At 45.7% G+C, this 63,601-nt stretch overlaps 2 protein-coding genes across 2 annotated transcripts in view; one reads left to right on the plus strand and one right to left on the minus strand.

Annotated features, from left to right (window-relative positions):
• The window catches only part of LAMP5 (lysosomal associated membrane protein family member 5), a 7,759-nt gene extending 6,456 nt beyond the window's left edge, over positions 1–1,303 (plus strand). Inside the window, exon 3 of the mRNA XM_009282560.1 lies at positions 1,125–1,303. Within this exon, the coding sequence (XP_009280835.1) occupies positions 1,125–1,303 (179 nt within the window). The remainder of the gene's footprint in view (positions 1–1,124) is intronic.
• Positions 1,304–10,463: 9,160 nt separating this feature from the next.
• On the minus strand, positions 10,464–54,731 carry PAK5 (p21 (RAC1) activated kinase 5). The gene is made up of 9 exons (XM_009282522.2): positions 54,677–54,731; positions 50,829–51,043; positions 27,239–28,036; positions 20,813–21,304; positions 18,848–18,981; positions 16,596–16,722; positions 13,546–13,671; positions 11,271–11,405; positions 10,464–10,619 (listed from the first exon to the last, which is right to left on the minus strand). The coding sequence occupies exons 2-9, from the start codon at positions 51,030–51,032 to the stop codon at positions 10,464–10,466; spliced, it is 2,172 nt and encodes a 723-aa protein (XP_009280797.1). The 5' UTR covers positions 51,033–51,043; positions 54,677–54,731.
• Positions 54,732–63,601: the final 8,870 nt, after the last annotated feature.

Genomic DNA, 63,601 nt, shown 5'->3' on the forward strand with positions numbered 1-63,601 from the left:
TTGCTGTTTTTGTTTTCAGCACAATTCTAGTACTGTGAAGAAGATGATCCAGGGGCCAGAGCACTGTCCCTCCTGTACCCCATAACTATGGTTTTTGTTGTGGGTTTTCTTTTTTTGCCCCCAGAGTTGGTGTTTTTCTTCTTTTTGGTCTGGCAGCCCCATCCTGGCAACATGAGCTCTGCCTGTCCATCAGCACGGATAAGCAAGAGTCTGGCGGGGGAAAAAAGTAAATCGTGATCCTGTCATTCAGGCCTGCAGTAGACTCTGGAAGTGTAAGGGAGCTGAACCGGGATTACCAGCGTAACGTGTTTCCTAACCTTGGTTGCTGTGCCTTTGCGAGCTAGACAGAAAAGTGTTTTCCCATTGTGTGGTGGTTATTATTTTCTAGTGGTTTATTAGACTATGACGGGGACTCAGGCCAGAGGGAAGAACGCTGGGGAGGCTCGTGTTGCTTCTGCTCATCCTTTGCCATATTTGACAAAAAACGTGGGGTGCCAGGATGCTGTTTGACCACAAACACGCACGTGCTCTGCCAGTGCTGGTGAACTCCCCGTGGGGAGCTCATGGAGAGGGGGGAGAGATGCTGCAAGATCTCTGACTTGCAGATAGAGGGGGGAAAAATCTTTTCAACGTTGAGCAGGGTAAGTCTGATGCAGGATTAAAGACTTACTGATGTTGAGGTCTTGTGTTACAATATTTATAGCCTCTATAACTGAATAAACAAAGCAGATCTTCAGCCACGGTTGGGAAACTTGTACTTTTGCCGTCCCGTTCCCAACGAGGCCATTGCTGTACTGGTGTGGTAGAGGCCTGAAGAGGAGCTTATGGGCATGAAAGTGTTTTTTCCCACCGCGTCGGCTGGTTCGATAGATGTCGCCTCTCCCTCCAAACGCTGCGTTGTGACTGTGATTTCACTTTCCTCCAAAGCAGTTGGTTTTCTTCCTGGGACTCCGATGATGGTTGCTGTCTCTCCTTGCTGCTGCGGCTGTTTTTGCTGCGCAGGGACCCCTGGCGCGGAGCTGTGACTCTGGGGAACTCGGTTCACTACTGCAGCAGGAGATCAGGTTTGCAATGTCTCATTCACTTCTCTGTTTCTCTCTTTCCTTTTCTTCCTTTCCCTGCAGAACACAAGTGCCCGGTGGACCAGAGGGAGCAGTTAGAAGAAACCCTGCCTCTGATTTTGGGCCTGATACTGGGGTTGGTTATCGTGATAACCCTCTGTGTTTACCATATCCACCACAAGCTGACAGCCAACCAAGTGCAAATTCCTCGGGACAGATCTCAGTACAAACACATGGGATAGGGGACAGGATCGAGCAGCCCAAATATTTATCAGGTAGAAAAAGCAAAAGCACTTTTTTCGAAGGGTGAGGAAAGGTTATGGGGGGGCGAGAGACGGTATTCACACCACCTAATGGCGGGTATTTCATGGAGACACACAAATTAAGGTTAGGCTTTAACGTAGTCGGTGCAGAGACATAGCTGTCTCTGTAAGAAGACTCAGAGCATCTGATTTTAGGAGTCTGTCTGTGGCAGTAGGTGATATGAATATTATCTTAAGCAGCTGGGCCGATTGTCTGGAAACAGAAATGCTTCACATGTCAAAGTTTAACACTGGGGGCAAAATTAGCTTTTTTCTTTCTTTTTTTTTTTTCCCCTCCCTTTTTTAAAATTCTTCCTCTTTTTTTCCTCCCCCTAAGGGACTCTTACCTCCCCAGTGCGCTGCGCTTGGCAGCGTTCAGCCCTCTCTGTTCACGTCTGTGCAGGGAGCAGGGCTGGGGGATGGAGCCATCGGACAGACTTCATTAAGGTCCTCTAACGGAGGGACTCAAACCACATGCCTGAAGTTTGCACTCATGTTAAGGAAAGCATGAAGGCAATACAGGTGTGTTTTGAAAAATAATAATAATAATAATAATAAAAAAAAAGGCCAGAACCTCAAGCTGGTATAAACTGCAGTAACTCCAGCGCAGCAGTTTGCAGCCAGCTGAGGAGCTGACCCCACACTTGAGGCTGAGCGAGGAAAGTTTGTTTTTGCTTCTTGAGCCACATCTGAATTAAACTTAAAAATAATAATTAAAAAAAAAGAGTATTGATACGCAAATTATAAAGTGCCATGCTACTGCAAGTCAACTGAGAAATGCTTCTGGCTGGACATCCTGCACGTATTGTGATTGTTGTTGAGATGTTACATTGCTACCTGCAACTGGTATTTTCACAATGAAACAAAAAAAAAGAAAACAGGAATGTTAAAGTTACTATGCAGATTATTCAGGTGTAATCTAATGTAACAGAAAAAACCATAAGGAAACCCTTGAAAATCTCTCCTTAAATGTAGACCATTTTTAAAATTAATTAAAACATGTACATATATAATACATGATTTGCCTTCTTATTTTGAAATGATACAATGCTTTTTACTAACTCCATGGTATCTAATGGAATCGGTGCAAAAATACATAGTCTGGATGGATGTGAAATGTAGGATTTATTCTAGCAATATTTTGGTGCAGATGGTTTGGTGAAGGCATGGTGGTGGCTCAGTATTCTGTGTTTTGTCGGCTATTTCTAATATTCTTCGAATCTCTTGGCTGTTTCTTATGTGTTTTATGGGCAATGGCACGTTTCGCTCTGGTCCCGTCCAGTTCCCACTGAAAGCTTTGACTTCCCTTGGCTCCGGTGTTACCGCAGCAGGAGTTAGTCCAGACCTCGTGTCAGTTTAGGGTATGGAAATTACTTTGAAATGTGATTTGATTTGATTTGATCCAAACAGGGACTCATACAAACTGTCCCCCTTTGGTTTAAAACAGGGTAATAGGCCAAGAAAAATAGTAATTTCAATGCTGAGAAGTGGAAGAGGAGAAACTTAACTGCTTTTAATGCTGCAGCCTCCTCCAAAATTCATGAGGCTTTTTTGTCGAAGGTGAAAAGAAAGGTGGATGCAGCAAGAGCCTTCCTTTAGTCCTGTCTTATTCCTGGTCTCATTTCTATGTTATGCTCGCCTTTTTGTTTTCTTATTTGGATGTAAGAAGCAAAATTATGGCGCTAATGATGCTTGTGGCTTTGCCCTTTTCTTTTAAAACTCCAGTAAAAGTGTCCTGGGCGGGCTTCAGGCTGACCAAGTGCCACTGCCTACAATGAGCTGATTTTTTTTTTTTTTTTTTAAATAATAAAGACGAAAAGGTTCTTTTAGAGACAGCCAGAAAAAGCCATAGGTAGCGGGAGGGTGAATAAAAGGATTAAAGGTTCATCCTTAATAGAGAGGGGCCATGGTTATCAGCTTTGTCCTGCCTCGCTCTTGTCTGCCCTCCAGCCAGAAAGGCTCTCCCAGCCAGCTCCCATCAGCCTGGAGCATCTGCCTCTGTATTTGACATCCCAAAAAATAAAATATAAAATAAAAGGAAGCAAACAGCTGAACTACAGATGCCAAAGGAGCCCCTCCGTTGTCATTTGTCGTCTTCGTAGCATGTTTTGGTGAGGTGGCTGCGGGAATAAGCCGTTGGGATGGTGTGGTTGTGCGGATGAGCAGTGGTGGGGCAGGACACGGTGGCGGGATGGGGATGGAAATTGCACCAAACTGGAGACATCCCGGTCTATAAGAGGCGGGTCCTCACCCGGCCGGTTTCCTCCCAGTGAGCTGCAGGTCTTTGGTGTCAGTAGGTGCAATTTCTGCTGGTTCAGTTGAGTATAATTAGAGGTGTAAAAGAGTTGGGACATTGTCTGTGAAAAAGGGGGGAAGAGAAGGACTTTGTGGCTGGAAACAAGGAAGAGGATCCTGTTTTTCCTTTGTGCCATCTGTTTCTCTAGGAGACCCCATTAGGGCTTTTTTTTTCCTCCCTCTTTTCACATTCATCAGCACCCATCCCTCTTTTTTTGTTTTGTTTTTTTTTCCTTTCTTGCAAAACTTGAATTAGTTGCGTATCTATTTGGATATCAAAATTTTAAATGCGTGACATAAAAAAGAGCTACTTCCCTTCCACTTGCCTTTGCTTTACAGAGATAAGGAAATGCACATCGCAGCATTTTTATGTGTTTTTGGTTTCTGATCCCCCCCAAATTTTTAACCCAATGAAGGGATGACCGTACCAGTAGTGGACTTGCACGTCTCAGCTACTTTCCGTGACCCCTGAGTGCATCCAACCTTGCACTGAGGCCAATGCATAGCTGGTGGCAGAGGCAGGGTAGCTGCAAAGTATTCCAAAAAACGCAACCAAGCAAAGTCTTGATGCTCCTTCCTTTTGGCCTCCTGCTTTTGCTTCGTGCGATGGCTCCTCGCACGAGCCATCGGTGGCAATCCCATTTGCACTATAGTTTCTTACATCCCGCAGAAATCATACTTATTTTGCAGAGCGGGTTTAGAGGCAGGAAGGATCATCCATAGCTGGCGAGGGCTTGACAGATACTTCTGAAAACCAGAGCAGGAGGTGGGAAACCCCCCGCTCTGCACCCCTGGGGCGTTTGACGGGCTACATTTAACCTTTCTTAGCCTCCCTTGAAAGCTACAGCTCAGGGTTTACGTGGAGCTGTTTGAAGGCCACAAAACCCGGGGCTTGGCTTAGCCGCTTTAGCGTCACTCTTTGGAGAGGCGGTGGCTGGTGGATGGAGCTGCTGACTGAACATCCCTCCAGGCTGTTTTTTGGAGCAGCTGGAGTTTGTTGTGTCTTGCTCAAGTAAAGCTGCTGGTGGGTTTTAGCCCCTTGTAGGTTACGTTGTTGCTTCCCCATTTTCAGAAAGCAAGCAAGAACCGCCTGTTGTAACAGAGAGACTCCCTCAAACATCTACATGTATTTGAGATGGGGAAAAAAAAAAAAAAATGCTAATTTATGGTTGACTTTGCAAACCACTTTTAATTCAACCTGCAGTGACCCCGTAAGGGCAGTCGTAGCAGAGCAGCCCAAGGAAAACATTGTCTTCACTGCTCGTAGGAAACTGTCCTTGACTGATCCCACTGCTTGAGCATTGGCCAGTGCATTGAAGTGGTGGCATCGGCCATCTGAGGAGAGGACAACCCCCAAAAGCCGATGCAGCTCTTGCAACCCTCTGCCCATATACCGTACGCCTGCTGCTTTTCATGTGAGATGGTAGAGGTTTCCCTTGGCTAGCACTCGGTGTCACCTTCAGGTTGAAAGTGTCTGTAAGCTATCAGGAACGGTCGCATGAATACAGCAACGAATTTCTTGGTTTTCTGAATGAAGATAGAAAATAATTTCTTGTTGCACTGAAACGGTTTTCCTCTCTTTTTTGGGAAGAAGGGAAATAGAAACAATTTCAGTTCAATGACAGTTTGCGTTGTGTCCCAGACTGATGTATCATGTTTAAAGAAGTTATTTAAGCTGTTGAAAGAAAACCCTTTGAATCTTTTAATTCCTTCCATCCTTTTGATGTATCGTGTTTAAAGAAGTTAAGCTGTTGAAAGAAAACCCTTTGAATCTTTTAATTCCTTCCATCCTTTTGCTAACAATTATTTACTGAATTTGATCTGAATTTTCCATCGATTTAAGCTTTCCAAGCCTATTGTTGAAAAATCATTTATGAGAGAGGTTAAAAAAGCCATCCATCTTCCCTCCTGCCCATCGAACTACAGCAGCATCTTGAGGACGGCAGCACTTTCACTGTGATTTCATTTTATGTTTCGCTTTCGTTCATCGATGGCTTTTCGTGAGCTAGCTGCAAACTTGAACACTTTGCTTTGTAGATGTTTATGAACACGCTAGTAGAAGGTGGATAAATGTAAGAAACTTATCAACCTACTGGGCTCTATAAGGACCTGTCAGAATTGAGCACTTACTAAAGCAGCCGTTAATGACTTACAAACTATTCTGGTTATAAATTATTGATGCATTGCCGAGGAGGGGGAGTTACATGGCCAGTAAATGCCCCGGCCTCTGCTACTAAAATTGTGAGTATGTGTGAATACTTTCAGAACTGGTGCCCTCAGAAAAAGCCATCGTTCCTTAGTGACAGGCGGGAATAAAGGCATTGGAGTAACTGGCCATACGCGGAGCTCAGCCTCAGCCGGTGCAGCAGATGAAGACGTCGTCTGGGTGAATGGACGCTCCCAACATCTGGTATCTAAAAAACTAAAACTAGAGTGTGAGACGCCCACCAAGGGCAAGACTGCGCAGCCCATAAGGTGATAGTGATGGAGGACACGGCCTCTGCTGCGTGGACACCGCAGGGACCGGGATAAGGGCTCGAGGGCCATCGGGTTGCAGGAGACGAGACCTGGGAAGATCTGACAGAGGTTACCCAAGGAACAAATTTGCGGAGAGGGCGATGAACGCGGCTCAGTCAACTGTGTAGCCCAAGGTAACAGGCCATGGTTATTCCCTGCTTTTCTGGCTGGCCCTGGCTTTATTTCAAGTGCTGTGGGTGAAATGGCCGAAGTTGAGCGTTTTTTTGTTTGTTTGTTTTGAGTGGCTAATGCATTTTGAAACATTTACTGATGTCAGCAATGAAAAGTAATGTAGAATCATAGAATCATTGAGGTTGGAAAAGACCTCTAAGATCATCGAGTCCAACCAACCGAGTCCAAGACCAACCAAATCGAGTCCAACCATGTAAAACCTCTTTTATAAGATTTGAAGATGCTTACGGGAGCAAATAATACCGTAGACTCATTAGCTGACTGGTGATGTTGCTGGGGAGCCTGGGAGGAATGTTTTCACTAGGCACGAGAGCTGTGGTTATGAGCCAAAAATTAAGGACAAGTGAGGGGAAAAAGAAAAAAAAAAAGGGATTATGTGGGGGGGCAAGGAAAGGAAGGTGGAAATGTTTCAGCAGGTATGGGCTTTCTGGAGTACTTCATATGCGGAGCTGTATGGGCGTGCTAATCACTTCTCAAAATGTTCTGTGCTGTATGACTGACCGCAGTGGGATGTCTGGGTGTTTCAAGTGCCGGCATTGCCGACTCGTGTCGAGCCATGAAAGTTTTTTCAAGTGCCGGCGTTGCCGACTCGTGTCGAGCCATGAAAGTTTTTTTCCCCTGTGTGTAGAGGAGAAGTTGTGTATTTTTCTAACCTAAGTGTGCGCGTGCGCGCTGGTGTGTGTTTGGGGGGCTCTCGGAACGGCTAAATCACGGTATCTTGGGTTGAAATGGATCTTTCTCTAATATTTCTGTAACTACACCATTCGCTTCAGCCCGACAAACCACACTGCGGGGGGAAGTTTCTTTTTGTGCGGGGAGAAGAGGGGAGGCTGGTGCGTGAAAAATTGGTGCTCTGGGCCTGATCAGGGCTGGCCTCTTCGAGGGTGGGAAGCTCCCAGGGAGGAACAAAGTAAGTCTCCCACGTCAAGGTTTTTGCAAAGGCAAAAGTACGGATACGGATTTGAGTGATTATTTCCCTCCGTGATTTTCCCCCTCCCTTTGGGGTTTCTTTGGTGATGTATTTAGGGTATTTAGCTCATAGGCCGCCTGGTTTTGCCACACCCCATTGCACTGCGAAACCCAAGCCACTGCACTCCCCTCCTTATGGCAAATTAAAGTTTTTTTTTTTAATTTTTTTTTTCCCCGGTTATGTGGGGGCTCTTTTGCCTCTTCCAACCTGCTGGTCCTTGTTTATTAACTCTGATGTGCTTGGGACAACTGTTAAGTCTTTTTTTTTCCCTTAATTTTGGGTGGAGGCACAGTCAGAATCTCAAGCTTCTTATTCTTACTCATGTCCCGTAGTTCATCATAGGTGTTTATGCGGTGATTGTGCCATCAACCAGGAGAAAAATTTATGGGCACCGCGTTGTTCTTTTTTTGGGGTCTTATTTCTACCTTCTTAATTTGGAAAATTATAACTGGACAGCAGCACTTCACTCTTCAAAGATCTTAAACTAATAAATACTATCCAAAAGTACAAACCAACCTATTTTCTCGCGCCTGTACAGCCACGGACTCCTGACTGTCAGCTTCCCCTGGCTGGCGGGTAGGCACAGGTTTTGTTTTGGATCCAGTGGCTTTCCTAACCCCAAGCCCTCGTGGTAGTGGAGCTCAGCCCCTGTGACCTCCATCAGTACAGGCTGGGGGTTCCCAGCAACTCCCCCCCGAGGAGTCAGGACGCGGCTGTGCCGAGCACCAAGGGACCAGGGCTGAGCAGCTGCCTTTCAACGCAGACACGGCCACCGACACTTTAAAATCACTAGGGGCAGCTCTGTAAAGCGCGCGCGCTCTCTCTCTCTCTCTTTCTAGATATGTGTGTGTATATATATATCTCGCACAAGGACCCTCTTTTTTTCTTATTATTTGCTTGGTCCAGTACTGTGTGACCGAGCCAAATTTAGAAAATAGAAACAAGGCATGGGGGGAAAAAAAAAATCACACTGAAAATTAAAGCGTTTATTAATTAATTTATTTAACTTGCATGTGCATTTGTCTCACCAGTAGTCGGTGTTCACAAAAAAACCCTTTGCAATCGACAAAACTCTCAGTAAACTTGATGAATACAGTTTGAAGTATCTAATGATAAGAAAGTTGCAGAAAATTCTTCAGTTGTACAGCCCAAAATGTGCTGAATATTGAAGAACCCCCCCCCACCAACCCCAACCCCTTTTTTTTATTCAAAGATGGTTTAAAAAAAGTTCACTTTTGCGGCTAGTATGACAGTTTCGCCTGTACGTCATTGCCTTTACTGGTGCAGCCTGTTTTCCTGAGTTGTCAAGACTAGAAAATAGAAACACCTTAGAACGCGGTGGGTGCTGCGCGCTCTGCCAGGTTTTCTGCGGGTGGCTACCGGGAGCGTGTTTGCGGCGGGGCGGCGGGAGCCAAACACGTTTTCTTTAGTGGCTTCTTAAAATGTGCAAAGAGGGTTAAGAAGAGAAAGCAGCGGGGAGTAAGACGCACAGATGCAAGAACATTTATTCAATGTTCGAGTTCATATTTATCTCCTCTTTTTCGTTGTTTCTCTCCCTTCAAATATTCGTTAACTTTTTAAGGGCGGTACTAAAGGAGCTTCTTTACTATTGGCAACTTTTTTGTCCCGGAGGAAGATCTTTAAGCGACAGCTCCTGCCAGGTTTAGACGTTTGGTTGTAATTTACTACAATAAATAACAATTAATTTATTCGCTATGAAATTCCATAATAAGAAAGAAACTAACTGTGTTTTCACAAAATTGGCTTTGTGTTTCTTAATGAGATCGTAAAATGAGGTCAGTAAGAAAAAGCAACCCTTGAAAAACATGGCTTTCATATTACACGTAATTAAAAAGAACTAATCATTAATAAATAAAATTCATTTATCATTGAAATAATTATGAAGCACTTCTAAAAATTTTAAAGGCAAATCTATTTAGGCCTACAGTTAACATGCAAAGTCATCCAACAAATAACACAAAATTGTACCGTAGTAGTCAACTGTTGCATCAACATTCAAAAAGGTCTAGACTGCAAAGTCACAACAAATAACACAAAATTGTACCGTAGTAGTCAACTGTTGCATCAACATTCAAAAAGGTGTAGACAGCAGAGCGACTTCTTCTATATGGCAAACATCTCATAACGCATCACAACGGTCTGTTTGAGCTCTGGGGGGAACGGAGCTTTCTGTGGTAACAAAACTGGCCTTGCGGTGGCATAAACGAAGGGACGGCCACGGCGTTAGAAGATGACCCTTGAGCAAAGGTAGGCTGGGTGCGTTAGCTCCCACCCCTGGAGAAAGGGGGAGGGAGACCCTGACGCCCGCTAACATTCGGCAGCAGCTCTCGTTGCCGCTGCGCCACCCGTAGCGCTGAGGGCGAGCGCCCAAAGCCAGACTGCCAGCGCTCCCACAAGCATCAGTTATCTTTGATCTCTTCAGGCTGCCGTGACAGCGGGACGAGCGCTCTCCTTGCCCTCATGGAAAATTGCAAAACCTTCTAACTTCCTAAAGGTGTTTTGTTTTGTTTTTTTTCCTGTTTTCAAATGGGTTAAAAAAGTAGGAAACTTTATCTTCTCAAATTCTTGCTAAGTTACACTTATTACTTCAACTAACACAACAGTTACATGACAAAGTACTGCAAATTATCAAAACGTACTGTACAGAAAATTACAAATTCGTTGCAAAATACATTGCGCCGCTATGACCGAGATAAAAAGTGCTTTTTTTTTGTCAGAAAAGTGTTCTTCTGAAATAGAAGTGCCGTAGCCTGCAATAAAATTCTGGTGTTTCACTCTGGTTGTGCTATCCTCTACTAACTATCTTTCCAACCTTGTTTGCATTTGGCGCCTTCTGCCTGGGTGGCCGAGACGGTGACAGTGCTGGGGAGCGATGGTCCACGGCGGAGCGCGGCCACCCAGCTAGTGGCCAGGGTCGCTCCCCGGTCCCTCGCAGCCCCAGAGAGCGCCTCCTTGGGTTTTTATACACCGCGTTATTTCCGCGGGGCTGGTTTTCCTCTGCAAGGTTTTGCTCGTCCCTGCCCGCGGTTCCCACACACCCGCCGGGGTTCCTGCGCGGCCGTTATCCAGACTCTGCACCGATCTCCTCCCAAAAAGTCGCCGGCTTCAGCGATGCCTGTGCTGCCTCATGAGGGGCACGATGCAAGACGGGGGCCCAGCCAGTTTGAGAAACGGGTGTCTCAACAGTTCCTGTGCCGTGGCTCTCTGTGAGGGCTCCCGCACCAGCATTGAGTCCAAGAAGCCCCGGAGGACCGAGGAGACCTGCAACATCGCAGTGGCGTTAGGGGCGGACAAAGACACCCGTTCCCAGCCTACGCTGGGTCTGTGCACGCTGCTTTTCTTGGGCAGACAAGGGACGCACTGAGCTTTCCTATGGCAACGGATCTGCTGAGCTGAAGGGCCGTGCGGCTTCTGTGTGCCATTAATGTTGAAAGTGTTTGGATAGCAGCGGGGTGCAGAACAGCACGCACCGCAGAGCTTTGCGTGCGGTGGGTGAGAAAAGCATTAACATACGCTGAGGGCTTGGGCCTGACTTCTAGAAGCACACCCGAAATGGGAGGTACCCAGAGGCTTTGGCACCGGGCATGGATGTACCAACCCCTCTGCAGCAGGGCTGAGGTGCCGACTTGCTCTGGTCCTCGGGCAGGGTGGGAAGCGCAGGGAGCACGAGGCTCTGCCCAGCTCCCTTCGCCATCACTCACTGCAAAACCAGAGCCAGGGCCGGGCACAAAAAGGCTACGGTGTGCTGATGGCTTTGGCCTCGCGTTCTCCCCACGCGAGTCCTGTGCGGGACCCGCTGCTCAAGGCGGTACCTTAAAGATGCAATTTATCCTTTGGGCATGGAAGTGTGTGGCTGTGGTTTTATTAAATGTTTGTACGTGCAAGACCCTCATCACCTATGGAAAGTCTGACCTTGTGCACGTCCTTCACCCGGGGCGGTAAGTTATCCCGGATTCGGCGCATGGCCTGCAGCGGCGGCTCGTTGAAGTAGGGAGGTTCGCCGTCTATCATCTCTATCACCATGATGCCCAGGGACCAGATATCCACCTGTAACACACAGTCCGTTTGTAAACACCGCCGGTAGCGCGGAGAGGGGGCTAACATGCTCAACGCTATATCCACCTGTAACACACAGTCCGTCCACCCCCCCCGCCGGTAGCGCGGACAGGGGGCTAACAGGCTCAACGCTTGGGTTCGTGCAAACCTCTGAGCTGGCTCACGCTGTTGTACCTGCTGTCTGCGTCCAGTCTAAGCCAACAGTCCGGTGAGCCATCACCATAAATCTTTCTTTTTTAACCTGCCGACGACAATGTTTTCTTCTGAGCAGTAAGTGCATTGAAGAAATAAATTAGAAACAACTTACAAACCCGGGTCTGCAGCCGGTTTAGGTGACGTCCACTGGAAGCACCGCTACGGCACGCTCGTTTGAGAGGCTGGCTGCACCCCGCTGTGCTGCATTTCAGCTGCACTGATTTGCACCCACTGAGTATTTACCCCAGGTTGGCTCAGCGATGCTGCAGAAAGGCGCAGCGAGTGGGAGAGCAGAGGACAATTCAGTTGCTGTGAAATCAGTTACGCTATTTCCCCTGAATCTTAAAGACTACAGGAACTCCATTTGAGACCCCAAGGCAAACGCAAGCACTTACTACACCCGGGCCCGTTCCCAGCGAGCACAGGTGACACGTTATATAATCCCTTCGGAAAGTGATTCAGCTCCAGCTTCAAAAAAAACCCCTACACCTTTTTGGTTTTTTTTGGTCCTGGCCTGCTGCAGAGCTCCTCCAGAATCCCAATCCTCTGACGACTGTAATTCCTGTCGTTTGCCAGCCGAAATACAGCCAAGGCCCGTTCACACTGCTTGTGCTTTTGCCAGCACTATCCTTCAGCTTAAATCCTCTTTTTTTTTTTTTCTTTCCCTTCTGGTGGGGAAACCTAATGTAGCCCTAAGTTCAGCCACTTTATAATCCTTTCGGTGTTATTACTGGGCTAATAATAGCTGATGTTATTATCCCTGAAATGTCTTCTGCAATGCCACACGTCCTGGGTGAACGTCGGTGCCTGCAGGGTGCTCTCGCTCTCAGGCGGGCGCTCGCCCTGCCTGCGCCAGATCGGTCCCTGCTGCGCGATGTGAAGATGCAGCGCCTCCCGTCTCACGCCTCGGCTCACTTCCCCCTCTCTCTGTCTATATATATATATATCTATGTATATATATGTGTATCTGTGTGTAAATATATCTATATCTATTTATATTTGTCTTGCAGGTTTGCTCTCTGCAGCTGTTACTATAGGCACTACCAAGCAGAAGATGCCTCCCCTCACCACGCAGAGGAGAAAATGCAGCTGCGTCTCTGGCTGGGGAGGCGTGAGCCACTGTCACGGCTGAGGGCGGGAGAGGGGATTGCTCTTCCCAGGCTGGCAGTGCAGAAGCGCTGTGACTCAGAGCTTCCTAATGGATGGGGTACGGCACTGCAGAGCTGCTGGCTCCCCACCTTTCTGGGCTCATCTGAAGGGCTCCAATAAAAACGTGTGAATTGCCGTTTTCAGACCATTTGGCAGTGCTTAAAATAGTGCCCGAATGAGCCGACCTGGAGGGGAATGCTACAACTGAGGGTGGCAATCCAACCCACCCAGCCAGCTCCTGTGTTTGGGACCCTACAGGACCATGCCTGTGCCTTTGCCGGCACTCCTCCGCCGGAGGGGGATCTCAGGCTTCATCTGCTGGATGAAGCAGAGTGGATCTCTGCCTGCAGGTCTGTGCAAATGCTGACGTGACCTGGCTGTGCGGTACGGGCATGTGATTGGGCTGCTGGTTTGGCGTATGCAGGTGCAGACACCTGTAACTGCAGCTCCAGCTTGCAGGCTTGATATTAAAGATCATCAAAGGGTCTTTCATGAGGTGAAAATGATGCCAGTTTCCTTTAATACAGCACCCTAAGCTAAAATAGGTAAAGGCATTACATTGTTTAATGCGCTAAACGGAGTCGGTATTCAATGACTTTGTCTTGGAGAAACACTTTAAAACAAGGCACGATGTAGCACTCTGGGGCAAACTTAATTGCTGCTATTTAGCGTATCTGCATAAATGCATTTGAACTACACGGGTCTGACAGGGCTCGGTGGGGTCGACCAAGGCACCACGCAGAGGGAAAACAGCCGCTCTGGGTCCGCGGCGCCCCGCCGCACTCACCTCGGTGCCGTAGGGCAGGCGGGATATCACCTCTGGCGCCATCCAATACGGGGTCCCAACTAGCGACTTCCTCCTGGGGACCTCCTTTGACACTTGGGCGCAGAACCCAAAGTCGGACAATTTTATCTGAAGAGTAAAGAAAAAGAAAAAGCCCCTCTTGAATAACAAGGCAAATTCCTCCGAGACACACACACATCTCCAGCCGCAGCCTGGGGGACAGGGACGGAGCTGCAGCGTTTGCCTGGGACAGGACAGCAGCACAGTTTTGGAAGCGTGGCCGGAGACGGCAATACAGCCTGGGGAACGTGCGGCTCATTAAAATGAAGGCGGGGGAAAGAAGTAGGAGAGAGTGGCCGTGGCACTCGTTACTAAGATCGCCTGTCATAGCTCATTGCCTCTCCACCAGCAGAAGATGCGGAGGTGATAAATGGCTTATAATATTTAAAAAATAGAAGGAAAGCAAAAAATTCAGAAGTAACAGTGGTTTATAATGAATCTATTGTTGCGTATCTATATATAAACCCCATGTTTGTAGTCTAGGTACGTATACTGATATTCGATAATATACATATTTCAAGTGATACACACCACAGGTATCTGTGAGTTTGCCGGAAAACAGATGAAACAAGTGGCGTTCACCCCGTTTTCGTTCACCACAGAGAGCATGATCTAACGCTCACAGAAAGCAATACCCCGCCAATGACTTTTCAAGACCAGGACCTCACACTGTGGACTATCACTAAAGAAACCGTCTTCTTTAAGTAGTAGGGGAGCTCATTTGGGGAAGGCAGGGAGGGGTATAAGACTCTTCCAAACTGGTTGTAAGAGATAAGGGGACCTGCTCCCTTCGCTTGGGAATTAAAAGACGGTACTGTCCTTGAGTAGCTGTGGCAGTGACCTGAAATAGAAATAATGGGATACACAAGCACTCCGGAGAGCAGCTCTTGCCGCATCATGTGCCTGCTCATACTTTTATGCCAAGGTTTTTTGGTTTTTTTTTTAACAACAAAAATTATGGAAAATTATCGCCTCCCCCTCCCTGTTGCTGTACAACGCCAAGGTGAAAACTCCTCCAACCCCCAACCAAAAGCAGCTGGTCTGAGTGTCGGGGGCATCACCCCCTTCCAGAAACAGCTTGTTCCTTAAGGCTAAAGTTTTTTGTTTGTTTTTTTTTTTCTCCCCCAAGTATTTATTTGGAGGCCTAGAAGCCATCATAAGGGTTTTGCTGGACATGAGCCTAACGCCCATCACCCCCAGCTGTACACCGCCGAGTGCAACAGTGACCCATGTCCAAGGTCCGTGAGCCGTGTATCCGATCAGGTACTCGGTGCCCGGGGATACGAAGGGAGCCCAAACAGCCCCAGGACAACTGAAGGGGGAAGCTGCATAAATCCCAGCATTGTGTAGACCAGCATTTTATTATCAGCACTGATTTGTTTTCTTTTGGGTTCAGTACAGACATTACTTTTTTTAAGACTAAGGGTATTATTTTTAACAGAATTATGAAATGATTGTTGGTATTTCTAAAACAAAGCCAATAATAGCCAAGTTCTCCGTGCTAAATGTATTTTTCAGTTTGCAGGATGAAGAATGGAAGAAATAATGCTTATTTTGGAAGCAGAGCCCAATCTTCTTTTGTAGGAGCACAAGAGGTTTTGCATATCTATTGCTCATTTGAGTACATAAAAGAAGACGATTTTCTAAAAAAAGATAATTGCACAACACAGCCATGAAGAAAACTGCAATGCAGATAATAAGTACTGGAGTAATGAGTATAATGAGGCACTGTATGCAGATCCCGAGAGCAGATCAGCTGCTATTTCAGCAACATGGATTGAAATCGCAACTGAAAACCTCCTACACACGTGGAATTTTCTTTCCCCGACAGGATTAACAGGAGCAGCCTGTGACCGCTGCAGGAAGAAAATCCCTCTCCCTTGGTGAAGTGGGAATCAAATTATAAAGGCGAGCCTTTGATTAGGGAATCCAAGAGTTTTACCTTCTGAAGAAGATCTAGGTTTGGTTCCAGACTGACAGGGTGCTGTCGGGCTCAGTCCAACCCGCTAAGTCTTGCTTTAGACAGGTGCGGAACGCCAGTGGAGCAACCCTTAAAGCCCTGCTTAGGGGACTCACTGGCCATCAGTGCGTTAGTTTCTGCTCAAATTATCCCAATGGGGCCACAAGATGAGATGCACAGTAGTGCCTAACTCAAGCAGAAATTTAAGAGTGATTTGCCTCCCTCCGCCTAAGCCTTCAGGTGCCCCAAGTTTAGGTGCCTCAAGTTTTACAGCTGCGTATGCCCAGAAATACCACAGAACAAACCCACCTTTCTCCTCGTAAGGGAATAACAACTTCTGCGGGACCAAACGCTGCTGAAGTAATATTTTTTTGCACGCAAACTTTATTTTGCTTATCGCGCAGGTCATGTGCAGCATTTTCTCTCCCTCTCTCCCCGCTCATTAACAACGCAAAGAAAGACCCAATTCACTGACAGCAGCATCCCATCCGTGTAAATGGAAGTGTGGGACAGGTATTATCAAGCATCTTGAAAGTGTACCTATGGTAAAAGCTGCTCTCGCCGTCAGGGGAGCGTTTCAGCAGTAATGCAGAATATTTCCTATTCGTAGAGATTGATGTTACCCTCCTAACTAGCCTGGGAAAACAGAGCAAATGTATGGAAGCTTACTAACTAAAGGATAATGAAATGTAGGAAAAAGAAAATACTGTTGACAGGCATCAGAGTAGGAGCAGTGCGGCGTAAAAGAAGGTCTCCCGTCACCTAACCATCACCCATGTGGCATCGTTTCTTCTACGGCTGCCTTTTGACGGCTCCGCTCCCCCCCCAGGGACGCTGCATGCAGCGCAGATGTCAATCATCGGCCAGGCCAGGCCTGTGTTTTTCTGATTCAGCTCTCTAACAAGTTATTGACAGGACATACCCCTTGGTTTCACACGCCTGGCTTATTTTTTTAAGTTAGTGTCACTTGGAACGTGCACAGCTGTTTTCATGCCAGCCCCAAGAGACGGCAGGAGAAATGTTGGGCGCTCACCCTCCCGTCGCTCGTGAGAAGGATGGAGTCGCTTTTGATGTCGCGGTGGATGACGCCTTGGTTGTGCAGGTAGGACAGGGCTCTCAGGACGGACAGGCAGACGGTCGCTATCTGCTCCTCGTTCATCCTGAAACAGCAAGGTGGAAAAACGAGCTGAGCGTTAGTGAAGACAGCGGGAAAGGGGAGCTGGAGCGAAGAGGCACAAGTGTCCCCCCCCCTTCACGCCAGCACAGGGACAGCCAGGAGATCTTTTAGGCAATGGCTCTGCGGGGTGACTCACTGGTCCTATTTCTGTCGAAAAAGGGGAGATGAGGGGCGAGGAACAGCTCTGCCACGAGGTCTGGGTAAGTCTCCCTGCAGCACTGAAAAAGCAGAGTGTATTATGCGGTGTGGCGTGTTACAGTGAGCCTGTTTCCCTCTGGGAAATAACAGAAATGCCTTATTTACAGCAAACTTACTGCTTGCCAAGGAGGGTAAATCACTACTGGGATGGAAACAGGCATAGAATAAATATGAGAAAAACAACACTCTTAATTGTGCAGACAAAACATCAGGCCCTGGGATGACGGGATGTATATGTATATACATATATACACATATATGCCCTCTCTGAGAGCACTTTGCTTTTACGCCTTCTATAAAAATACTCGGGGTATTTGAGCAGAAAAATAAGCAGCGAGAGTCCTCATTTCTGTGCACGCGTGCAAAACCCCATTCTGGAAGAAGCTGTCCGCCACAGCGCGATGGCGATGGCCGGGATGGGTGGCATACCCCGACCCCGCTGCCCCGTTGCTGGATGACTCCAGCATCCCTATCACGCGGGCAGAAAAGCACCCGTGGAGCTTTCTGCTTTAACTGTGTGCGCCATTTGCAGTATTTCAGCAAAATCTTTGAGGGAAGGTCGTGCAATGTAAAAAAAAAAAAAACCCAGGAGATCAAGGAAAGACTATTTTGAGTAAAAAAACCGGGATGACAACTTGTAAGAAGTGGTGTCCCGGGAACATCTGTTTGCCATTAAACTCCTGTCAGAAATATGTAAGACAGAGCTTTTAATGTTTTGGGGAGCAGTCGTTAACAAACGACTTGCAATATTGTGATTTATTTCAGCACATCAGCTAAGGCAACGCTAAAAAAATAAAAGACCTGCGTTACAGCTCTGCTTTCGGTAGGATCTAAGAGCATCATGAGAGAAGGTAACTTTTCTAATTTACTATTCCTTGCTTTTCTTCTCGCTCACCTAAATACTCCCCCACTGGAATGGTGTGGGATTTTTATTTTTTTTTTTTTAATTCAAGAGGAAGACATTAAATAAAGACTTCTTCTTCCCTATCTCATTTTATCCTGCTTATCAGGAAAAGATGAGTGAAGAGCAGATGTAAAGAGGGCTGTAAAATCTAATGTCCCCACTCAGAAGAGGAAGAGCGGTTCCATACACTACAGCTTTTGTGCTGGAGAACAGCCTTGTTTAAAGGTACGGTAATAACTGAAATATGGAAACAAGCTCTACAATAAGCACAAATATTCTGATATAAAAATACTTTTCCCATTACGTCTTAGGCTCGGTTCGCAGCTAACATTTCTGACGGCGTGGTTACATGGGTTACGAGTACGGAGAGAAATCACCCTTACAACTGACGTAGTTACGACAGCAAAAACCACAATACAGATCACCAAGCAGGGAAAAGAAGTGGGGTGGTTTTTTTTGCCATTTGAGGAACTAATGAATAAAAGTTGTGCTGCTGCTAAATTACCTCCTAAAGCATTAGCAAATCCCCACCTACCGGCAAGCCCTTTCGGGTATTTCTTTCCCTTCTATTTAAAAAATGCTGGTACTGACAGGAATTCACCTGCAGTGGCTTATTTATGCTGGTAAAGTGAGCATGCTACAGTATGTGTACAAGTATTTGTCTCTGTGTGTGTGTGTATATATATATAAAAGTATATGTATATACATATATACACACATACATACAGAGCTATACACATACATATGTGTATATGTATTTTCCATGTATGTATTTTTATGTTTGTATATATGTATTTTGTATGTAAATACAAATATACAGCAATAAATATAAATATAAAAATACATATCTAGAGCCAGGAGGTACCCAGCTTCCCGCAGCAGGAGGTGAGGTCCGGAGGGCACGGTCCGGAGGCATCCGCAAAGGAAAGCCGCGGCATCTCCCTCCTGCCTGGCTTACACCGCAGGATTTACGCTGCTGGTCCCCGGCGCGGCACACCCAACCCACCTCGTGTGAGTCACTATATCTGTCAAAGCGCCGCCCTCCAGAAACTCCATCACGACCCACAGCTCATCGCCAACAAGGTAACTGTTGTACATGTCAACCACGTTTTCATGATGGTAATCTCTCATGATCACAACCTGTGAGGAATGAAAAGGTGATACGTGAATTGCTACAAGCATTATCTGACACTTGTTTTGACCTTCTTTTTCACTGTACTTTTCTCTTTGTGCTTAGTAAAGGTTCTGCTAGGAATCACATCCTCCCTAACGCTTATGCCAACGCGTAAACAAAATCAATATATTTACATAAAAATAACAGTCATCGTAAATGCATTAGGAAGAAGGAAGAATCTTTAGTTGCTAAATTGTAAGTGGTAGATAATTGTTTTTTTTTCAGACTGCAGGAACAGAACTGTTTGTTTATTTGATTGCTTTTTTATTGCCAGTTGCTTTCAGTACAACAGAGTTGGTTTTTTTTTTTACGTGATCAATCGCTCAACCCGAACAACAGAGTTGGTTGGTTTTTTTTACGTGATCAATCGCTCAACCCGTCAAAGTTTTCTTCATCGTGTATCAAACAGTACTTTGCACAGAATTTTAACAGAATGCTGGTAATATAGGGGACATTCCTAAGACGACTGAAATCCCGCATCTAAAAGGGACTGTACAGAATCGGGACCACAGTAACGGCAGCCCAGCCGCGGCGGTGACCATGACCACACGGTACTGAGGGATGTCAGAAAGGCCATCGGGAGAGGAAACAACAGCCAGGGAAGGCTTCGTTATAGACGGAGGAATTTCAGCACCGCTGAAAAGAAATTTGCAGATGACACGAGTGACTGGAGCGTGTCAGGGAAGCAGCTTGGTCCTGCACAGCATGTAGGACCTGCTTCAAGATGTTACCGTTCAAGAGATGCTCGGTTAGAGCTACTACAACGCAATTCGGTGCAGTCTTCCAGCAGAGGCAAAACAAAGCCAAAATACCCAGTACAGTCATGGACTGTGCAAAGGAGAACTGTGTGGAGTTTGTTAAAAACTAGCATTTTAATTAAAAAAATGTTAAGTTTTTAAAGGTTTTAAAGACACCAGTCTGTTATGTGCTGAGGGAAGATGCTCTTATAGTTAAAATACAGGAAACAAATGATAGAATCAGAAGGTTAGTTCTCCCGAGAGGTTTCCCTGGGGACCTGCAGTGTTTTTGGCGTTAATCAGCATATTCACAAGTGATCTCGAAAAGGGAGCGGAGAACACGGACCACTAGCTTCTTTAAGGGAGTAAGAATTAAAATTAAGGAGAAACTCCTTGAGTTGCAGAAGGAACTCTCAGCACCAAACAACTGGGTGACAAAATGGCAAATGAAAACCAGTGTTCTTAAATTTAAAATAATGTACATGGGGAAAACAATCTTCCATAAGCAGTTGTGGGCTCTGAACTGGCTGCAGCCACTCAGGAAAGGAGATGTGGGAATTAGCACAGATGGTTCCATGAAAAAGGGACTGTCAGCTCTTTGCTCAGTAACCATCAGGAAAGCAAAGGGACTGCTAATGGTCAGGAGAGGAAGGAGGGAGGAAACAAAAAGCATGTATACGCCAGAATACGGCGCATGCGCTTCTTGAATAGTCTGGTTAGTTCGGATCCTCCATCTCGGAAGAATAAACTATACCAGCAAACGGTCAGAAAAAGGCAGCCGGGCTATGTCTGTGCACCTGACATGCTGCATGGACCAGCTGATAGATTTCTTACCTGTTTACTGCGACTTCCCACCGCATTATAGGTTTAAAGCCAGGAGGAGATGTAGCTCCTTTGAAACTGGTCTGGTTATACAACTGTTTATACAGCATAGATGCGCATGGGACTCACCACCTCTTTTAGAAAGATATTAATTTGGCTCTCGAGGTTGCCATTTGGCCCACGTCTCCTGTTGAACCTACCGCCTGCCAAACCCGTCGCACCACCCAAAACAACGTACCTCATTAAAGAGCAGCTCCCTTCTCTGCTGTTTCCTGAGATCCATCTTCTTCACGGCGACTTGCTTTCCGGTGTGCTTCTCGGTGGCGATGCAGACAATCCCCGTGGAGCCCTCCCCGATCTTGATGAAGTTGTCCAAGTACTCCCGGGGGTCACCAGGGCTGACCACAAGCTGCAGGGCAGCTCTGAACTGTTCGTGGGACACCCTGGAGGGCTGCTGGTCGGAGGAGGATCCCCAGCTGGGTGGTGGATAAGCACTTGACGTGATACTTGGGGAGCTGGGGTAGGAGGCGGTGGAAATATAGGGAGAGCTGGGCTGGAGAGATGGCTGGTGATAGTGGGACGCTTTGTGGTAGACCAGAGGGTACTGGTAGCTGCTGCTTGAATAGCTGACTTTGCTCTGACTTTGAGGTAGCTTTACCGGGCCCCTGGGGTAGGTGTCCGATCCAGAGAGCGGTGGGCTAACGACGAGCTGCGCTCGATCATAATCCACCTGCAATGCAAAAGCAGATGAGTGACCGCGGATGAACAGACAGCTTTCTTGCTCTTCATCCACTCAGTTTCTTTTTGGCACCCCCGGAGGTCCTCAGTGGGTGCCGGCACAACCTGCTCCCGCGTGTACCCGTTCTTCTCAACATGACACTGCTGCCCTGTATCTGAAAAGAGATTTTTAGACCATCGGGCTGCTGTGCTCTCAGCAGCACTAAAATGAGACCAGGGAAGACCACGAGATCTTTTGTGCATCTCAGGTCCATTTTTCTGTCCAGGTACCTGTTTGTAGATACAATGATCTTTGCTTAATTAAAGCATATGCTCCAAAAAGTGTATTTGCTCTGTATTTGCAGTGCCCCGCAGGCTCTCTGGGCCATTTCCTCCAAGAATTCATCCCTCTCACAACCAGCAGCCCTTTGGCAAATTCCAATTTGTGTCTTTCTTTCCTTTCAAATACCAGTTCCTGGGGTTTGATTCTCAGGCCTTAAATCTTTTCTTATGCTTTTCTCCAGCAATTCAGGGATGACCCAACCTCTTCTTGCGGAGGCGGTGGTACCCTGAAATCTCTGTCATCTCCTGCCTTGCCCCACTACCAGCTGCTGTTTGAGTGACTGCATACATGAGTATGACGAGGAGCCTAATTCAATTTACCATTTCTTAAATCATTTGCCAGAGTGACACACTACTTAACTGCAGTGTCACGAAACTGCTAATTTCATCTGAAATCAGAGACAATCGCAGAGGAAATTATCCCAATGGGCGGCCTTGTTCATTTGCAGGTTCCTTTCTTTCTTTTTATTTGCCAAGCTTTTCTAAGCTTCTTACACTGAAAGCAAATGAATACTTCACTTTTGCAAACATAATAGTTTGCTTCTATCCATGAATACTTCTTTTTCAAACAAAATAGTTGCCTTTTTTCCAAACCAAAAAAAAAAAAAAAGAAAAGATGTGAAAAAACCCCACCCAAACCAAAAATACATTTTCTTCCCCCGGAAAAAAGCAAGCCATGTGAGACAAAAAACCCCACCCAAACCAAAAATATATTTTCTTCCCCCGGAAAAAAGCACCTCCACATTTACGATACAACATACGTGACTCCTGACGACGTACGGAGCAGCTCGGGGCAGGGGGGGTGATTCGACACAGGCTCATGGTGTAGCACAATTACAAATAATTATGGCGATGAGTTCATTTAATCAATCAATTTCGGTGGCGGTGCACAGGGGTGGACAGAGCAGCAAACTCTACACAGCTCACGGTTGCTACTATTACGGCTGGCTGCCGGCCAGGAGTCCCTGATCCATGTTAGTTAAATGCACATTAATCTGAATTTGGCAGTGTAATCAAGGACCCAACTGAACTGTGAAATTGAATTCTGCGGTGGAACATCATTTGACCATTTTATGCTGACTGCAAAAAAAAAAAAAAAAAAAAAAAAAAAAGAAAAAAAAAAAATATCTGCCGCAGCATCAATTTATCACTGTAGGCTGCTGCACAGCGACTAGCTGGAGTCGCCTCAGCGCGGGGAGAAAAGCCTCCGAGTGCAATATCATATCAGCGCTTTCCCAACCTCACGTGTGAGCCGGGCGTGCCCGTCTTTTCATTTCGCGTGAGGTTTAGCAGGGAGGAGGGAATGCCTCTCCAGAGGGGCTGCTCAGAGATTTCCCTTGGAAACGTGAAGCTGGAGTCTGCTTCCGTCCGAGACTCGCACGCTGACAGCTACCAGCCATATGGAGCGTCCAGCGAGCACGTAACGGTGTTGTACAGCCACCTCCTAGGATGCTGGCTTTGTTTAAGCGAAACATCCACATGATTACAGCCATAATTTCACTCACTCCGTCAGGCAGGGGTAGCCATAAAATAGAAGGGGGTCAGAGACACCATGAATTTCGTGAAGGACATTACATCTGCCAAACTAATTACCACGGAAAAGTGCTCAGATGGTTTGGTGGAGGGAGGGGAACTCAATCTAGCCCTGTCCTATATATCTGTGTACGTAGGGACACATAAATTATTGCTTTGGCTGTAAGTACGCCATTTTCTTTTAACTACTGAGATGGGGAAAGCCTTGTCTAGGAATTCAAGCTGGATAAAACCACACTAAGAAATTATTTGAGGCTTCGTCCATGCCTGATATTTCTGAGCATGTCCTAAGCTTAACGCATTGGCAAAAGTAAATTCTGCAGTGAAATTTTAAAATGAAAATTCAGGGGTTTGGTGTGCTTGCTGAGAATTTTTGAAAGCTTTTTGAGGTTAGCATTGCAGTACAATGTAAACGCATTCATGTCCTGAATCCCATGAAATTTTACAAAAAATCAGGAGCTGTAATGAGTAAATCAGCTGAATCTCTCCTCCGAGGCTGTGTCCTGATGCAGTGCTTCACATCACGGCAAAATCGAACACGCTTTATTCCAGTAATAATTCTATTTCTGCTACTGAATGCAGTCACCTACTGAAAGGAAATCCTTTAAATACTACAAAAGAAAGAAGAAACCAGTCCTGCGCTCATTCAAGATCAGGTCAAAGGAGCAGCCGAAGCTCTGACGCGACATCCATCACAGCACCGCGGTGCAAGGCGATACCCTGCTGCTGCTGGCTGGGTCGCTTCACCGGCTCGCAGCATTACCCGCATCCGCCCGCGGCCACGTCGGCAGTCGGGACTTTTCATTGTTAAAAGGTGGACGTAACACCGTGTTTAAACCCATTTCAGTTTCCACTCTGATGACTGCGATGCCCGTTTTGCATCGCATGCGGTGGGAACACCTGCTCGTTCGTAAGGGGCGCGTACCTTCCCTGCAAGGCAGGCTGCTTGGGCAGCCTGTCAGCCAAGCGGGTGTCCCCGTACGCTCTGCGGTCGGACTGCGGCAGAGACGGCAGCCGCAGCCCTGCAGCCGGAGCCCACACCCTCCAAGGGGAGCGGCAAGCCCCTGGCGAGATGGGCTCGCCTTTCAGTAAAGGTAAAACGGATTTCCGTCTGATGAGGTTTCAGTTTGCTGAAGTAAAAGGTGTGGAAGGGATGACTGCAACGGGGATTGCACGGGAAAAGGTTACTCTGGTGCTTTGCTGGTGGAACGCTCCAAGAGACTCTGTGTGGCAGTGACAGGCAGCACTCATGGAAAGCTACCGGCACGTGAATGAGAAAACAGGGGAAAAAGAGGGTTTCTGATAGTAAAGGCTTGGCTCTGCCTTCACCGGGCTGGAAACGTCCTCCTGGCGCAGAGTGCCTGCAAAATGCACAGCAGGAAAACAGTGATGCTGAGCAGCGGCCAGGTTAGACAGAGACCTCTGCTACGTTACAGCGGTACGAGGCGGGGAAGGGAGAGTAGAAATCAGGGCCCCCTTGGAGGAGGGACAGGAGAGGGTCACGGAAAACTGCTACCGAAAAATGACGGGGAAAGGAGCTTTGAAATAATACGATCTGGTGCAAGAAGTTGAGAGGGCTGCCTGTGATGAAAAGGCGGGTAAAAAGAAAACATGCAGTACAGCGTGTTCAAAAATACGCAGACCTAGCGGGACGAGTTTGATACCGTGTGACAATATTGAGGAGACTCCATTGAACAAAGTGGGAGGTAATCTCTGTGTCGTGAGGGTAACACAGCAGATGCTGCGACCCTGCGCAAGTGTTACTGGAGTTAGTCTGCAGGAATAGGAGAGCAGGTGGGTAACAAGGGGGTGGATTGGAGGGAACCAAATCTGAGCCTCCGACTTCCTACACCTCCATGGTGCACGGCGGTGGCCAAGCCCAGCACAGTGGAAGTCTTCTGACGTAATACCTCTGAAATCACTGATGATGAAACAGGGTAGACATTGGATTTATCTGACATCTATCACCCGCAACTAATACTGACGTAAGTCTGCTCTTCACATTTACAAGCCAAAATGAACATCTTTGTTAAACGCATTTTGAAGCCATACATTTGTGCCTGCAGACTTTTTCACTGCTTACTTTTTTTCTCCCTTTTAATTATACTTTAAATCCAATCTCATTTGTAAAATATCTGATTCGAGACCTGATTCCCATTTAGTAAGCCCATTTGATGAACCATTCTCTTACTAATGCCTCCTCGAAAAGAAGACTCTTCAGCAATCATCCGAGACAAGAAACGGCTATTCACTTCCAGGAGCTGTGGACGGGTTTGGGAATTGAAACTGCTGCATTTAACAGTGAATCATCAAGTTTCAATACACCAGGGCTGTAGGAGTGTTTTTGATGCTCTGAGGAGAGGAACAGCTCACAATGAGTCTTGCACAGAGGCATCTTTTTTTTTTAATAAAAGTTTTGCTACTGCATTTTAATGGGATATTTTTCAAAGTGCCTGGAGTTCTTTGAGTCCTGTAAAATACACCTCTGTCTTCTGCCCTATTGAATGCTGTAACACTGGCAGGAGCAGGCACAAGAGACCCTATGAATTACTGGATTCGTCCTTCTCCTTTCTAAACCCTGACAAAATGATTGCTTTAAATGAAGGAAATGGAGATAGCCCATCCCAGGCTTTCCTCAAAACTTCCAGAACCCATATTTAACGCCACACACTTGCACGCAGTTTAACTACCGGCACACATCCCTCCCACCACACCCCGAGCTCAGGAAAGGCATGCAAAGAGACCTGGTAACTTTTCTACTCCCCCACCGTTTATCCTCAACCTCCGAAGCCCAGCTCTGTGCTTTAATGCAATGTGGAATAAAAACGCATCGCTCTCCCTTTACCACGGGGCGCTGGTTGTAACCCTGCACCCCAGGGATCAGCAAAGCAGCCAAAACCTGAGCAAGCAAGACACAGGCACGCCTCCGGCATAGGGCTATCGTGGATTTGCTGAGACCTCGGACTTCTTCTGGGTCTGCAGCTGGACAGGACCACGTTCTCAGTGCACAGAGCCAGTAAGAAAATGCACCGTTCACATCATCATTAAACAGCAGAGTGGATCTCACCACCGGACAAGCTACCTACCTCAGCACATTTGGTAAGTCACGGCAACCCGAGACTGTTTCAGCCCTGGAAAAATGAGCTACCATCTCGGCGCCCATTGCTAGGGGAACTCGGTAACGTTCAATGCAATCTACACTGAAGAAAAACATATCTTGCAGAATATTAGATGTCGAAGCAGGTCATCATCGTAGCTATGTGACTAGACATGTAAGAAAAGCGTTATTCTCCTAACTGAACAAATAGTTACAGCAAACTATTGCAAGTAGGGTAGGACAGCTTGTACGGGTAATATTCCTCACATGACTTAGAAAAGGCAGAGCAGGCCACAAATTTGTGCAGAGGAGCTGCTTGTAGATATCATGGTTGAAATGCTTTTTTGCCCCTTAACCCATTTTTTTTTTTAACTACATCTAAAATGTCTTGGGTGAGATAAGCTGCTTTGATTTAATTTCACTGCTTAAAAACAAAGCAGAGAGGGGTGAACCCCTACTCTCATTAGCGGCAAAGGGTTAATAAACCTTGTAATATAAATATAGCATAAATACAATATAAATATTAAAACACCGAGGTTTCAGCCTTGCACAGTAACAATTCAAATACAAAAGTATCTGATATACAAACCGGACCAGCTTCTCACCCCCGGCCGAGATCTGCACAGGCGTACGAACTCCTAGTGCTACAAAACTGCCAAAGAACTTGGGGTTATTGGGAATCCTAAGTAAAACCCCCGGAAGCTGGGCATCTCCAAACCTGCCTTTGAATAAATATCTTAAACCCACTGGTCCCTGATATCCATTTTCAGATACTCAAGCAAAGCGGGTGGGTTTTCACACCCGCCAAGCGGCAGCCGTGCAGCTCCCGGGGACGTTACCGGCCACGTTCGGCATCGCGTGCCCAAGCATGGCTCCTTGCCCTTAATTTTTTGCACACACTTAATTTTTTGCGCTCCCGTTTTGGAGAGGTTGATCCCTGCCCTCACAGCACTGTCACCTTGGATGTCACGTTACCTTGGGGATGCCTGCTGCGGTTTCGGACAAGCGGGGGTAGGTGTAGGAGCTGTAGGAGTGTCCTTGCTGGTGCGCTTTAAAAGCGCTTGCTCCGTAGGGCATGGCCGGCTCCTGCAGACCGGAGCCTGACCTGGACCTCTGCCTCATCGCTGGCTGAGGGCTCGCTGGGTCCACGTAGGATGACTTCGGCCTTTTGTCATAGTCGTCCTTGCCCAGGCCATGTCCCCAGTCGCTGTCGCTGTACTCCAACCTCTCCTTGGGGCACTCGCTCTGCACTGACGCTCGGGACGAGGCATAAGGAAACGGATCTCGATAGTCCAGGGAGGATCCGCTGGGGATCCGCTGATACTCCAGCTTTAGGCCGCCGTATTCCAGCGGTTTGGGCTTTGTCTCCAGGTGTGCATGGTAATCTGGGAGGAACCTGGAGAGGTCTGACTGCAGGGGCGTCACTTCCGAATAATAGATGTCCTGGGAAGTCACCTTCATCATGTGCCCGTTCTGCTTGGCGGCATAGCTCCCTTTGTAGTACCTGTCTAACTCTTCCCCGTAAAGAGTCTTGTCTCGATATTTTTCCACGACATAGTCTGTTGTAGTGTCTGACTCACTGGAGTACTGGGAATACGTGATATAACCGTTTTCCTCCTGGTGCCTCGGCACATGGTTTGCATTTCCTTGGTGGTGCGTGGGAGGACTTTCCTTCCGCAGGGAATTGGATCGTGTCACCGAGATATTGTCAAACTCTTCCAGCAGGCCGTTGATTGAAGTATCCTTTCGAGGCTTATTTCCTCTAACAATAGTCTGGGAATAAAAAATTGCTTTGATTAAATACTGATTTTCGTTTAATAGCTGACCAAGAAAACCACCGAAAAGAAAAAAAGTCTATGATTCACCCAGAAATACCCGTAGCGATGTATTATGTTCTTCAGTCACATACCTCAGAATAAGCTGTTGCTAGAAAAAAAATTTCTCAATAAATACTTACAATAGGACATGCAGAAATGAATAAACAAAGAGGGGTTAAATTCAGTGTACATCATAAGCTGAGATTTGGCATGCAACCCCAAGACACTCTTAAAAGGCCCAGTTTAAGAGGTGGGTGTTCAGCAGCCAACAGCAACCACGACTTATTTTTTGTTATTATTCAGTTGTCTACATGAAGCCAAACTGGTGGGCTGAATCTGATTTACAGGGTATGGATAAGCTAAATGAAAATCGTTCAGCGGTCACTTCTACATGTTATTTTAACCAACTGTTGGAATGGAAAGTAGTGTACAGTTTAGTAGGCACTGGGTTTGTTTTTTTACAAAACGGTATGTTCCTGGGTAGCAGAATTACCACTGGGGATTGCCTCTTCGTTAACTTAGGATAAGAGACACTTGGGGAAGAGGGGAAAAATACTTAACCACATCTCCTTCTTACAATACACAGCATCCAGCAAGCTGCTGTGTACTCCATGGCTTCAGGACATCCACATCACGGATGCCATGTGGTGGCCCTGTTTATGTCCTAATATTGCAAAGTCCTCTATAGATCCCCCAGCCATGGATGACGAGTGTGTAGGAGCACCGCAGACATGAATTTGCTCCCATTGACTGCCTACAATCCTACTCCTTTCTGCCCAAAACACTGGTGCCCCTGGTAGGATGGGAGGCGAGTAGTGCTTGGTTCAATCCTTCAAGAAAGATTGACTATTTTTAGCTAGTACCATCTGAAGACTGTAACACGTGGTTGCATCCATTTTTCAGCAGTTGACTCCCATTGAGCGCCGCTTCACATTTATGAACACCTCACAAGGATAAGATGTACAGATTAAGGGCCAGGGCCATAAATCAGTGCGGCTCTACTGAAAACACATTTGCTTTGCTGATTCGCTTCGGCTAAATATCTACGGCTGTATCTTATTTAACTTGCCCGGTTTTTAACCAGTCGCTGTGGCCACCCCAAGGAGACGTCTCTCTGTGAGCTGCAGCCTGCCTATGTTGCACGCCGACTGTGGCGTATCAGACACCGACCATGGCGTGTTGGATGCCGACCATGGTGTCCAGCCTGGCAACTGGCCCTACATTCATTGCAACGTTGACAGAGGAGGCTCCGCTCTAGGCACGGTGAGGCTGCTCAACCCCTGCTCAAAAGCACGCAGGGGCTCAAACTTTGTCAAAATATGCATTTCATCACTCATAAAATCACTTTTTCACAAAATGAACAGCAATGTACTTCTCTGTTATTCAGCAAAAGGCAGCTGAGAAAAGCCGGGCTACAAGCAAAGCAGGCCTGACCTCACACTGATCCCTGCTCTGATTTATGTCTGTAATTACTTGCCTAGTTTGCTATTTTGAAGCTAGTGATACCGAAACAATAGGACAGCAAAAATAAGGGACAGCAAATAGATCACTCCTTTCGCCTCCAAAGCCATTCAGCAAGACGAGAGGGATCGGTTTCATTCAGCTACAGCCTCTTTGGCAGGATGACTGCGCGATCATTCATATTTAATTATCACATAATAAACCAGCCACGTTCGACAATGAAACGCTTATAATTGAAAACAAGATTGAAATACCCGACTGCCACCCCGCTTCCCCTGTGCAAATGCATGCCGAGGAGTAAAATGCCAATTTAATACTCTCTGCGGGACTGGCCTTCACAAAGGAGAGGTTTTGTGGAGCAACCTGCGTTGTGCCTGCACAAAAGGACCTCGGAGCCGGAGGGAGCCCCTGGGAGCAGAGCGGCCTCTTCGGTTATCGGAAAGAGGAGTTTTCCCTCTGCTCCTCCAAGCAGATGCTCTCTGGAAGCAGGATTTTTAGATACCTTCAGAAGGAAGATTTAGAAGAATGCGGTTGAGGATTTATGTGTTAGGGAATTCCTTGGTGACAAACCCCTGCAGTTTAGGGATTTTCTGCAGACAGGTGCATGCTTGGGAGCCACCTTTTTGATTATGAGGATTTAAAAAAAGTACCAATAGTAAAATGGTCTTGTAGGAAACTCCGATTTTCCAAAAAAAGCATTTGCCACCGAAGCCCTAGTCTGGTGAAGCAGTCTTGGTTAGCTCTGGGACCTCAGTGCTGTCTCACCCCGACTGATGAAGTTAAGGGGATTAAGAACTAAACCCCTTTTGTTTCCTCCCAGCACTTTGAGGACGATCACTGGCAAACGCTGACTTGCAAGGGTGATGGCTGTAATTCCTATTTGCTTCAGGTTCCTCTCCACGAGTAAATTAAAAGGGCCAGTGCAAAGGGAGGATAAAACTTAACTACCTCAGAGGCACATTTCCTACAGAATAGTCCGTGCTTTATTACTATTAATAGCAATTATTAATATTATCAATTATTATAATTATTTATTATTAATAACAACATCAATATTTCTATTTGCTTTGGCTTGTTTTTAAATTTAGCACTTCCCTTATGTGAAAGGACATACATCTTGGTGAGATGCCCCTCTGGCTAAATCAGGCAGCCTACACCAGCTTGATTTTTTCCAAGGAAACATCTAGTAATTATTTATTATTAATAACAACATCAATATTTCTATTTGCTTTGGCTTGTTTTTAAATTTAGCACTTCCCTTATGTGAAAGGACATACATCTTGGTGAGATGCCCCTCTGGCTAAATCAGGCAGCCTACACCAGCTTGATTTTTTCCAAGGAAACATCTAGCGTACTCCTATCAAAAGAACAGTAGTGTCCATAGAGCAGATAGTTTAGGAAGTGTCTCACTGAGACCCTGTGAAATACGCTATACTGTCAAGTATCTTGCTATCTGAATAGAACTTAAGATGTTTATACACAAATCTGAAATACAATGGGTGCCTCCCTGGTGGGCAGAACAATTTACTAGGCTTAAAAACCAAATTAATACCCCAAAGCAGGTATCATTCTGTAAGAGTAATAAGAACAATTGCTCTGTAAGGATGCCCACAGAGCATCAAAAATTAAAAAATAAAATCAAAGAAGATGTTATAAAGAATGAAGCGTATGTTGTGCCACGTTAACCTGTCCTGAGGTCATTTACTACATAGAAAGCGTGTGCCGGGCGCTCGCCAGCACCCGCAGCTTCCCTGGGAAGCGCAGTATTTGCGGAAAGAAGCCAGAGACTGAGAACTGCCATAACCATGGCCCAAATTCCCAAACCTGAAAGCCTAATGTTAGCACCAGGGCCAGAAGTACCCAGGTCCAAAGGTTATGACTTCAGTGGAAAGACCGAATTGCTGATGTGGGGGGTCTCGGTTTGGAAATGTAGACTCCGGTTACTGCATCACCAGGCTGTGCGCTGCATCGGCGAGCAGAAGGAAAAACCTCCTGGGACTGAAATACAACGGCAGGAATCACAAAAGATGGGAAATTCTAGCTCTAACTTAAAAAGCAAAACAAAAACCTTGAAAGAAAACGTAATAGGAAAAGGCTACTCGAAAGTGATATAAACACAGTTATCCTGGTAATTAGTTTAATAGGAACTAGACTAGTTTTTGCAATTTTAAAGGCTTTATAAACTGAAAAAAACAACTCGTGTTTCCATATAAGGAGGGAATTTTATTTTTATATATATTCAGTATCTAGCTATATAGATTTTTTTCCTTATTTTTTTAACTACTTACTGGTCTCCAAATTTTTTAACTTAAGGGATTTTCAAAGTTGCTGCAGGTGAAGTAGATAGTTAAAAGCAAAGCATTATTCGCGAAGGTTGATGGGCTAAGATTTCTCAGGCCTTTGTTTCTGTCTGCTGAGATCATGTAATGGAAGCCTGTACAACACCCCGGCACGCATGAAAAACAGAGACTGAGCCCTACCGTAGCTGTGGCTTTCACTGGGTTCACCACGGAAAGACGGGATTTGCTATAGTCAATACCCCATGTTTATTAAAGGACGTTTTTCAGCGCATTGTGCAATTTAGGAGGGATCAATGTTACAATAGGTGAAGGAGTGCCGGTGAATTTTATGCTACCGTTACCGTCATACATTAAAATCAATGGGGCGCAATCTCAGTGAATTAAAGCGTGGTACTCTGAAGCTGTAGCTCTCATTTCATTTCCATTGCTTTCTGGACAGGTTTGGCGTTTGCTCTGGAGCCCGGTGACAGTAGACATCCTTCATGGTGTTTCTATAGCGGTCTGTCCTCCGGTGATAAGCTATAATGGATCTGTCTGTAAGAAATGCTGTCTTGCTTTGTTTCCAAAAGGAGATGAAAAACAGCTTCTGTGCTCAAATACTGTATTAACCTTGACAATAATGAAGTGGGTAATTAACTGTTTTGCCCTAATATGACCTTGCGTTTATTGTCTCTAGAACTACTACACTTTACACACTCGTTAAGAATATATCATCCTTTGTCCTCCCAGACCTGTGTTTTCAGAAATCGATGAGGATTTAAAATCTCTCTAATGTGTAGGGTAAAAAACCAAAGGTCTCTTAAGGAAATGTCACCCTTATAAACAGCCAATCTAAACTCTGATTTTGCTTCTAGCTAGCGTATCCCCTCGTTTGCATTATACATAAACTAAAAGCACAGCCTATGCATAATTTAAGAAAAGGTGCATAAAGCACACCTGGTCGAAGTAATCTAAGTGTAAGTGATGGACATGTCGGTAATTTATTTTCTTGTGTTGCAAGGCATTCGAAGTATTTGAAGCTGTGTTCGTGACACCACATCTTACTCCTTGGCACGAGCAAATGTGAACAGCACTACACTGGGGAGAAAAACTGCTCCTTGTCATCACGTCAGAAGGAAAACTCCAGCTTTCCCTGGAAGTAACAGAGTTTTATAGCTGCAGCCAAGGGTGTAAGAGGTGTCAGGGGTCTACAGTTGATCTAGTCTCACCAGGAGAAGAGGCTGTGAGATCTCAGACTAAGCAGAATCCTTAGAGGAGCTCAAAATAGCTGGAGATCCTCAAAACTCCTGGAGACGGCCGCAAACGTGCAGCAAAAACCTGCTTTTTCCAGCAGCCTGGGGCCAACATGAGGTGGGCTCCTTTCCCTTGTGAGGCTAAATTTTAAGTCTGAGCTGCCATCTTGAGACCTGACACAAGGACCAGGTTCAAAGGGAAAGATGGGAGATGAGAGATAAAGACCTGCCCATGGTCTCCAATGGCTGAGTTTATGTGGATGAGTAAATATGCTGCCAGGGAGAAAAATCGATGGCAGCTGAAAGCCTAGCAACTGGGGAGCTCAGCTGGGATCCAGGACAGCTGTTTTCAAGTAGGCCAGCCCACTGTTTCACTTAAGGTTTTTCTCCATTGAATAATCACTTGAGGATGAGTTCTAACCTCTGAGTTGCCTTTCCAAATGACGGTGTTGGAGCTATCCTTGTAATCCTACTGCGCTCCAGTGAATGCTTAATTACACCTGAATGGGGAAGCTTCATGAGAAAGGACCGAAAAACATTTCTGTACCTCCATCCCCTCTTCAACCCCACTTGATGATGGCATCATGGCAGGTTGTGCTTCCCATGCTCACGGCAGAAGTGCCAAACCAATGCTGCATTGCCATCTGCAGGAGACGAACTTGTGCGTCAGCCTTAGACATTAGATAAAAGACCGTGTTTAAAAGAAAGCACCCGAGCCCTGCCTATTTTTTAGACAAAAGGAGTTTGGAGATAGAATTAAGGGTTGGGTCTGTGCTGAAGTCACATCCCTCTCCTCTGCATTTCTTCGCACCTAAGGTAGGTGCAAGTGTCTTGGGGAACTCATTCGTACATTGCGCTTCCCAAAAGTCCCAGGGTTAGGAAGTTGGCGACTTGTCCCCTAGGTCTTGGCGCGGTGGCCTTAGCGTTGGGTGACCTCTCCATGCAGCCGGCAGACCTGCTCCTCACCAGTAGCCACCCCAGGGCCTTCTCCCTTCGGGTGCCATCTGCTCCCACCACCGGTGCAGGGTCCTCTTCATAACCACGTGTATGCTATGTCTGTACGGTTGTACCGCGAGGGAGGTAACTGGATATATTTGCTGCTTTGAACTCCGAGACCCGCATCATGCCAAAACCCAGCTTCCGGCTGTGGGACCACCAAACTTCATCCTGAGACAGAACTGGAGATGATACAAATTGTGCAAGTTAGAAATAAGTGCTGCATTTGGGCAGCTGTCTCCTGACCTCGGCAGGCAATGTGCAGATACAGCCAGACAGACGGATGGGCCGGCACCAGTGCCCCGCACCAACCAAACACCTCATTTCCCCATGGTAATACAAAACGTTAACCTAAGCACGAAATTTAGGGCGCTTGTGCCATACAGCATTACCCTGGAAACATGCCTTTTGCAACAGAAATTCATCAGATACGTGGCGAGAAACAGTGCTGGACGGGAAGAGATGTCGTTTATTACTCTGCGCCCTCCAGTAATGTCCTACGGGATCTGCTCCAGTTTTGATCTACAGCTTGTCTACAAAATGGCTATTACTCAGTTCATCACAAGGAATATACAACAGACAGGACAGTATGTCAGAACATTTCTTCCTGAAGCCTGTCATTTAGAGGTTGGTTTACACCTGGAAGCCTCAGAGTTTATATAATTTCTGTTATTAATTCCTTCCCAATGCTATATATTCTCATTCTCCCCATAAAAATAATAAAAAAAAAAATTAATTGTTTCTGGTATCCCACAGTTCCCTCCTAGGGGAAGGAGTTCTGCAACTTTCACCGGTGTTGGATGCCTCAGCTGGGCGAGGAGGTACAGGTCTCCGCTCCCTGGACCAACAATGCACTTTACACCATAGAGTCACTTGGCAAAACCAGGAGCACGAGACCGTGTCACCTGCCCATGGCCGTGAAGTGTCTAAGCTCGCGAGCCATGATCCTGTCTCATGAATTTCTCTAATCCCTTTCTAGAAGATCCAGAAATTCCTGTTTGGCACAGCTCTTAGACAGGACCTTTCCCAAGCACAGGAGAAAAATAGAAAAGAAAACCCCCAAAGTAAAACTCAGCCAAGTCCACCTCCGTGGTTTTGCTAGCTGGGAGGGCAGAAGCCCCCAGACATGAGCCCAAGGGTGCTGCAGGATGTGCCATGTCTGGGATGTGCTCATCACCAGAGCTGACTCAGCATCACTGAATATGAAAAAGCAGGTTTTATTCTGTCCACCCACTATCATTCAACAAGTTTTTCACCTCCCAGTGGAAGCTAATAGCAGCAGGGCATTCAGTTTCTTTTTTGTGTTACGACAGAAGAGGCAACTGATACCCGTACCGACACCTTGCCGCAGGTAACACTGAGCTTTCCAAGGGGAGAAGGTCAGTGCGGGTAACATCAGTTCAGAAATACCTCCCTCAGAGAGGCTGATCTACCTCTTCCGTATGAAGTCCCCCACCGCCATTTCCTTAATATCGGACTAGAGATGCTGAGCTTGGGGGAGCACAATGCTGGGCTATCCAACGGTTGTGGTACTCCATGACTGTGCCCTTGTTTCTCTACCAAATTCAGTGGAGTAAAAAAATAAATCATTCTCACAATTTCTCCTTTGGAGGAGGGATGGGTCCCAGAGACTCCTTCCCGTGCATCCACCTGTACAAAAATATCTCCCGCTGCTTCTGCAAGTGCTACCTGACAAAACACTGCGGCTGCCCTGGGCTGAGCTCTGCAGCGCGTTTTGGTGGGGCTTGTCCATAGGGGCTGGACTGAACAGGTCAGATGAGCCGTCGTCGTCAGGTTCCTGCTGCTGCAAACCAGCTACGCGGCGACCCCTGAAATACGCCCGTCTACACTGCAGTCACTGCACAGCAGAGAGCTGAGCGTGGTAATACGCAGCCTTCAGGTGCATACGTCCAATACTATCACATCGATTAACCTGATACTGGCAACAGCACAGGATAGGAGAGAAGCTGGGAAGATGTTGGCATGGCCACCTGTTAATTATTGAAAGATGCAGATGATGATGATGATGATGGTGATCTACATAGACGATGTAGAAATGAAATTTACTCAGCCTGAAAAATATATATTACTCAATGAATCGAAATAAAGGTAGAGCTAAAGGTTTGAGAGAAGTGTAATATGCTTAACAACAGCACTACTGCCAGCCGTTTAAAATTCTTCAAAAGTAAAATGATGGAAAACTATAAAAAAAGGCTAACCAAAATGGCACTGTGTAATTTGTCACCCTTCACAGCAGTTTTAAAAGTTAGTTGCCATAACAACAAGAGCAACATTTCATTATAATCACATGCACCGGTAATTCTTTTGACATTTTAAAATATAGTAACTTTAACAAAACATTTAGTTTTAAAATTCCACTGAAATATCTACATTCTAGTAACTTTTCCTTCTTTTAACTACACAAACATGGTTATTATAAGTCATTTGAAATACTGTTACAGAATATTAAATGTCAAAAATAATTATTCTTGGTCTACTTAAAACACATCAGGTACGTGCAATTTTATATGTAATATGTATACACAGAACTCTCAGACACACAACAAATGAGAGTGAAATGTGACTTAAAAGTTTTAGTTTGAGTGAGAAAGTTAGTGTACTTATTACTGATGAGTTATACAAGCACTTCACCGGGAGAGGACTGGAGAAATCTCAAAACCACAGAACTTCTATTTCATAGGACTTAGGACACTTCAAAATTTTCTTTTATCCCAAGAGGGAATGAAAAAGCAAAATGTCCCACAAGATTAAATTCCTCAAAAACATTAACTGCGGGAATTTTAACTGCCCTCTTAAGAGTGCTGCATTTTCCTAAGGCTGATGGCAATCGTTTCAGCACGACAGCGCACAGAGTGGACCTGCTAAGCCAAAAAGCTGTATCAAACCACACCAAAGACTGTAGGTTTTTGGCCACATTTTGTATCAAATCCGTCCATCAATGTCAAACTTTCCTATTTTGCCAAATTAACATCTTCTGGCAGGAAAAGAAAAAGATCGCTGACTCGGAAAGCACGTGGCCAGCCCTGCTGATGAACACCAGCAGGACCAGGTATCTTATTCTCCCCCTTTCAAAGCCGCATCATCTGCCAGTGCCTCTGTGCTAGTGGAATTTTCTTTTTTCCCCCCAAGGAAGCTGTAAAGCAAATTCAGTAAGATTCACTGAGGTACAGCTGTGGTCCAGCGACCGCTGGTGCGGTTTCTGCACCACGCAGCATCCCATGGCAGTTATGGGGGAACCCTGCAGCAGCGGCAACCCAGAGCTTTCCGACTGGGCTGACTTCAGAGGCAGCCAAAAATCACAAAGGAAAGTTGGGGACGTTTGGGCCAGATGACAGAAAGCCTTCCCTCCAAGAAAAACAACTCTGTTTTTTAGTCTTGTAACACCAAGGCAGCAGCAGACTGGAAATTCGTGACATGTCACAGCTCCAGGACCAAAGTTTGCCGCAGGCAGGGTTGTGTGTGACTTGAACAGGTTTACGTCCAAATAAAAATGACAGAATTAAGGGCAGTTAATACAAAGTAATGAAGCTCCAGTGTCTCTAACTGGTACCTCAGAAATCTGGGCTTGGGAACTGGTTTGTGCCTGGATTACTGATGCGCTACGGGAGAGACATGGGAACGACACCTTCTGCACTACAGCTCTTCATCCTCAGCCACGATGCAGGTGCAGGGGACAGGAGATGAAGGAAGGGGTGGTGGCAATCCCGATGCCTCTTTCAGTTCTGGCATCACCACTTTCTAAGCAAAATGCATTGCAAAAATGCATCTCAAACCAGGTGTGAGCTGACTCTGCTGCCCATCGCTTTGAACCTGGTGCAAGCACTCACATCAGCAGAGAAACTGCAAGCAGGTGAGAGAACAAGAGGACCCTGCAGGGGCTTGGGGCTAGCCCAAATGGCTGTAGAGTTTTCTGAAGCCCTCTCTGCAGCCACAAGACAATCATCATCAACCTTAATGTTGTATCAGCCAGTTGTCCTTACATCTAATATTTGCAGCCTAGACTGTTATTTTTCTGGGTTTTTATGTGGGGGAGGTGTGAGGAAAATAAAAACCTACTTTTCTCAACAAAGGCACCAGAAATCGCAAGAATTAACACACGCTCCCCACCACCTCCCCAAATACTTCAGCTTTGATAACCTACCACCACACTTCACAGGAGCCGTGCGTCTCCCACGCGATGCCAATGCCGAGGCACCCACCGACACTGCTTCTATGGTATGGAGTCAGTATTTTACATCTATCCGTGATTAGTGCTGGGAACTGGTGGGGCACAACATCGTGTGAGTCTTCCCAGGGCTGACATGCATTAAAAAACCCCCTCTTTCTACAATGAAGGCGCATGACACCATCGCAGACTTCATTCTAGGGGCCAGAAACGTGTTGGTGTGGGATTTTCATGGGGAGAGGAGACCCGCGGTAGAGTGGGTGGTGTAAAAGACAGTGCCCCATCATTTCAGTCTCGCTCACCACCCCGTATGTTTATTTTAACGACCACCGTGCTACAGGGGTACTGACTGCCGCCACGGAGAATGCAGTTTGCTCTCGACCAACAACGCCAATTAAAAAAGCCTGAAGAGAGGGACAGTCTGAAATTCATGAAGTCGCACCGCAGCATAAACTGTCTCTGTAGCTCAGATGACATTTCCCCAGATGAGGTTCCCCTCGTGCCCTAAAGATGTCCATTAACAAATGCAAGGTTGATGGAGCATTAACCCAATTAATGATCCCGGCACTTTTTTCTCAGTGAAAGATTTCTGGCTGCAGCTTGATTGAACTTTCTGAAATACTTAAGTAAATTCCAGTGTGATAAAATTTTACGCTAGGGAAGTAATTGCCTTCATCTGACAGCTCTGGCAGTGGGGCGCTTGCTTAGGAGAGCAGGGGCTCTTGGGTCACTCCGCTGCGGTCACGGTCCTCTCCCTGCTTTTAATTAAAATGAGGACTTTGACAGTCTGATAATTTAGAAGAAACAATTTAAACTGCATTAATTTCTGCTGTGATTTACCACAGTGAAGGAGGTTTTATATACGGCAGATGCTTGAAGACAAAGTCAACAGTTCTGTTTCAGAGCATATGGAGGCCAGCTCGAGAAGCTCCTTGTGCTCTGCAAGCCACGGTGCAGGGTTGTGTATTACCTTCCCACTTCATAAATCATCAGGCGAAGGCAGCGAGCGGAAGAAGACGCTGATGAGTGCCTCTGTCCCAAGCACCGTGCAGCAGGCGTTTCGCAGATCGATGGGGCTCATCTCCCACGAACCCAGCAAAGTACCGCTCAGGGTCGAGACAGTCACTGCAGTCACAGCCCTGCGTATTTGGGATTAAAACGCCGAGGAAGAGCGGGATGATGTGTGCGGTGCACTGGCCACGCTGGCAGGGAAGGGACCGTCAAGGCACAGCAGGAGAAATTACCCTGCAGCTGGTGCTGTGCCAAAAAATGCCTCAGTCCCATGGCCTTAAAAACAGTGAGAAAGTTTCAAGGTACTTCACTAAAATTGTGCGCTCTTGGCCACACACATGTAAGGTGTGCTTTTTAATCTGACTGATGTCTCTGAGTGTTACGGGCTCCTTCATCTTCTGAAACCTCACTGAGATTTCAGAGTGATTTCAGAGAATTTAGGAATTTGTATTAGCAAAATAAAAATACAAAATAATTTCATATGTATTGTAAACTGCAGTATTCTTTCTTCCAAGGAAGTATATTAGTTTTCCTTTTCAAGGACAGCTATTGAATGGGAAGTGCAGCAATGGCAATGCCCTAAGTAAGTGGTACTAACTTCCTCTGAGTGATTTTCACCTGCAAACGTGGACAGAGAGCAAAGAGTGCCCCTGCGCAGAAATCTAATGGTTAAGGCAAATTTACAAGGCAGGTGAGAGGAAAGACATGAGGAGCTTCCTGAGCTGATGTTTTACCTATTCACTCTTGTAAACGAGAAGTGCAAATCAAACACCTTCTCGACGGGAACAAACCGAGGCAGAAGATTTCAGGGGATGCTCCGCAGCAGGGTAACTTGCAGGGACGATGCCCGGCACAGCACCACAATATCTCATTTACAAGAAACTGCTGAAACATTTCTAGGGTAATCTCGATTTGATTTGATTTGCTGGGCTGCGTCGCCACCAAGTGCACTCTGTCCCCAGTGGCAGATTGGTCCTGACACGCTTAATAAATTAATCTGCCTGACAAAGTGCTGCTCCCTCCCCTTCCTCCAACCCCCCCGGACAGCTCGGAAAGTCGGGAAGAAGGAGAAAGGCTGTGCAGCCGCTGCTGCTAAGAGAGAAATGGGGCTGCTCCACCCGGCCCGGGGTGTGGGGTGGGGGTCAGACCCGATCTCCTGCCCCACAGCATTTTCCCTGGATTGTTCATAAAAGCCGGCGTGTTTAAACCAGTTTTCTATGCCTATATATCCCAAGTCTCCTGGAAAGTGCTACTTCATATGGAAGCGTAAGTCTTAGCAGTAAGCATCTTCACTTGCGCTGTGCTCGGTGGCAATTATTAAATGCAAACTAGGACACAGATAGCAATTACTGTTTTGTTCAGACTACAAAACTGGAAAATTCAATAAAATTCAATCTTTGCTATTCTTTCAACTGTGTGATCCTGATAGCTAACTAAAGCCTGTTAGATCTGATCTTGGCAATTAAAAAGCAGAAATGCTCATCCTAAATACTTCTGTTCACTTTTCTCTCTCCAAAGAAAGACCTGTATCTGAAATACCCTTTTTTTTTTTTCTGGCCCGCACAGTTCATCCCACAGACAACAGAAAAGGCATTTAAAAGTCTCTGCAGGCAAGTCAGCGTTGTTCCCCCGTAATACACAGCACTTGTCTAGTGTAATTGGATCCTGTGTGAAGGGGAAGACAAGAAAGAGCAGCAAAGCACTTTCAAATTCCTAGAGAGCCACCAAAGCCCAGATCTAATCATGTCAGAGCAGGAGATTAAAAAAACCACATTTACACCTGGAGCTTTGGCTCCACAGGTAAGTGAGCTGCTTGGCAACGTTATTTTCCCCCGATCCTAGTACTCTTTTTGAGCTAAACTCTGCTGGGATTGAATAAACTTGGCTGTTTGGTTATAATATAGAATATAATTTAATGGGACTATAACCAGTACAGTTTCTGTTCTGGACTACAGTGGACCAAAACAAGTTCATTAGTAGATCTAGGAACAAATATATCATGGAGATGTGCAGAATGTGTAGTTACTGAATGATTATTATCATTGCATGGTTAAATGGAAATGGAAGTAGCAAACACTGCCCGAGTGCCGATGTGGAGTGCAAATGCCGCGTGACCAATTTTATATGGAAACCCCCTCCACAGACCTGTTACGAAGTGGGCTAAAACGTCTACCTTGAACAAATGCCATCAGGATGCCCAAGCAGATTTCTCATTACTTCTGCTGCCTGGGTCCGCTTTTGACATGCAGGGAGATGAACTTCCAGAGACTTCTTGCTGCCACCTAGTGTTCCCCACTGCAGGCCACCGATGAAATTTTCTAACATCAACGCAACTTTATATCTGAGGGACTTCAGCAGCACTATTGGAGGTTTGGCCAGTCCCTGGAAATAACAAATCTCCCGGGGTGTTTTACTCCATCAGCTTTCTCAGCCAAGCCAGGCAAGAGCTCTCTGGACTGTCTGACTGAAGCTTGGTAAAACACATTAAGCCTTTCTACGTGTTTACTGGGGAAAACACTTACTGCTTACGCTTTACCGTTTATTTTCCACGCTTTGCTCTGGGGGATCACTGCCGTGGTACAGGAACCAGAAGGATCCTACCACCACAGCAGCCACCCCGAAGCACCACCTGCACCTGCCCAAAATCCTGCTTCTGGCCTCAGAGATCTTATGGGTCAATGCAGGGAAAGTTTTGGAGGCAAAAAGCTTGGCTAAACAAATGGGAAGGAAACAACAACCATGTTAGCAGCAATGGAGCCAGAGCCCTCCACCTCCCGGCAGAAAGCTGGGAGCGTGGGTCATTTATCAGAGCAGGCAAGCAAGAGGAGTTACTGGAACAGTTTCCTATAGATTTGTCTTCAGGGACTAACTTCCACGTTAAAAAAAGAACCTGATTATGAGTGTCCTTGCTCAGGATCTAATTCCTGGCTCGCTTCAGGTTATACAGCGCTACCTGGGGAGTATTCCCAGTCTGGTATTCCCAGAGGAGACCAGATTCAATTTCTGAAACACTGACACTGAGAGTTTGCCCCTTTTATGCATAGACCTACAGGTTAACGTGTTTCTTGAGCTCTAAAGCAGGCTAGTCTGCCTCAGCAGATGTAGACCGTGAACTCTGAATTTACTTTCAATCTTTACTTAGCGTATTGCAGAGTTCTGCTTGCCCGTGTAAGCTCTCACTAATAAAACTAAAGCTTGCCTCCAACACTAATATTACTCCAACACTAACGTTACTTAAAATCACAATGCTGATGCAAACAGCATTTAAAAACGTTCTTTTACTAATTATGTTAGTGAAAACTACTTTTACCCACAGAAATCTGTAATCTGTATTATTGTCTATTATTGCTGCAGACCCAGGTAAAGCAAATCCTCTCTTGTGTGAGCAGACCAATTTGAATCGATGATGTCAGCTGTTGCATGAACAAAGTTTACTCAGATGACGAAGGATTTCTGAACAACATCCTTAGATCTCCACCCTGCAGACAGCAACCTCTGACACTACTCCAGGGGAGAGCTCACTGAGCTCAGCAGGACTGTGCAGGTGTAGGTGCAAGCCTGCCTCCAAGTATCTGCAGGAGTAGGGTATTGGTAGCACAAGCTCCTTCGGGGTGTCAGGGACCTTTTAAACAAGGGATGTGATCAGCAGGTAACTGATTATCACCCCTCCAAGGCAGAGGAGCAAAATGATGCACTTAAAGCTTCAGTGCAGTGTTGAACTTGTCTGCACGGTCCGACGTGGACCAAAGCATCGTTTCCTACCCAGCGCTATCTGCATTAGCTAGAGGGACCACCGCTGAAAACCACAGATCTGTAGGCATTACTCCTGGGTCATCTGAGCACATTTACAGGACAGAAATAAGACGGAATGTGAAAAACTTGTTTTGCCACTTACAGTATTTATACTGTGTGGTGGGAGAGGTTTCTTTACTGGCAACCTCAGTGTTTCTCTGGGATGGCCAGGTCCTGCTTGTAAACCCCGAGGCTGGTGTCTACAGTTCAGCTGCAGACAGACCCTCCAAACATACCTGGCTGAACGTGAGGGGTTGTTATGAGGGACAAATATCTCGGTCAGAAAAATTATGTGAATAATTGGTTTTCTGGTTCATTAGCTGAACTGAAAAACTGAGGAACATTTTGTGTTTTGAGTCAATCTGAAATGATAATGATGCTGTTTTTTCTTCTCCAAATGAGGCTCTAGAAAAACAATTTCAAGTCAGGCTGGATGAAGCGCTTCAATAGTATTAAACGCAATAGTATGAAAATGAAAGAGCTGCTGCTAAAAAGCCAATCAGGAACTTTGCTGTTCAGAAAGCCAGAAACTCAAAACTATAAAGAAGAACTGAGAATGCACCAGTTAAAAGCACCATGGGAAGAGGTGCTTCCTTAGAATAGAATAGAATAGAATAGAACAGAACTATTTCAGTTGGAAGGGACCTACAATGATCATTTAGTCCAACTGCTTGACCAATTCAGGGCTGACCAAGTTAAAGCATGTTGTTAAGGGCATTGTCCAAATGCCTCTTAAACACTGACAGGCTCGGCTTCGTTTTATGATGACTCTAGGCTGCCAGTGTGACACTGCAGCAAAAAAATCCGTGCACCAGTTAATGTACTTTTGACAGAGATGAAGATGTATTAATGGCACTGAATGTATGTGGATATGGGTACGGAGAAGACCTGAGGAGGGTGCAAGGAAAGGAGAAACTAGTATTACTGGAGCAATAGCACTCCTCTCCCCTAACTTTTGTCCTCGGGCAGTTTTTCACCTCACCTGACCTCCCTGCCCAGGGTCCATCGGTGGAGAGGGATGGGCAGCTCCCGCCAGAAGACGAGTTGCTGTCACAGCCCTGCTCTGGGCTGCTTCCCAGGGCGCTTCACATCCAAGGCTGCTTTGACCTTTGAAACCAAAATATTTCAATATTTTCACAGAAAACCCTGAAACAAACAATTTCTGATCTCCAAAATGTATCCTCTTCCAGCTGACACTCTTTACAGTGAAACTGCATTTTCCATAAAACGAACTACTCATCTGAAACATTTCTTCCTATTCTTTTATTCAGGCATTTTCTCTCTTGTCGAACTCAACTTCACAGGCAGCAGCAATATTCTTCTAAAGGACTTACGTAAAAACCTGTAATTTTCTGAAATCAGACAATCAGAAATAAAACCGAAACTTCCTCTGTACAATGGAGTACATATGAGAACATACTAACCTAGTGATATAAATTATAAAAAACTTCTGAGCTGTGTACTTCTTGCATTTATTCGTACTGTGGCTGATTTTTATTTGTACAGTGATAAGATTTCCTGCAAGATTACACAAAATTGGCAACTTGGCTCTTCTCACACCAAGCGAATGTCGCAGTAAGACACATCCATGGACACTAGGTGGCACATCTGTATTATACCTGTACAGGGGGGTACGGAGAGTAACTGAAGTAGTATTGTCACTTAAAAATGTGGTGAATCAAGTAGCCCTCAAGAGTGAAGCATTATCCCTTCGAAAGAAAAACCTTCTACTTAAAAAAGTTGCTGCAGTTTGTTCTGGCACCGTGTAGCATCAAACACGTTCCTGTTTAGTGATCAAAATAAATTGAAAGTGGGGCTGTCCTTACAGGACAATTGCAAATCTGACCGTAATCACTCGTAGATGAAGATAATCACAGAAGAACTGAGGCTGGAAGGGACCTCTGCAGGTCATCCAGCCCAATCTCCCGCTCAGAGCAGGGCTAACGTCGAAGTCTGGTCAGGCTGCTCAGGGCATTGTCCATCAAATTTTGCCCTCTCCAAAGGCTGAGATCCCACAGCCCCCCCGGGCTGCTGTCCCGCTGCTCAACCACGCTTGCTGGCAAAACATTTTCCTTTCACCCAGAACTTCCTATGCTGCAAGGTCTTGGCTCTTGCCCTTTTTGGAGACGCCCCCTCCGCCTTCTCTCCTCCCGGCTGAGCATGCGCCAGGCCCAACGTGTGATTGCAAAGTGCATAATTAGGAAGCATGAGTTATTAAGCATGAATTTTCATGATGTGGTTACAAGGAAGGCCCACGAGATGTCAGCAGCCTTCCAGGTCCTGTCCCGGCAAGAGCAGTGCTGTGGGTCCACAGCATCCTGGTGGGATGGGAACCTATCTTCTTCAAGCAAGAACTTCAGGCTGTCCCATCTACAGAGGTACCACAGGAAGAATAAGCAAAAAGAAGGGGCTATCAAGGAGAGGTAAAAATTTGGGAGGGTGAGGAAGAGAGGTCAAGACAACCACCGCTTTGTCCATCTGCCCCTGAGCAGCCGGCAAAGCCTTTGAACAGCTCTTTATTTCTAAATCCCCCTTTTCGGGGTCAGGCATTTCCCCTGCGCAACTCCACGCGGGAGGAGAGGGCTGGGGGTTACCTAATGAGAGTTGGACATTTCTGACTGCTCAAGACCCGACAAGGACCCCTGCTTGTCTCCTCTCTTTGAGGCCCTTGGCCACTCAGCACTGCTGTGCACGGCTCTGTGCAAATGCTCGGTGTCCTCCATCTAAGCAAGGAAAGCATGTAAATGTAGGAAAAAAAATGACACCTTAAATGAGGCTTGAATTTCATTGCTGGAAATACTTTAAGAGGCCAAATAGGATGGGGAAGAGAAATATCTGCTTTTCCTTCTGTCAACATGCACAGTAAACAGAAGCTTTGATTATTATGTCAGAGCTACTAAAAGGGCCACGACCAGTAACTAATTTTCCGATTACTTTCTCCCTGTGTAATAGAGAGGCTGAAATATAGCAGTAGAAGCTTAGAAAGGTTTTAAAGATTACAGTTTAACTCGCCAGTATCAGGGTCAATGTTTGAGAGGCAGAAGTGAGAAAAACTAAAACTAGTAAGACAAAACATATAGATTAGACCACTGAAACATGAGGATGAAAGAGAGAGAGAAAAGCCAGCGACCCTGTGGTCTGTCCCCTACAGAAATTCTCTGCCCTGCAACACTCACGCATTGCAGGACAACAGGTAAATGAACTGCTGCAAGTTAACGGCACAATTAATGTGCATCTCAAATTAATGCGTATTTTGGCCCAGCCGTGGGGCATTCAAGGGCATTTTGGTGAAGTGATAGAAAGGACATTGTTTTCTCTACTTTTAAGGCAGCTAAATCCACACGGCACAGAAGAGGCTCCTTCAATTTTGCCGACAATACAGCATCGATGTCAAGCTGAGGATCTCGGTCTGTCTTTGCTGGCTGAACACTGACCCCTCTGCATCGCCAAGCTGTGCTAATGCTCATCTCGGTGCACGTCAGATACCATGGGGCAGCGAAAGCCCTCATCCCCTTACACCCTGCATTTTCAAGGGAAGAAAATGGGGGAGAAAATTCAGGAAATATGTGAAATCCCACCACATGAGCATGGTTGGATTTATTGCAATGTGCTCAGGGGAGAAGGACATGCAGAAGTCCCAGCAGGAAGGATTCAGTCCTCTTGATGCCTCTATATATTTGGCCACCCCAAATACTCACAGCCACTTACCTCCTTACTCAAGGACAAGCCCACCACTACGTCATCCTCCAGTTGGGTACCTTGATCTTGCTGACGGTGTGGATGGGTGAGACTACCCAAAGCATCAACAAAAGCAAAGCGATGGAGGCTTCACGCACGTACCAGCACAGACAACTGAAGAATAACCCCAGTGTGGTGTTTTTTCAGAAACAAATGGCATTTTTTCCTCCAGTAACTGACAGCAGCGAGGACGCTCAGCTGTTCGCTGCACTGGGAAACATGAGAAGGGATTTTAACCAGTCTTCAGTGCCATCCTGCTCCCACTGACAGCAGCAGACATTCAAGCATCTTAACGGAGCATCTTTACAAAGCCAATGCTAAGCTCTTTTGGCAAAAATCCCCAAAATAAGGGTTCTGGTGTTTGTTTTCCTAATATTTTGAGCAGAGGGGAGAAACCATGAAGAATGAGTTTTGCTGCCTAAGGACAATGCATTTGCTTAGTTATTGATTCGGAAGCTTTCCAAAAATCAAAGGGTGGCAACAAGTTAAAGCTCCTGTGTAGCGCAACGGTGATGACGGGCCAAGTGTATCGTGGGCTGAGGGCAAGCACGCAAACCATGAGCTCCAGGTACACACAGGACAACTACAAAGTACTGAAGCAAGAGGACCGAGAGGCCTGGCATCAGGATCTCGGACTTCGTGAAGCCTATTTTAAGTACAGGAAGATACAGACAGTTCACATTTTTCATGCAGAGACGTTTTCAGTGAAAAATCAGTCTTTTTTCAAACCCCCCTGTCTCCACACCCCAAACCTATCAAGATCACTGTCGCTTTCTATTCTTCATGAAATCTTCTGCCGCGTTTTACTGACTTGTGTTAGCATCTGAAATACACAATACTCTGCTGGTATCTGGGTCACCCACACCGGTAAGGGGAATCCCATTATTGTCTCTCCTCGTACTTGAAATGAATGAATTTGTACAGTCAGCTCAGGTTTGGATTCAGACACTGATATTACCATGACAAGCTGCCGCCGCCTGCGTGCAAAAGCACTTTCATCCCAGCCAACGCAGAGGCAGGGCGATGACATCCCCCAGGATATTTGGGAGCCCAGGGCGCTGCCTCTTCGTCATCGCTGCTGCTGCCTTTGAATATAGATGGAGCAGTGAGAATATTTATCATTTATTGGTTTTACGCAAAGGGATACACTATGTACCATCAGATCCTACCTGCTTTGCAGACCGCGAAACAAGCAAACACCACTAACCGGGAAAGCTGCAAAACCTACAGAAGTCAAGAAAAAGTCTTTCCCTTCCTCTGCTTCAGCTTTGGGTGCAGCCCAAAGCAAGCAAACACCAGTTCTGTCTCAAAAACAAGAAATCATGCTCTCAAAGTCTACCTCTGTGATCTGTGCTACTCTTCAGTCATGAAGGAGCACTTATTAGCAGGAACGCTTCTGCCTCAACCCATATGGGTAGTCAATACTGAAGTAATTAAACAGAGAATAAATTTAGGAGTGCAGAATAGCAGCGTCACAGAGCTGCTGTACGACCTGAAACCACGGCACGAACTAACTCTGGCCAAATGCCTCAGCCTGGCTTAATACTGTGACTCAGGACACAATTATGAATCCTCTTCTGCTACACTTCAGTGCATTCACAAGTGCGTTAATTAAACTATCAACTGCTGGGTGGAAAAGAAAAAAGTTGTAAACAATATTGAGATCCCGGAACCTTTGGTTCCTATCTTCACGAACTGCAAGTGTACTTTAAATCTTCAGTTCTCACTGAAGTCAGGAAATCCTCAGTTCCTAAATAATCTTTCAACAGAACTAAAGGTGCTGGTGCATGTGAGCACGTAAAAAAATTGTCTAAATTAAATGATTATGCTGAACTAGTTTAGCAATACTAAATATTCTTAGTTTTCAATTGGCCACAACTCAGTTTCTCTCCCTAAGTTAAGTTATATCAAAACAAGGCATGTTAATTCTTAATAAATATACACTAAAATGGTATCTTGCAATGGAGTTAAAAGCAAATTCTCAGATGACAGTCAATGCCTCTTAGTCGCTATTAAAACTAACCTGTTTTTTCTAGCAGTATCATGGAGGCCCATTTCAATAGGCTGCAACTGAGTCTCGGATAGGGAAAGTAACTGGAAGGTGAAGGCACAATTTCTTGAACCCTTCAGTCTTAACCCCATTTCCTCGTCTAACTATACCTTTGGAGCGATGGCATGCAATTAACTGCAATTTGGGTAATCTGCTTCCAAATTCACATCTTCCATCTATGCAGAAAACCCTTCCGGCGGGTCCCTCCGCAGACAGGCTTGTTTTGTGCTCAGCCCCACGGCCACTGCCGAGATGGGTACCAGGTTGCAGGCATGCTGTCCCCGGGACGCGCATCCTGGGCAGATGTCGTGGGATGCACGGCTGCATCAAGGACCACCATGGGCCAAGGCTACACTGGAAGAATGAGCTCGGCTTGGGAGTTGCATTTTGGCTCCTGGCCCCATCCCTTTCCTGGCACAGGATGGTTTAGTTCAGAAGTGCATCCCTGGTATATGCACATATATAGACCCCTGATATATAGACATATATAGACCTCTGATATACAGACAGAAAAGCAAGAATTGACAATTTCTTGGAAACAACTGACAGTGATTTTCTCCACTTCAAAATGCGGCAACTACTCATTTGGGGCTTGGCCCTTCACACCCCGTAGCGTGTACTGCTTCAATGGGACTCTGAACATGAACCAAGCTACGCGTATGTCCGTTTGCAGGCCGAGACCCAGAGTCGTATTGCCTCTAGGGTGCTGAGAAAGCTAATACATTTTAAAACTTTTTAAGCTGATGGATTTATGGCTCCAGAACTGCAAAAAAGAGATGGTACTGCTGCAAGATAGTAAACTCATTTTTTTTCATTTTAAAACACCTTTATGCATTCATGTCAAAACATCCATTTTTGGCGTTAAGAAGGGCTGTGGAACAAAGTTACTCTCCTCCCCTAGCAGGAAAAGGTTTGCCTACTTTTTTCCTCATTATTTTGGGCCTCTATTATACAGTAAGATAGTTTATTACAGCAAAAAATCAAGGCTTTGGTTTTATCTCCCTTGTCCTGTAGCAACACCCAGCAGTCCTGATCAGCAAGTGATGAGTGTCCTTCAGGAGCAGGCAGTAAATGTAAATTTAGCAAAGAGCACTTATCAAATATAAACACAGGGTCTGTGCTCTCGGGATTATCTGATTTTCCCTTGCTGCAGAAAAATCCACATGAAAATGAAATCCTAAATTTATTTTGCAGCTGCATGACGACGAGATGTACGTGGCTGGCGGGGTATAAGGTACCACCAGCCCACAGGTGCGATTTACTGGGATGTTAGGATGTGCAATCCCAGAAACACTGCTAAATCAGGGCAAATTTGTCTACCGGAATCCTGAGCCTCTAAGGATGGGGATCCCAGAGCTGTGCTGGTGCCCTGTCCAGTGCTGCTCTACCCTCCGAGCCAAGTTTTCTCCCCAGCTGTCCAGCCTGAACCTCCCAAGCCACAACCTGAGGCTGTCTCCCCTCATTTTACCACCCAGCGAGGAGCTCAGCTCCATCACCTGTGTTACCCCTCCGGGCAGCGGCAGGTAGCAATGAGATCCCTCCCTAAGCTCCTTGCCCGGCTGAACAAGCAATTTGATTTTTTTCCTTTGGTGTACTTTTCCCTCTTTCCCTTGCTCCAAACTGCCTTTGCCTAAAGCACCGTTCTTAAATTAATTATCAAGGAGCTTTATGCTGCAGAGGAGCATTGTTTTGGGCCTCCACTGGGACTTGTGGCTTTTTCTTCTGCAGCCCGGGAGCGTGAAGGCACAGTCCCTGCAAGAATCGTGACTCACACTCTTTTGGGGCATTTGTACAAGTTTTATACATACAACTCTTTTTCCTTGCAGCTCTACTATTAAATATTTGGATTTGCAGCTCTCTCTGTACTTGCACGCTCCCCAGCTGTGCCTGCCTCCCGGGACAGCCACTGCTGGTATTACTTCATTAAGGTTACATGCAATTAAAGGTAGGTTTGGAAATTCAAAGGTGACTTTGCACGATACCTTCATAGGCGCGAGCTGGATGGGAGTGATGCATGAGGGATCCACCATAGGCTTTGGCCTGTTTGCCGTGTCCGCCAGCAAGCTGTGCCACTGCTGAGGTAGTCCCGTGAACTTCTGCTCCCGGTGGTCAAAGCCAGTGTGAACCCGATGCTCGAAGTTAGAGGGCCCAGAAATTTCAAGCCTTTTCTTCTTCTTTCCGAACATGGTGGAAAAATCTGGAGAAGTCATAGGGAAACAGGAAAGAAAAGAAAAAAAAAAAATCATCTTTACGCTTTGTTGCAACCTGCAGCTATTCTCTCTACTGCATAGATAATTTTAGTAGATGTTATTAGCCAAATATCTGCATGAACTTTACTCCACACATACTGTCTTTGAGATCTGTGCAAGGAAAGCACTTATCGGACCTCCTCTCACAGGATCTGAGATTTTAAGAAATTAACCCAGTCTCTAATCTATATATGTTCATAAAACCTTATGAAACAAGGAAAAGCCTCTATTTCCAGGTGAGAAAGCTCCACGTCCTACTCTCTACTCCTCTCTCTGCTATCTGCTTGCGCTGCAAGTTGTGTCCCGTGAAAGCTCACAGCTCTGAGCAATACCAGCAGCAGCGTACGGCTTTGCTCGGAGGACAGCATACGGTGTAAGTGGCGAGCCGTGCCCCAACACGCCACAAGAGCAAATGCACACACAGCTTTGCATCTTAAATCTATATGCCACATCTTGGAGAAAAGACAACCCATCGCAGATGAGAGCCTGGCCCCGCTATGTTCATATCTAGATCTCACCCAGCAGCAGTTAAAGGGGGATTTATTCCTACACCATTTCAGCGATGCAAATAGATGGAGAGCTCAGATCTAATTCCAACCTGGTCTAAGGGCCTTCATCTGCATTTGTAAAGGGTCCTGCTTAAAAACAGTATCAGGTATCAGCTGCTATAATCATCATATTTACATGGCATGACTTCTCCTTTGGGAGAGAAATTATTTGCTGTGGGAGAGCCACATGCCCAAAGCACCTGGGTTTATGCCCCGGTGGGTGCAGCTCACTGGTTCCCGGCCAGCAGACTCAGGTGGGAGTCGTTACAGTGACAGCCCTACTCCTCATAAGGTCCAGGAGGAAGGATCAGCCCCTGAGGTCTTTGTGCAGGTGGTGTGGGGAAAAGAGAGGAGCCCCTGCAATGCTGTGCAAGTAAGGAACTGGAGGCTGTTGGAGAAAATGTGACCTTCCCAGCTCGTGCATCGCTGGAGAGACCTGGGTTGACCTGGCCGCCCAGCAAAGCTAATCGTCACAGCACTTACTCTACAGAAAGTGAGTGTTTTTGTCAACTAGTTAGTTGTTATATCCTGACAAGAGTGGGTTTGTTTGCCTTCCTCCTGTCTGCTCTGCCCCTCCTGAAAAGCCTGGGGAAGGCAGCAGGAGGGTTTGCAGGGCACACATGGAGCATGGGCAGATAGCTGGGGCAAGAGAGGTTTCAGAGGCGAAGTGGAAGGAGGCATGAACTGCAAACTGAAAGGGATGAAGGTATTTGCTCTGTAAAACCGCTTGTATCGCAGGAGAGACTCAGCTGTAAAGGTGCTGCCCTGACTTTGATTCAGGAGGTGGAGAGGAGAAGCTCAGGGAAGAAAATACAGCTGCATTGCTGCTGCTGCAAAAAAAGATGGGATGCTAAATCAGGTATTTATCCCACCCTCATTCCCTTTTACTAGATTATTTAAAGATCAGGTCTGTTATTTGAAAATTGGTTGCTGGCTGCTTTATAAGTCCCCCCTGTGTGTTTGCAGGTGATTATGTCTCCCTTGTGCGTATTTTCTTTAGGCGGAGCGGACCTGCTCCCGCTGGCCTTTCTTCACAGGTCTCATCTTCCACACCTCCCTCTGGCTTTGCTCCCCTTCTCTGAACTTCTTCCAAATCTTCTGCCCTTTTGACAGTCTCTCTCCATCTCTGTTAACTCTGGTATCTTCCTTGCCTTCCTCTCCTGAAACCTCTTAGGATTGCTTTTGCTATCTAGCCCTTTTCCTACTTCCAACATTGTGATCTTTTTATTTTTAATGTCAGTGGCATTTTGGGTACCTTCTGGCACTTGCGGAGGTGTTTCCAGCCTAATCCAAAGCCGTCATGGTTGGTCTCTGTCAAAAGATTATTTATTTTCAAGGCTCAAACAGAAGCAGCCGGCAGTTCAGATAGTAGCTCGTATTTGCTGCTCATCCGTGGGGCTCTGCAAATTGCAGCCGGCTGCAGATCAATGGCACTGGATTGATTTCATTCACCCTCTGGGATGTGAATCTATTAGGCCTATTGGAGTCACATTTTAAACCATCAGCTCTAGACATGCACTTCTTCATCTAATCTATGCCAGTACTTGCAGGGTTTCCCGCTGGACTTGCACCCTAATGCAGCTGTTGGGTGCTTGAAGTCCTCTAGGGCCCCAAACAACATCAGATAAATAAAAGCACATCAGCTGGCATACTGTATATTGCCTTTTTAAAAATATATAGCAGATTCATTCAACAAGATATTACTCTCTTGTTTTTAAATTGCTCTTTGATACATTGTGCTCTCTGGTTTTAATACCATTGCAGCTAGAAGCAAATGTGAAATTTGGCCCAGTGGGACCTTTACTTTCTCAGAATATTTTAGTCTCAAACCTGATGCCAAGGCCATGTTTTTGCATGGGAGTGGTGTCTGAGGCCTGGGCAGTGGGACTTGCTCCCCCTGTTTTGACTGCAGCTCATGCTTAGATCAGCTTAAATCAAACGTGAAGCTATAGCAGGAGAGACAAGGAGTAATGCCGGCACCTCACACAGCAAGGGATGGATTCAGCCATATGGGCAAATGCCATGCACCTCGGTGGCCAGAGAACATCCCCCATGGGGCTGTGCCTGTGAAAGGTGACTGGGAAACCTTGCTGATGGTGGTCTTAGCCCCATGGGAGTGGGGTAGGACTCCCCCCATGGCCACCTGGCCCAGCTCTGCAAACAGTCTCTTGGTGCTACCGAAAGGAGCAAAGCCTTGACCATCTCTTAAGGGTATCAATAGTAAATGCTGTGCACTGCTGCTTCGCTTCATCAGCCAGCAAGGTCTCTGTGTTTCACTGCAAAGCAAAGCTGAGCTCTCCTTACTGTGGTCCCTCTAAATAACTGTAATTAATATACACAACAGTTGCAAGGAAACTTCATTTCCCCTGACTTCTCCCAAAGAATGGGAACGATGCTACTTGTTTTCCTTAGCTGTCTGAGGATGTGGGTTTGGGGCTGCCAAGCCAGTGAAACCTCCTGCTCCTGGCTCGTAAGAGCCCTGGTTCAGTCCCTAACAAGGTGCTGCTCCTTAGACCTCAAAAAGGAGAAACGATTTAATCTCTTTGCCATAGCTTTATTGATAGGATAGAAAAATTAAAGCGTTTACTCATTTAATCAGGTGTGGAAGTAGAAAACACCTTGGACAAGTGAATAAACAAGGAAGGTACCTCTTATTCCTAAAACAATTTGATAAGCCTTGGAGAGCTAAGTGCTTTGAAGAGAAATGATGGACCTCTCCAGTTCCCCAGGATGCCAGATAGTATGTAAACAACATCAATGTTAGGAAATTTCTATCAAGAGCACACAATGCGTTTTATTAAAAAAGTTCATTTGGGCACCTATCCGTTCTCTGTCATGCAAAACAGCAAGCCTCTCGCAGTCATTAAGAAACCCTGATTTCCTAATGGGATTAGTTAGGAAAACATCCCACAGACAACGGGGCAATCGCCCGCATTTAGCGGAGGCAAAGGGAGGTAAGTGGCTGCAGGGCAGCAATGTGGGGCTGCCTGGTGTGGCATCCTCACCTGACCCTCCCCGTGCCAGGGTGCTCACCCTTAACTTAATTCCTCCTGACAGCCTCCAACATACTCCTGATTGTGCCAGGTCTCTCGGCAAATGCCATCTCAGTCCAGCTCCTCCTGTGCTCGCCCCCACACAATGAAAGGAAATGAGGTGTTGTACTCCTAATTTGCTGCTATTTTTGCGGGGATGAGCACAACCAGGATGTCTGTCCTCTACTTGCATGTGCTTTGCCAATGAATAGTCTGGCTGATTTCAACACCACATATGTGGCACAAGGTGATACCCAACACAAGGGGGGCTGGGGGAGCCTGTCCTAACAACAGCTGCTATTGATGGCAGTGAGCTTGAGCTAGCTCCGGGGGAAAGAAAAACCAGGACTCATCATGTGGCTTCAATGGGGTATTTCTGTAGAAAGACTTCACTTGTCCTTATGCTGAAATGATGTAGCGTATTCATTTTGCGTTTATAAATGGGAGGTTTGAAGGAGGTGATCCTTCAGTTACAGCAAACAAAGAATTTAGTAAGTGTGATAGCATGAGACCAAAAGCAAGTCTGTCCTTAACCAGGAGAGTCAAGAGAAAAGTCTGTAAGCGTATTCATTTGCGTTTATAAATGGAAGGTTTGAAGGAGGTGATCCTTCAGTTACAGCAAACAAAGAAAAACGGACTCATCATTATGTGGCTTCAATGGGGTATTTCTGTAGAAAGACTTCACTTGTCCTTATGCTGAAATGATGTAGCGTATTCATTTTGCGTTTATAAATGGGAGGTTTGAAGGAGGTGATCCTTCAGTTACAGCAAACAAAGAATTTAGTAAGTGTGATAGCATGAGACCAAAAGCAAGTCTGTCCTTAACCAGGAGAGTCAAGAGAAAAGTCTGTATTCAGCTCAGGGCTGCGATGCTGAAGACTTCACTTGTCCTTATGCTGAAATGATGTAGCGTATTCATTTTGCGTTTATAAATGGGAGGTTTGAAGGAGGTGATCCTTCAGTTACAGCAAACAAAGAATTTAGTAAGTGTGATAGCATGAGACCAAAAGCAAGTCTGTCCTTAACCAGGAGAGTCAAGAGAAAAGTCTGTATTCAGCTCAGGGCTGCGATGCTGAGGGGCTCCTCCAACCCACAGTCCAAGTGTGGCACAAGAATAAAGACAAGGGACTTTCTTTACCAAAGCCATGATGGAAAAAATACGGACATGACATTTACTGGAGGAAAACACAATACTGGTGGGGAAAAATCAGACTATCGTACTGCCTCTCCTGCTGATGATGGCCAAGTAACCCACAGCAGTGCTGGTCCCAGCTGCACCATTGGGGAATGGGGAAGGAGTAGGGATAGCAGGAGAAATGTCAGCTGTGCTCTGTAGATACAGCTACCCAAACCCTTTTATAATGGCAGTATTTGTGTTATTCAAGCTTCTGCCCAAGAAAGGAGTATCACCAGCTCTGCTGGTGCCTGCTGAACAGTCATAACACAGCTCCATCCAGCTGTTGCAGGAACCGAGGTAATGCTGAAAGGGTGCTATCAGGAGCAATCACTGCATCTTGCGCTTAATGGTGTTTACTGTAGTGCCTAGCAAATCGAATTACATGCTAATCAGCACACTCTGCCTGTTAGATCTATGCCAGACTTGGCTCCTTTTCATTTCACTCCTTCCTATGCACAAAAATAATTCACTGAGCACCACAGTGCCATGGACTCCCAGTCTGGCCCAAATGTCACATGTGACCTCCAACGACAGATCAGGTCCCCACACGCAGAGAAAATTCCCCGTGTCCAAGATACTGCCCATGCAAGGTGTGAGACATGGACCAGCAAAGCAAATCCACTCTGTCAGCTACTATGCCATCATTGTGCTGTCCCCCAGTCACAAACGAAGGTATTTTTCAAGCAAGAAGTATCCTACAGCCCTACCCTGGAGTAAGAGGGTGGCAGTATTATTTTGGGTGTCAGAGGAGCCCATACGGGTCCTCCCATGAGGGTGTCTGTGCTCAGGGCAGGATTTCCAGCAATAGCCTTCCCACAAAAAGTTAAAGCCTTGCCCAGCTCCCATCCCTGAGCTCACGTTCAGAGGTGACAGGTTGCTCTGTTTGTTCAGTCTCATACAGTTGGCCCCATCCTGGGGTTTTGGTGGGTCGTCCCCCCCAGTACGTGAGATCAGCGGACACCCAGGGGGACTGAGGAACTGAAAAGCTGAAAGTCCAGAATTATGTAAATAGCCTCAAAGAACAAATTTTTGCATTTACAGCATGTAAAACCCGAGGCAGTTGGAATAAAAGGAAAAAAGGATGCCTTCAATCCTAAAGTTAATCATATTCTGTATCTTTTATCATGTCCTAAATAAGAGTAATACAGTCAACCCACCAAATGAGACAGAAGTCTGCTCAACTCTGCCTGACTTACGGAGTGACCCTGTTCCCAATGAAAAAGTCAGAGTCACTTTTTTCTTCCCCTCCCAGTAGTTATTCTTTTAGGTTAAAAACTAGGGAAGCTGGAAAAGCTTATTTTGTCTTGTAATCTTGAAAACTACCAAGGAGTCCCAAGTGCACCTGCAAAGCACTGGCGGTGGCACTTGCCATCCCAGATGACCCCGCAGACTAACACTGAGCAAAGGTCTGTGAAATTTTGCCATACATAAAACCATACAATAACCTTATAAAGTTGTTAGTAACTAGAATAACAAAGTGAGATGGGTATTTTTACTTAAAAATGGAGCTTTTAATGACTGTGTACCATAGCTACATAAGCCCTATTTTTTTTTATTATAGTATTTCAGCAGCCAGATACTGTGTCCCACTAACCCAAGGAGATCATCTGTGTCCAGCAGCAGCATAACCCTGAGCCGCCCTGGGAAGCCTGCAAGTGTTTCTTATGCACACCTTGCTGCTGCTCGAGCACATGGCTGGGCTGTAAATACTGCCTCAGGAGGGGCTCAGGGTTCATCGTCTACCTCAGCCCAGCAACACGTTTGCTTTTTAAACAACCAGCAATTAGTTCATTTTCAGTTAGGAAGTGCAGACCACATTAAGTCCATCAGCCTGTATTTTCTCCCGCAAGGATTCCCTGTGGTTCCTTTGCTGAGCAAGCAGTAGCAGAGCCCTTTCCCCTCGGGGACGGGCACGCTATTAGCCTCTGGAAATGGCCTTCATGCACACTGAGTATCATCTGCAAGCCCAGAGCGGGGGGCAGCAGCGAGGGCTCGAACCCCCAATGCCCCGTGAAAAGGCACATTTTCCCCCAAGGCAGCCACACAGCCAAAAAAAGTTAATAAAATGCTTCATTTTTAAGAACTTTTAAGAAAACTGTTACAAACAAATTGCAAAATGGGAGGCAGGTGCGGGTCGCTTTCCTCTGATAATTTTTACTTACTAATAATAGTTTTCTGTAGTACAAGGACCTCAATTATTCCCCTCCCGAGCAAACAAAACGCAGTAATACATCATTAGCTTTGCCAGCTTCTGTTCCTGCGCTCTGATTAATTGTAACCTTTCTCAATATTTGATCGTAAATGAAAGAGTATGAATTGAGAAGCACAAATTAAATTAACGTGTCAAGCCAGCTTGCATAGCCAGTACTCCAGATAAATGTGAGCTGGGCTGATACTCAATCTCAAGGAGAAAGCAAATGTCTGGTATGGACTAACGGCAGCATAAATTGCTAAGAAATACTCTGTAAGTGAGAGGTAAAAATGACATTGGTTCTCTTTCAGCTCACACTGGTGCGACTCCCTGCTGCTGAGGCAGGTGGAAGGAGACCGACACATATCTGTGTATCCATATAGCTATAAAAATGAGGAAAATAGTTATTTTATTTTATTTTTTTAATAAGGAATAGCAACAACAACAGTTTTGTATTTCCTTTTTGTTTCCTTTAAGGATGGTTCTAAGCTTCTCAGTGGGGACTCTGCTGCTGGCTGCAATCAGAGCATGAGTTTCCTTTGCCAAAAAAAATCAATCAAGTGTGGCTTGATTGCAGGCATACATCTTTTAGAAGAATTTACCTCTATTTTTCTATTTTTTACTGAAAATACAGAGAACACTACCCTATTTTTCAGGAGATGAAACAAGAAGCAATACCTGGAAAAGCAGAGCGGTCTGAACAAGAAGCCAGTAAAGTTAACACAAAGGCTCTTAAAAATGGCACCTGACCCGCTTTCAGGTCAGGCCTGACACACCACTATGACTCTGGGACAGAGGAGAAATCCCGTTTGACTTCCCAGATAAGATACTCCTAAATACTCCCCTAACTCCCAGAGGATCTTCCTGGATGTACAGGATGGAGATGAATAGGGGGCACTCAGGAACCGGGGGGCAGCTGCCTGCAGAGCACACTCAAACCACAGGTAGGTGGGTCCTGCGGTCGTGTCTTGTATTTATTCATTCATTTACTGGTCTTATCTAGAGGGAGACCTTGTTGCTTCTTTAGACACAAGGTAGTTTCAGACCTCGTGAAAGGACATGGTTTGTTCTGTCACGTGGATGGACACCACCAAATGCAGGAGAATGCCAGGTTGGTTCATCAGTCAATTAGAGACTCCGTTTCCCGTGATTCTTGCTTAACCCTCTGTTCTGCTCAATTATGATTTGAACATTTCCACTTGGGAAGAATAAAATAAACCCTTAGAAAATGTTCTGACACACCCTACTAATGAATCAAGATGATGACTTTAAACATTGACCCTCTGGCAGCAACAAAAAGGATCTACAAATCCTGAATGAACTAAGTCAGCCCGTACAGCCCAAATTTTGAGTCTTCTACCATCCTGCTAAGCTCTTCTGCACGTAAATAGTGTCACTGATGAAAAATTAATCACCTGTGGCCATACAGTTTTTCCAGACTAACTCTATCCTTTCTAATTCAAAGAAAGTATAGAAATATCATTTTCAATGCATGCCCACATGAGTTTTAAGCACAGAAAAACTTGACGGTCAATAGGAATCAACTTATTCATGTGGATTTTTGAGGTGACTTATATTTTTTGAGATGGGACAGACTCCTAAGTCATTTAAACACTATCAGAATGCATGCTTTAATCATGGAAAAATATATACTGATGGACTAGACCGCACCCAATAAGCACAAAAATGCCATCCTTCCCAAAGCCCTTCATTTACCCTATGGCACTCTGCTCACTTCAACCTTAGGTCAAATCAGCCAATTTTTCAGAGTTCCCATGTCACTGCACAACGTAATAAAAATACATTTAAACAATTACAAGCTGTCCAGGACTTGTCATTGTCCACATTTCTTTTCAATCCCACAATACCTTGTTTATGGTTGAAAATGCCTTCATTTGTCACAGCACAGTAGGGTATCTCTTGATAGCTGGCCCGTGAGACATATCTAATAGAAATGCACAATGGAACAAAATACAGGAAAAAATAATAACAAAAGGCAATGCATGCTTCTAGAGAAATACTAAAAGCTGGTACAGAGTGGCCAAACTAGGATTGATGTACTCCAGGGAACAATACTCATTCTTCTTATTGAAAGCTACTCTTGTACGAGGACTCATTTCCACACACTGACTGACATGTGCTTTCCTAATTTAGAAGTCTTGTGATTCCCAGTGGATTTTAACGCTCAGTAATTTTCAGCTGAGTAGCTTAAACACATGTATTGTAGTCAGTCACTCTCTATTATCTTATACACATATATAGCAACGTACAGACAGAGGTTCCTGCAGTGAATTAGTCTGCAACAGCTCTGGGCAGATTAAAGAGGGAAAAACCCCCCAAAACCCCACCAAACGCTGGAGGTAACTCAAATCACTTCTATCCCTAGCTGTTGAAAAGATTCCAGATTTGCAGAAGCAAATAGTCCTTTGGGTGCTTAGCTTGAGATAATTAATGGTGGACACCCACAGGGAGGGAGTATTAAATAAGACACCCATTAAATGAGACACCCCAAATCTCAAGCTGCTTCTGAAATCTCAAAGCAGTTGTAATATTTTTTCTGAGTTGATATTATTATTTTCAAATATAGAGTTCTATATTATAAAGCATGTAGGTACCCTATTTCTGTGTCTGAAACAGCTACTCTATTTCTATGTTTCGAATTAGGAAAAAATAATCAGTAAAAGGAAATACTGTCAAGAATTGAAGTGATGATACATTGGTAGAGAAGACAGAGTGAGCAGAGAGATCAGGAAAGCCTACAGGAAATAACAAAACCAGAGTCGTGAAACAATATTACTTAATTCTGAATATTAGTATTAGTAAATATCGACGTTTCTATAGGTTGGGGTGACTGTAGGATAAGAACTGCAAGGATACAAAATCATACATCTGTCAAGAGAAAGGACTGAGAAAAGTGGCTGAAAAGCCACTTGGAAAATTGCTCTGATCAATCATGCACTAGGTTACACCGTCTCTTCATTTTGGGCCACATCCTCAGTGGGGTTCACCGGCAAAGCCTCGGTGAAATAGATGGATTGGCACCGACCCGCAGCACAGCGAAGACGGCACTCAGGCCTTAAAATTTCTTTTGTTTCTGTCTTTGCATGTAAAGCTTTAGTTTTAATCCTCTGAAACTGAGTCTTCTCCCCAACACTTGATGATGGTTGCAAAGCCGGCATTACAAACATACCATTGACCAAAGCGTGTTAGGCTGTGGTAGGGCTTTTGTACAGTTCCCAGGAAAGACTAATCACAAGACCATGCTGCTCCTCACAAGTGCCCTGTATTTACTATTGATGTATCCTGATGATTTGTAAAAAATAGCTTTTCCTTTTAAAAAAAGGATGCAAAATGGTTTCCAGGTCTCAAAACCAATTTATCTTGTGGTGGTTGCATCCATGAATATACCAAAACTGCACTGAGGAGGGGCTCTAAGGGGTGCCTGCCCCAGCACAGGTTATTCTACAGCACCCAGCGAGTGCCACGGGGCAGGCGGTGATGAGCACGACCGGGACCGGAGGGGGACGTGGGCCTGCGACAGCATCACGTGCCACTGAGACACATTAATAAGATGGGGGGTCTGGAGCTGACCTCCTGCCATAAATCCTCACTGGTATGTTCGCATTCAACATGCTGGTTTTTTCTACAATAATATTAATTGCGTTTCTTATTTTACTTCTAAAATAATACGGGCTGTGCTGGCTCTCAGGAATTGCTCTATTACCATAACACTTGTAATAAAGATTGCTTTCCAATGAACGATAACAGAAACAAACGCCTCCTAATGCATTATTAATGGCAAGCCTCTGATAAGAATATTCTTTAGGATGAAACATCTTCTGACCTGTAAGTGTTTACCAAGAAATGGAACAAAATCAGATTACTTGATATGTCAAAATATCTTTAAAATGCAAACAAACATGTCTGTAGATCAATGTATCCACAGCAAGTGCCTGGAAGATTAAAATCACGCCTGTTGTTATCACTGTGGGTTTCCTACCTTAGTATCAGGTTTTGCTCTGTATCACTAACATATAACTGAAGGAAAAGTATTTCTGCAGTCTACAATAAATCGCAAATGTATAGATTTTACTTTAAATTTTTATTCGTCACATAATTTCTTGTCTTCTTCTCATTCTGCATTGTGCTGAGAAAGTGGTTTGAAAGTCAATTCTTATCCTATTATCTATTGAGTTGCCGTCATGCAATACTCTGTTTCCATATTAAAAATGAGAACTGATCCCTTGAAGGGTTTGCTAGAGCTTACTATTTATTACCTCCTTCAGAAAGTTTACCATAAGCTCTTTATACAGAACATTGAATGTTTATAAAGCAACACCCACTCAGTCCTCCTCCCTTTGGATCATCCACAACAATCAATAATTGCAACTGAGTAATTCCTCAACGCTGATTTTTTCGGAGCTAAGCGAGCTTGCCATGCAGACTTTGTATTTTGCCATCTCTGGACATCAGTTTGGAAGCGACGGGTCTCACCTGTTCTCTGTTTAACTGGGAGATAAAGGTTGTAGGGAGAAATGGAGACCGTTTATGCTGTATCTCTGAAACCAATGTAGAAGTTTTGAGACCAGCCACAGAAAAGCAAACAAAAACCATAATATAATGTTAACTGAATGAAAAAACCCACACATTTTTATCTCTGGGCGATCAGTGCAAATCCAGAAAGATATCCGTTACTCTCAGTTTTTTATTGGTTTTGAGCTTTTGAATGACTAAAAAAGAAATGGTTTTTGACTGCAGGTAGGTTTTGAGCAACTGGAGAGGTTACTGCATCTCGGACGGCCACCACTGCCACCTCCCAAGTGACAATGCTGCAACAGAAAGCGGCTACGATTCCTTCCTTTGGAGGAAGGATGCGCACACGTGAATAACTGCATTTTGCCGGGCCCATCCATACGCTGTTTCTGCGAAGGGCATGTTTTGCCTCTCTGGGATGAAGGGTTTCATCTGAAATGGTCCAAAAGGACACTTCCAGCCTCTCAAAAAAACACGGAAAGGAGGTTGCCAGTTGATTACGTGAGCAGCTAAGACGACTCCCAGAAACCTTGGTCTGGAAACACCAAGAGAAGCTGCCGTATGACCGGGTGCATGAGCTGGTTCAGCTTTGAAACTTTTAGACAATTATGTCAAAATGCCACTTCTCTCCCAGAAGAAACACTCCGGCTTGAACAATATGGCATCATCCCTGCCCGGACCGACTGATTTTGCAAGCAGCTCCAAATGAGGTTGTTTCATTGAGAAAACTCCATCATAATAAGGAGCCTGCGAGAAAAGGCAAGATCTGATCCAAGTATTTTCTGAGAAACCTTACTTATCGCAGAGGGGAGATGCTGAGCCTATGCAGAGGTGAAGAACATGGCAATCATCTCTCAGGAATCAATGGCCCACGGCTCCCATCCTGCCAGGGAAATGGTGCTGGTGGCCCGCCAGACCCTGAGCCCTCTTTTTATATCCCAGCAAAATACAAATTTAGCATATTTGCATCTGGGATTACAGGTCCTTCTCGAAGTCTCAGCAGCAAAAATACACCATCAGTCAGA

Source organism: Aptenodytes forsteri, unplaced genomic scaffold (assembly GCF_000699145.1).
Source record: "Aptenodytes forsteri isolate BGI_AS27 unplaced genomic scaffold, ASM69914v1 Scaffold5, whole genome shotgun sequence".
NCBI classification, from domain to species: domain Eukaryota; kingdom Metazoa; phylum Chordata; class Aves; order Sphenisciformes; family Spheniscidae; genus Aptenodytes; species Aptenodytes forsteri.

Bases quoted from the DNA above. Each gene is read 5' to 3' on its own strand.
- PAK5 (XM_009282522.2), bottom strand. From the start codon at position 51,032: ATGTTCGGAAAGAAGAAGAAAAGGCTTGAAATTTCTGGGCCCTCTAAC. The intron at 18,982-20,812 runs GTACGTTGTTTT...CATTCCTCACAG, and splicing joins GGGAGCTGCTCTTTAATGAG to GTTGTGATCATGAGAGATTA. The intron at 11,406-13,545 runs GTGAGTGCGGCG...TGTGTGTTACAG, and splicing joins GCCTGCCCTACGGCACCGAG to GTGGATATCTGGTCCCTGGG.